This window comes from Passer montanus, unplaced genomic scaffold, assembly GCF_014805655.1.
Source record: "Passer montanus isolate IOZ18808 unplaced genomic scaffold, ASM1480565v1 scaffold49, whole genome shotgun sequence".
Lineage (NCBI taxonomy): Eukaryota > Metazoa > Chordata > Aves > Passeriformes > Passeridae > Passer > Passer montanus.
In genome coordinates this window covers 5062556-5132931 of record NW_024369818.1, presented here as the reverse complement: position 1 = coordinate 5132931, position 70376 = coordinate 5062556, and the positions used below count along the sequence as shown (strand labels likewise).

General features: G+C 48.4%; 3 protein-coding genes and 1 long non-coding RNA gene across 6 annotated transcripts in view; 3 read left to right on the top strand and 1 right to left on the bottom strand.

The window, feature by feature from the left end:
• Nucleotides 1-2347, top strand: part of LOC120508735 — a 5499-nt gene extending 3152 nt beyond the window's left edge. The window contains exon 2 of the mRNA XM_039722618.1: nt 270-2347. Coding sequence (XP_039578552.1) covers nt 270-960 — 691 coding nt within the window. The 3' untranslated portion in view covers nt 961-2347. The remainder of the gene's footprint in view (nt 1-269) is intronic.
• A 25792-nt stretch (nt 2348-28139) lies between these two features.
• On the top strand, nt 28140-41266 carry LPAR4 (lysophosphatidic acid receptor 4). 3 transcript variants are annotated; one of them, XM_039722542.1, is made up of 2 exons: nt 28140-28562; nt 38548-41266. In XM_039722542.1, the coding sequence occupies exon 2, from the start codon at nt 38701-38703 to the stop codon at nt 39745-39747; it is 1047 nt and encodes a 348-aa protein (XP_039578476.1). In that variant the 5' UTR covers nt 28140-28562; nt 38548-38700; the 3' UTR covers nt 39748-41266. The 3 variants fall into 3 exon arrangements, with proteins under 3 accessions (XP_039578476.1, XP_039578478.1, XP_039578477.1); XM_039722544.1 differs by having other exon boundaries at nt 38503-41266; XM_039722543.1 differs by lacking the exon at nt 28140-28562 and adding an exon at nt 28950-29501.
• A 2905-nt stretch (nt 41267-44171) lies between these two features.
• On the bottom strand, nt 44172-45478 carry LOC120508690. Its single transcript, XR_005629044.1, has 2 exons — nt 44702-45478; nt 44172-44568 (listed from the first exon to the last, which is right to left on the bottom strand). It is a non-coding gene; the product is annotated as an uncharacterized LOC120508690 (long non-coding RNA).
• A 22044-nt stretch (nt 45479-67522) lies between these two features.
• The window catches only part of LOC120508749 (putative P2Y purinoceptor 10), an 8647-nt gene continuing 5793 nt past the window's right edge, over nt 67523-70376 (top strand). Inside the window, exon 1 of the mRNA XM_039722639.1 lies at nt 67523-68040. The gene's annotated coding sequence lies outside the window, so the exon portion shown is untranslated. The remainder of the gene's footprint in view (nt 68041-70376) is intronic.

Genomic DNA, 70376 nt, shown 5'->3' with positions numbered 1-70376 from the left:
AGAGACAGGGATAATTCACAGTTACACTCCTTCTGTGCAGGATTACAAAAATTATGCTGCTACCTAAAAATATCCAGGCACTTTACAAACTTCATTCCTATTTGTGATATGAGTGTGTAAATACAAGCTCAGATCCTGAGCTGGCATCATCTCCAAGCAGTTCTTGACACCAGAATGTGCCTGTACAAGCACAGGTCCATCATAATTTGCCTGGAATCCATCCTGCTAATTTTACATTTAATCATGGGGGTTTTTTATGTGTATTCCAGGTATTCTTCCCTAACTGGCATTTCAATGGAGCGAGACCACATGAAAGATCTCAGAAGATACCTGGCACTGAAGTATATCCAATACCTCGTCCTGTCTTCCTCCAATGCTGTCAGCACCCTCCTGGGCCTGCTGGGCAGCGCCTACACCATGATCCTCCTGCAGTCTGCCAAGGTCTCCTCCAAGTCCACTGCAGTCCTCATTTCCAGCCTGGCCCAGGCAGACATCCTGGTTTTGCTCAGCCTTGTTTCTGACGTGGTTTCAGGGGGTTTTGGTGCCGCTGTCCCTCCCGCGGCCTCGGCCGTGGCGCGGGTCCTGCTGACGGCCAACGCCCACGTGAGCTGCGTCCTGCTCAGCTGCGTGGCCTTGGAGGCCTACCTGATCACCTTCCTGCCCTCGGAGTCGCGGCCCCTGCGGACAGTCAGGAACGCCAGGCTGCTGTCCAGGGTGGTCTGGGCGCTGGTGGCCGCAGAGTGTGCCCTGCTCCTCGTGGATGACCACCTGAGGGCCGGCGGTGCCTCCGCTCCCTCCCGCGGCCCTGTGGGGCTCCTGTTCCAGCTCTGCAGCGCGGCCGCGGCCCTGCTCAGGTCCCTCAGCTACATCCTGGGAATTCTGCTGAGGATTATCAACGTCTACATCTACTACAAGATATTTTTCAGCATGTCTCCCAGGTCTAGACTCAAATCCAAGTAGGATGTTCCTTCTGGGAATGCTGGAACAACACAAGGCCCTTCAACACAATTCCATTTGGAAGCTGTTCAATAACCAGGACCAAGACCCACCAGGGAGTTTAAACCTTCCTGATTCCTGGTACTGTTGAGCTGTTATTGAGAAGAGTTTGGGGCCGAGGAGCCCCTTGGCATTAAGACACCACAGCTGGTGTGTGTTTATTTAGACTTTATTCACTGTAGAGGTGAAACAAAAGACATTTCATGGTTGTAAATCAACCCCACTGTTTTTTATATAAAAAGGGTGCTTAAATCCTTCCTCAGGGATCTGTTGAGCCAAGATTTGTGTAGTTGTTTACTGAAGGATCTATGTCCTAAAATATTCCTAACTCAGGTGACCCCAGGCTCTGCAGGTGGGATGGAGAGACAAGGTGAGCACCAAGATGTCCAAGGTGGGCTCAGGGCACCAGCCCCACCTGGAGAGTTCCTGGGACAGAGCTGGGCTGAGATGCCCAACCTTGGAACATTCCTGGAGGTGTTCTTGGGAGGTTGTCACAGCAAAGCAGGGAACAGCTTCTCTCACATCCTTCTTCAGAAATAAAAGGGTGGAAAGCTGGAATGCAGCTGTTTTCTTCAGCCCTAGGAGAGGGAGTTTGAGAACCCCCCTGTGTGGAGGGTTCCATGTACTGCATCCAGAGGCATCTCCAGTGATGCCATGGCTGTGGGTTTAGAGGCAGGGAGGGATTTGCTGGCATTAACAGAGCTGTCCCACCCACCCTGGCAGTGTGTGGAAGATCACGGCCACCAATGTCCTTGTGACCACACTGGAGCTTGGGTAGATGTGTGAGAGCTGTTCCCAGCCGGTGATTCCTGGGATTCCCTCAACAGTCTGGGGTTTTATCAGCAAAGCACAAAGTGTTCCAGATACCTCTGATGCTGCCCAACGCACACATGGCCGTGGGCACTTCCAAATCCTCCTGACTTCACATGGGACCTCCAGGTACAGGCTGTGGTGAGGAGAGACTGAACTTCTGACAGATGTTCTGTCATCCTCAGATCTTTCTTCTACCCCCAGATCATTTTGCCATCCCCAGATGATTCTGCCTTTCCCAAATCCTTGTGCCATTCCCAGATCTTTCTGCCATCCCCAACTTGTGGCTGCAACACCAGCAGCAAGTGCTGAGTGCTGACTTTGCTTCTCAGGAGACTCAAAAGGAAGCTCTGCCAAGGGCTTGGGATCAGTAAAAGCAGAGAGAAATGTAATCAAGTCAATTAAAGCCTTGGATGAACATTCCCAATCAAAGCTGATCCCGTCAGCAGGAAGGATGTCCTAATAACTTGATGCACTGTGATAAGCTGTTCTTGCTCCTGAAGCCTGAAGTGAGAGACTCCCAGGAGAGATGAAATGTTACTTGAAGTGCTGTAATTAATAAAAATGCATTTTGTTAAAGCCTGGACATTATTTATGTATTTTTTGCTGAGGTTCTGCTAGAGAGATCTAGAGGAGATTATTATTTTGTTACCACCCACATTGGCAAGGTTTTTACAGTGAACATTTAGACCACGTTTGACTGCTTGATTGGCTAAGAGGGTCAGAGAGAACCCAGTGACACCAGGGCTGTTCTATCTCCTGCTCTATCTCAGCAGATTCAGAGTTTTGCTGTGGTGCAGTTCCTGGCAGCTGGTCCCCCTCAGCCCCACTTCTGATCACCTTTGCAGATGGAGAGGAAACAAAACCCTGCACAGGATGATCAAAGTGATAAATGGAAGAGTTCCCCCTGCCAGCAGAAAGCCACCAGGGAAGACCCAGGGGCTGCTGGTGGTTTTGCAGTGCTGCTGATGGGTGCTGTGGGGGGAAGCCCTTCCTGCTGTCCCTCAGGGCCAAGAGCTGCCCTGTGCACACCCCCAGAAAGGGAGGAAGTGATTTCCCAGCAGAATGAGCAGCCTTTGGCTTTTCCCTTGGCTGGTGCCACCTCTGCACATGGAACAGCTCAGGTTAGACTCGGTGACCTTGGAGATCCCTTTAACCTGGATGATTCTCTGATGGCCCAGTGTCCCTCCTGAGAGCAGCTGGGGTTTGTGGCAGTGGTCAGGCCGAAAGGGAAGGAGACGTTCCACAAGGAAATTCTGGGGCAGAACACCAGTCCTGGAGAGATCTGCATGGCTGGGACACCCAACGCACTTTGCAGTGAAGGACAGACCCTCCATTCCCCCTGTTCACATCCTCATCTGAAGACCCCAAATCCTTGAAATAAAGAGCCTTTTGTACAGTTCAGCTAAAGCAGATGAGCTATTTTTATTTTCCACTTGGATATGATTCCCTGAGTCGATTTGGCTGGCTCCTGGTGGTTGATGTAGCTGTGGCTGTGGGGTCAGGCCATTCTCTGCAAAAGAGCTCAGAAACTCTCTTTGCCAAGAGCTTGGAGTCACAAAATCATGGAATGGTTTGGGTGGGAAAGCGTGGATCTAATCCACCCCCTGCCATGGCCAGGGACACTTTCCACTATCCTGGGTTTCTCCAAGCCCCATCCATCCGTGGATACTTCCAGGGATGGGACAGCCACAGCTTCTCCAGACCACCTGTGTTTATCTTGGAGTTATTTCCCGCACCAAACCCCCAATCCATCCTCTCCAGGACCACAAAAGCCTTTTCTGGGGAGCAGGGAGATGCAGCCATCTTTGCAAAAGGAAATTCCAGTGGAAGAACAGATGGGCAGATCACAGCTGGCATGGGGCAGCTGAAGGAAGGCATTTCCCTCTCACAAGAGGTTCTCCCAGGACATTGGATTTGTGTAAACTTTGCCTCTTGGAAGAAAAGTTATTTAGATTTCACTGCTTGTAAGAGAGTGTCAGTCAGGACTTGCATCACTGCAGCAGCACCATGAAAGCAGAAAGGTGAACTAAAAGATTTTTTGGAACAGATACATAAGGATGCCCATGAAAGGGAAATTCCCATGTCATAGGAATGACCAAAATCCTAAAATTAGAGCTGATGTTACACAGCATGTTTGCCTTACTTAATGATTAAGGCAAGAAAGGAATTTTTCTCCTACTTTTTCTGGGAAACCTCTTTCAAAGAAAGTTTGATAATAATCCAGGGAGAAGGAAAGACTTGGACAGGAAGGTGTTTTCCTACAACTTAGTCGTTTTTTAGAGATGAGTTTCCTGAAGCATCGCTAATCCAAACACTCGGATTTAGACCTCACACCACCCACAGAGCCGACTGAATTGAGGAGATGGGTTTCCTCCCTGCAGTAAATCACGTTAAAAGACATTGAACGTTCTCAGGAAATGTTGCTCTTTGAGATCAAAATTCCGGAAAATTAGGGGCAATTTGGTTTCTTCTAACAGACGCTGGCTCCATTTTCTCGAATCCACAGCCGTTTCTCCGAATGCCACTTAGAGGACCTCCGGGGGTGTTTAATAACCAAACCAAGCGCTCTCGACAGCGCAAGAAGGTGTTTGGCCCCGGCTGGGAGCAGTGAGTGGCCCTGGCCACCCCAACCACACGCCGTGTCCGACACGTCCCGTCTGAGGGCTCTTGGCTCTTGTTCCCGTTGGTGCATCATTCCTGGAATCGCTCCTGGAGCGCCGGGATCGCTCTCGCTTGCACATCGTGCCCTCTGCTGGGAGAGGCGGACCAAACCAGCCCGAAGGAAAACCGGCTTTGCTCTGGCACTGCCGGGAGACTTGGGGAAAAGCAAGCACAGGACAGGGGAATGGCTTTAGGATGGAGGAAGGCAGGGTTAGATGGATATTGGGAAGGAATTCTTCCCTGTGAGGGTGAGGAGGCTCTGGCACAGGGTGCCCAGAGCAGCTGTGGCTGCCCCTGGATCCCTGGAAGAGTCCAAGGCCAGGTTGGATGGGGCTTGGAGCAGCCTGGGACAGTGAAAGGTGTCCCTGTCCATGGCAGGGGTGGGACTGGAAGGGCTTTAAGGTGTCTTCCCAAGGGACCAGTCTGTGATCCCACAAGGGGGCACAGGAGGTCACAGCCAGCTCCACATCTGGTTGCCAAACACACCTTTCAGTGGCCACACAATTTCCCTTTGTTCAGACCTTGTTTGGGGACCTCTCCCTTGCACGCTGCAATTGCCAGGTAAATCCCCCGGGGCTGGTTATCCACTCCTTTGTGCCCGGGGCGGTTTGAATCAGGACAAGCCCTCTGACCTGCAGGAGGCATCCTGGATGGATATTTTACTGCAGAATTAGGGAAAATGGGATTGTGTGTGCTCTGGAGGCTGCTCCTGAAGAGCTGAGCTTTGTGTTCAGGCACACACAGCTGCGAGGATGGGACAGGGATGGACCAGGACTGTAACTGGGGGTGACACAGTCAATGTTTTGATTCCTTCCTTTCCCTCACACTGACCCCCATGTTTTCCTGAAATTAGGCTGGACAGGCATCCAAACCAGAAGCATCTGCTTCTCCTTTTGGCGTCAGCAGTGTAAATAAATTGCATTTGTGATGTTTGGATTCCATAAATCTATTGCTCTTGGCTTTTCCCTGAGCGTGCTGAGGAGCAGAGGGATGGAGTCCCGGGCTCTGATCTGTCTCCAGGCACATGGAAGCTTGTTTACAGAGCCGGGTGACCATGGGGAAGTGTGGGACTGCCTGTCCCTCACAGGAACTGTCATTTCCCCAGCCCTGTGCAGAAGCAGCTCCTGGAACAGCAGCTGGACCTCCCAGGGGCTGCGACTCCCACTTGCCAGTGGCCACCACAGAATGGTTCTGTTGGAATGGGCTTTAAAGGCCGTTTAACCCAACCCTCTGCATGGGCAGGGTGCCTTCCACTAGAGCAGGCTGCTCCAAGCCCCATCCATCACCTTCCGTGCAGCTCCAGCCTCAGCACCCAGGGCTGCCTCCCCTGGCTCATTCCCCAGCCCAGCTCGTGCTGTTGCCACGGTGGGGAGCCAGAATCCTTCGGGAAGGGTTTTGTCTGTCCAGCACAGCCCTATCCCCAGAGTGGGCTAAATCCCTCCTGGAATTTAAAAATTATGACCTGGGGCACCCAATCTCTTGCCAGCTCCAAGCCCTGGCAGGGCTGAGTTTGTTCCTGTTTGCTGCAAACCTGAGTTTGGGTGGAAAACCCAACACCTCAATGGTTTAAAACTCAGAGCAGATGCACCACCAAAGGAGGTACCAAACAATTATTTAAAATTTATTTCAGTTAATTTCTTTTTTCTTTTATTTTTTTAAAACAGTGGAGTAGGAATATTTATTATTTCCCTGGGTGAGCCATGAAAACTCCCCAGCTTCTCCCCCAAGGATTTTTAATGGGCATGAGAACACCAAAAAAAGGCATTTTCCTTGTAAACACCGTGGTTTGCTGGAATTCACCCCAGAACAGAACCCCCACTCAAGTGAAGAGGTCACACTATAAGCAGACACTTTACCATAGTTTACATTTTCAGATGGAGGAAGACACAGAAGCACAGGAGATTTTCCTCTGCCTGCTAAACAAAACCAGGGATGTGAATCCAGGTGGACACTGACCTCAGGGCTCCACTCAGGGCTGCTCTGGGGACCTCCAGGGCTTGCAGACCTTGATCCCACCTGGCCCCAATTCTGCTCCTTGTTACTTTTCTTAAAATCCCCTGTACCTTTTAGACATCAGAGCCAGAACCTGGCAGCTTTTTTCCAGTCTCCTTTCCTTATGATGGGCTGTTAGCCTGTCATAACTCTGAGGAAGAGGAGGAGGATGAAAAACAGGAGGAGGAGGAGGAGGAGGAGAAGGAGAAGGAGAAGGAGAAGGAGAAGGAGAAGGAGAAGGAGAAGGAGAAGGAGAAGGAGAAGGAGAAGGAGAAGGAGGAAGGGATGCAAACCCCATTTTTCCTCTGGGCTGGAAGGTGGATTATGCTTCAGGCCACCCTCCCTGAGCCTGGGAGTATTTTCTGCCCAATTTTCAGTCTTGGGGCTCCAAACCTCTCTGTTGATCACCTACACAAGGAATTGCAGATTTGCCTGTTCTGTGGCTGATCCAAGATGCAGGAGAAGCTCAGCCTCAGGAACATACAGGCACTGCAGTGTGGAGGGGTGTTATTCCAAGGGCGAGCTCTGCCCAAGGAGATAAATAAAAAAGAATGGGAAAAACATCAAAAGCAGAGGGATTTTCTGTGAAGAAAAAGGTTTTTCTCCAAGGAGGCTGCAGTGAGAATGAGAGGGAGGAGGCATCAGGAGCCTCATGGAGCTGCTAGCTTTGGATCCAGGCAAAATCTGCTCCTCACTGAGGTCAAAAGTTGTATTTGCTTTTGAGAAAAGCCTCGGAGCTGCAGCTCCTTAATCCAAGAGCAACAACCCCGCGTGCCCCGGGGAGGAGGGAGGAGGGAGAGCATTTCAGGCTGAAAGTGAGATGGAATAACTGCAAACCCCCAGTCGTGCAACACCCCCCTCCCAGCGGGGTGAAGCTGCCAGGACCTGCCGTGCCAGGGCTCAGAGACATTTTAATTGGTGCAAAACCCGAGGAATTGGGATTTCTGACACCAGGGCTGGATGCTTGGCCACAAGGAGCTGCTCTCCCAGGAATCCCAGTGCTCCAGAGGTGGATCCTGGGCTCAAAGGCTGAAGCACAGCTTGGGATCTGATTGCTCCAAGTGCTCAGAGGAAGGGTTGGAAAACAGCTTAAAATCTACCCACTAGAAAGGTGAGAAAACTCCTCAGATTGGAACTACAGAATGGCTTCAGCCTCCTTTCAGATTCCTGAAAAATTTCAGGCTCATCCTGCTCTTTTTCCCACCTTCCCTTGTGTGGAAAGCAGCTGACATTACTTCTTTAATAATTTGAGTGTAAAAGACTCAATAACCTGTTTTAAAGTGATTTTTGAATTCAATTATCTGCACGTTTCATTGACAAGGCAGGAGGCACAGAAAGCAGCTGGAAGAAGGAAGGCATTTTTGAATACCTACATGGACAGAGAGCAGAGATGAAAAGCAGATGTTGGAGGCAGCTGTGTAAAACAAATATTGAGGGGGCCAGAGAAGAGATCATAAAGAAATAATATCCCCACTGACACCTCCCAGAACCATCCCTAGTGCTGGTCAGAGCAGGTTTTCAGGCAGACAGGTTTTTATCCAGTCAGGTTTTGGGGCAGTCAGGTTTTTATCCAGTCAGGTTTTTTATCCAGTCAGGTTTTTAGGCACCACCTTTTGCCTCTCTCCTAAAGCTGTGCCAGTCTGTAGCCACATCAATATCCCAAAACTGCCAAGAGCCCCAAAAAGCATCACTCCAACCTCCTGTGGGTCTGGGTGATAGCTCCACCTGCTGAATCTTGGGAATCTCACCCTCTCCCCTCACTCTTCTCTCCTCATTCCATGGGATGTGCTCACGTGAATTATGGTCTCCCTAAATTTTCCCTAAGGACAAAGAAATGAAAGAAATTAATCCCAATTTCTACTCTCTTCTTTCCTGGGAAGGGGGAAAAAGCCACAAAGGGGGAAAGAAGGGATTAATTAGTTGCAAAATAAAAGATCTTTGTTTTCCCTAGAAAGCAAGCCACGTTTTGTAACCTTTTTCATTAAATCCCTCAAGATGATTGCTGTTGTTGTTCAATTATGAACAGACACCTCCAGGCAGCCCTTCCCTGCCTCATCAGAGGCCACTCTGCTGGTGACAGTGGCAGATGTCAGACCCACACCATGTCCTGCCCCTCTCAGTGCCCTTCTCACTGTCACAGAGTCAACCAGAAATGTCCACACTTAGGAGAAAACTGTCCCCACATTGTCCCCACAGCCAGTGGCCCTTTAGGATGGGGCACATTGCCCTCTAAACCCCAGCCCAGGCTCATGGAACCATTCAAGCTGAAAAAGCCCCCTGAGATAATGAAGTCCAAGCATTCCCTCAGCACTGCCAAGCCAGCCCTGCCCCAAGTCCCCAAATGCCACATGCACAGCTGTGCCATGCCTGACCAGCTTTGTTCATGGAAAAACCAGGGGGAATGAAGCCCAGCCCAGCCCTGTAACAGAGATAATGCCAATGCTTCCGGAGGCTTTGGAGTTCCACTGTAAATCACCTGCAGAAGTCAAAATTAGGGCTTGGAAGGAAATAAAAATGACTGGTTTTAGTCCAGTTAATTTTTTTCCTGACTGATAATTCTCCCTTGCTTTCACAAAAGGAACACAAATGTGTTACCTGTTCATAATCCAGCTTTGGAAAGTTCTGTTTGCTCCTTCCTCCAATCAAATCAGAATTCCCAATCAGACCAACCATAAATTCATCCTCTGAGCATTTCTGATCAATCTCCACACTCAGTCCAGAGCACAGGCCTGGTGCCAACTCCAACCTCATTTAAGCTCCCTCAGTCCTTCCCCAAGGAAAGTGATGGTGAAAGGGTGTCACAGAAAGATCTTAATTCCTTTTTTCCCAAGATAAAATTGAGAAAAGATAAAACCAAGCTGTGGCAAGACCAAACCTTGATCAGGCATTATTATTCCAGTGTAGATTAGGCCTGACCCAAACCACCAAGGAGCTCTTGCCCTGCCTGGAGAGGCTTTCAGCACAAAATGATTTCCCACAACTGGATGTGAAGAAAGGAAAAATCCACTTTTCTCTCCATTTGTCCCATTTGCCTTCCCCAGCCCCGTGGATGTTACTGGAGAGGAATGTGCCTTAAACAGGAGGGACCATCAGGCCTTCCCCTGCCTCATTCAGGCCCTTCTAAAGCCTGGTGATGGTTTCAGCCCAGATTTAATACAAAGCACAGCAATAAAACCATTTTTCCTTAATAAATAAAACCTATAATAACCACAGTCCTGCTGCAGAGATTAAATACATAAAATTAAATTAAATTAAATGCTGCTGCTGGTGATTAAATACATGCCAAGACACTTGGTCCTACTCAATATAAATAAAACTTTATATAATATAAATATTGAGCCCTACTCAATATAAATAAAACAAGTTCCTGAGTCACAAAAATGCTTGTCAAGGCAGGTTTCTCTTTGACACAACTGCTGAAGATGACACATTTCCTTGTCTGCAAGCATTCTCCAAGGAGAAAACTTCAGGCAATGAAAATAGTTTGGCATTTCACCAAGTATTTAAAATATTTAACAATGACCTTGAGAATTAGACAAGGATCCAGTTAAAGCCCTGGTTTAAGGGGAAAAAAAGGACAAAAATATGTTTCCTTGCAGAATGTGGTCCTGATGTGTGTTTACTGCAGAGCTTATCTCAGCTATGCTCTGGACACAATGAAAATGAGCTTAAAAACAAGGGAAAAGGAAACAAGTTTAACTCCTTGTCTTAGGACTACCCTGTGACCCAGGGAATTAATTGAATTTCCAGAATACCTGATCACTTCCTTCCAAACAGACAAACAGTCTCAGAGCAAGTAGAGGGACTAAATCTTATGCTGATATGGAATTGGGAATTTTTTTATTCATGAAAAAGATCTTTGTGGCTCATTGCTGGCCCAGCAAATGAGCCATGGCTCTGCCTTGGACAGGAGCACTCCAGGCAATCCCAAGGGAATATTCCAAAGGCACCAGCTCCTGTACTTTGTGGATGAGGGCAGATCATGTGGAAGAGCCCAAGGATCAGACCAGAGCTCTCTGCTGAGTGCATTTCTCTGCCATTTATTATTTCCAAACAAAAGTACAACTTCAGCCCATTTTAAGGCTGATTTTGCACAAGGAGTGGAACTGGAGTGTGCTGACCTGGGTGCTGCTGGGCTGTGTTGTCTTCATGGCACAACTGCTCCTTTCCTGTTTCATCAACCTGAAAAACAGCCCCTGGAGCACCAGGTGTTTCTGCTGCCTGGGTTTTGTGGTCCAACAGACAGGAAAAGGGGTTTTTGCTGGGGAGATCCCATTAGTCCCCACACACCTGCGTGTCTCTTTGTACAACGTGTGTGCCCCTTTTGTGCTGAGAAGCTGGGTCATCTCTTCTTCCCATCCTATGGGGTCCTCCCAGATTTCCTTGTGTTTCTTAGCAGGTGCAGCCCTGGAGGGAGAGCCCCCAGAACATTCCCAGGAGGTGAAGCTGTGCTTGGTTAGACTCCAAGGAAATGGAGGTGGAAATGGGGAGTTTTCACAATTCCAAGGTGGAAAGCCCAGAACAGGGAGAGAGGATGGATGTGATGGCCCCTGGTACTCTGTGCTTTAATCTCTGCTACCATTTTAATGCATTATTAACTGACAGTTCCTCACTTATTTCCCAGAAATGCAGGAATTAGAAAAGAAAACAGAACCATTTTGTTTTGCCAGCACATGAATGTTTGCTTCAGTCTCTGCATTTAGGTTTGGCTTTTCACATTGAGAGGATTTTCCCCAGCTCCCAATCACTCAGTGGTGTTCTTCCCATAAATTAATGGGTTTAGGAAATGCCCAAAAGCTCCCAGACTTCCAGCCACAAAGAAAGATAAACCAAATCATTTAAGTTATATTATAATTGCCACAAAATGCCCTTTGTGTATTTAGAAGATATGTGGCACTTGGGGACACGGTTTAGTGGTGGCTGTGGCAGTGCTGGGTTAAAGACAGAAATTAAAGAATTAATTAAAGAAACCCCTAAAGCAAACAATATCTTTTTTATTATCTTGTACCTCTTTGGAGGCTGTAGGAAACCACGTCATGGATCAACACTCCAAGTATTATTCAAACAAAGATCAAAACAAGCTCTCCAGACCTAAAGAGCACATCCAAAGTTATGCAAACAAGCCCAAGAAAATCCAGCCATGCCAGCAGCCCTTCCAGGGGGCTGTTCTTCAGCTGAGAAGGGTTTGGAGTAAGTTGGGTCAAAAGAAGGTAGAAAAGGAAAAAGATTGGCAGAACTTAACCAAGGTCTGAAACTGTGAGACCCACCCAACCTCCTGGCAAGATTCCTCACCATCTTCATAATTCGACATTTCCAGTCTTACAAGGACAGGTTGGACAGTGCTTGGAGCAGCCTGGGATAGTGGAAGGTGTCCCTGCCATGGCAGGGGGTGGAACAAGATGAACTTCAAGTTCTCTTCCAACCCAAACCGTTTTGTGATTCCATTACTCTTAATTTCCTTTAATTTCTGCAAAACAGACGCATGCCCTGCATTTATTTTCACCCATATGTGAATTATTTTTTAGCTCATTGGGTGTGTTAATGGTTACTGTTGTCAATAACAGGGTTTCCAAACAATTTTTGGATGACTTTGTGAACTGGCTGCCAGCTGGACAGAACTTGGAGCCGAGCTCCAACTTTCTAGTAAATGTGTGTCAAAGAAAACGAGATTTCTTAACGGACATGGAAAGTTTTTCTAAGGTTTTCTTTGATTTTTCCCCCTCTATCCTCAATTTTGGCATTTGACATGGATCCACCTGGACTTGCTGATGGGTGGCAGAACATGGAGTGTCACAAGAACGTGCTCAAGATGAAACCCACTTCAGGCATTGCTCAGCAAAGGAGAAGCGACACAGAGACTGCACAGAGCAGGCAAAGACTGAGCTTGTCTTGGTTGTTAAAGCCACACATTCATCACCAGGAGAAAATCAGAAATTCCCTGCTCCAGGAGCGTGGGGAGTGGTGCTCTCCCTGCAGCTGGCAAAGCTGGCGGGTCCAACGTGCCAAACACGTCCCCCTCGTGCTGGGAGATAAAGCTCACGTTGAGGGAGCACAAACAACAAGGAACAGCCACACGAGGCTCCGTTAATCACTTCCATGTGCCCATTATTAGCTGGGAGGGCTGAAAGGGAGGGAGAGATCAAGCAGGACAGGACTGATTCAGAGTTTTCAGCAGCAGCACTATGGATCTTTATTAAATCTGGAGTGCGTGAGCTGAGCTGGCACCTGCTCCTCTACCATGGGTGGGATGAGCATCCATGTGCCAGAGGAGGAGGCATGGAGTCATCCCCAGCCCTGGAGTACATCTGTGGGGAGACACCTACAGCCACCCAAAATCTGAGAGCTCTCTGCCCCCAGAGGATTGTCCCTTGTCCCAGCCAAGCTGCTGTGTTCTGGCACGGCTCCACCACATCCGTCATTCCTACAGGGACCCAACACCACGACAACAACAAGTCACTGGGAACAGCTCAGTGAGGCCAGAGCGCCCCGTTGGTGGTTGTCAGTGCAGCTCTGCCCTGCACAGTGACGTGCAAGCACCAGGCAATGCTCCCTTCAAGCTATTCCAGCAATTTATCCCTTAGGACAAATGTATCAGCCGAAAACCACCAGTGCTTGCTGCAGCTGCGGGGCGGGCTCTGGGAAGTGCTTTATGGCTCTGCCTAAATATTTGGGTTTCTGCTCTCTCCATGCTTCCATCAGGCTGCTAATTACCCTGTGAACATAGGAATTCCTCCTTTAAGGAGATAAATGAACTCACCCCGAGCAGCTGCAGGGGATCAAACATGGCAAAGACACCCAGGGCTTGGAGGCAGCTGCCCAATGTTCCCGCTTCCCACCAAGGTCTCTCCTCAAGTGAGGCAGAAGAAAAGGCAAATGAAGGTCTAAAGCAAGCAACGTCCATTTGCTGTTTCCTGATTTAATTTAACACAGGCCTGGCACACTCCAACTTGTCTGAGGGATTTAGGTGAGCTCCTCACCTTGTACCTTCTCTGCTGGGAAGTGATTGCTTCCCGTGTTTCAGGTCAAAATCTCCTGTGGCAGCATGGCACATGTGAGGTTATGGAATTATGGAATGGTTTGGATGTGGAGTGACCTGAAAGATTTTTCATTTCAAACTCCTGCCATGGGCAGGAACACCTTCCACTAGCCCAGGCTGCTCCAAGCCCTGTCCAGCCTGGCCTTGGACACTTCCAGGGATCCAGGGGCAGCCACAGATTCTCTGTTCCAGGGTCTCTCCACCCACACAGCCTGGAATTTCTTCCAGATATCCCACTTAAATCTCACTTTCTTAATCCTAAAGCCATTCCCCCCTGTCCTGTCCCTCCAGGGAAAGTCCCTCTCCAGCTCTCCTGGAGTCCCTTCAGGCCCAGTAAGGAAGGTTGTTCATAATTCATTTATTTAGGGGGAGATAAATCTGTGAGACCAAGATCCACGTTTGCATTAGAGAAGCCTCCAAGCTAGAATTGCAGGAATAGTTAAAGAGTTGCACAATCACATTGTATGAAAAGCAGGAGAACACATTTGCAGTGACCCTCAGGAGACAGAGTTTGGCAAAGCACTCAGTGCTCTTGGTGAAGTAAAACATGCCCTGCAATCCTTTTTACTGATGATATCAAGTGTAATATTCAATGGTCTTCAGAGGCTGAAAGCTGCTCTGCTGCTTTTGGATTAAAATGAATTGATTTGACTTTAAATTAACAGCAGATGACTTGTGCGAATGTTTATTTCCATATATTCAGCTTTAGACTATTTGTTGTTCTTTTAAAGTGCTAGAGCTGAAGGCAGCATTCCCTGGAGCTCCAGGTAGTCAACAAAACCCATCATAACTGACATCCAGCTCGGCCATCCCATGGCAGCACCACTCCAGCCCCCAAAATTTAGAAGTGCAGGCTTGAAAATAAGCAAATGCTCAACTTCTGCCAAGGGTTGGGTGTGGGTGAGCACGTGCTGGAATGTTTTGCTGACTCTGAGCCCAAGTGCTGCTCTGGCAGAGGGCAGCTATTTATAGCACAGGTGAGTCCCACCCACAGCTGATCCAGCACTTCCCAAAATCCTGGCAGAGCTGGGAGCTGCCAAGAGCAGCAGGAGCTCCTCAGGCTGGGATGAGGGAGCCAGGGCTGTGTCCTGCTCCTCCACACCCCGCTGCAGGTCCCCAGGGCTGGAAGGGATCTTCCAGAGCATCTCATTCCAGCTCCCTGCTGTGGGCAGGGAATCTTCAACCAGACCAGGTTGATTTAAACCCCTGATCCATGGCTTGGGTTTTCACTGGAGCAAGGTCAGGGAAGGGCTGTCCCCCACCATTCCATCACTCCTGCCTCAGTCATTCCCAAATTTCCCACATGGCTGCAGAGCTGCACCTGCCAGAGCCCCTCTCAGGCTGCTCTGAATCCCAGCCCAGCAGCATCAGGCTTAGGGATGCTCCTGTGGTGCCACAGCTACACCTGGCTCCAGCCCTTCCTTTGCCAAACTCCTGCCTGACCATGTCCAAGCACTGAACCCAGCAGAGCCCCTGGCAGCTCTGCAGGGAGGGTTTTACTCTCCTTCCACTGCCTGTTGTGCAAGGTGGAGCTTCTTGCAGGGATGAGTAGGTGACATCTCCCACTGCCCCTGGCCCCAGAGAGCAGGAATTTACTGAGCATCCATGTGGAATTGTGGGCCCATTCCAACATTCACAGAATCACTGAGGTTGGAGAAGCCCTCCAGGACCACCGAGGCCAAGCTGTGCCCAATCCCCAGCTTGTCACAGCCCAGAGCACTGAGTGCCACATCCAGTCCTTCCCTGGACACCAGAGATGGGACTCCAAACCTCCCTGGGCAGCCCCTGCCAATTCCTGACCACCTTTTCCATTGAGAAATTCCTTCTGATGTCCAACCTGCATCTCCTCTTTTTCTCAGGCAACAGCAATTTATGGAAATGAAGGGCAGGTAGCACCTCTTGTCTCCGCTGCGTGTCCTCCTCCTCCACAGGCTCCAGGCTGCTCCTGGCAGCTCTGAGACACCTGGACACCCCCACCACTAAACCAGGAAAGCCACCAAGGGCTATTTATCATCCCAAAGGCACCTGTGGGCTGTAGGTGGGTGATGACACTGCTGGGTGAGGAGAGCAGCACAGCCTGTCCTCTCTCCAGCCATTCCGTGCCTGCCTGCACGGTTTGTGCTCCCTGCCCTGGGCACGGGCTGGAAAAGCAGCCAGAGGAAAGGCAGGAAGAGCTCCTGCTCTCCATGGCAACACCCAACAAACTCTGGGGGCTGGGGAGGCTGCCAGAGCAGGACGTGACCTGGGCTCCTGGGTGAGGTCCAGGGGTGCTCACAGCTTGTCCTGCCTCTGCAGGGACACCGGGGCTGGACAGAGTCCCTCAGAGTGGGAACACAGCAGGGCTGGCACAGAACAGCCTCCCCTGCTTCGTTAGCCATCAGTTAATTAGCACAGGATGAGCTGCCTCAGCTCCAGCCGTGGCACTGCCAGGGGACACAGGAACACCTGGCAGGGCCAGGACCTCATCATGGCCCTGGGAATAGCTGCAGTGTTTGTTTCTAACACAAACCTGTTTGCAAATGCAAGCATGCAAATGAACACAAATCTCCCAGGAACCAGAGAACCATGGGATCACTAAGGTTGGAAAAGTTCATCCAGTCCACCTGTTAATCCAAAACTGCCACTTTGCTACTAAACCATGTCCCAGAGTGACACATCCACACATCTTTTTAACTCTTCTAGGAATGGTGACACTCTGGTCAACCTATTCCAATGCCTGACCACCCTTCCCATGAAGAAATTTCCCAAATATCCAAATTAAATCTTCCCTGATGCAACTTGAGGCCATTCCCTCTCCTCCTGTCTCTGTTCCCTGGGAGCACAGCCCGACCCCCCCAGCTGTCCCCTCCTGTCAGGAGCTGTGCAGAGCCCCAAGGTCCCCCCTGAGCCTCCTTTTCTCCAGGCTGAGCCCCTTTCCAGGTCCCTCAGCTCCTCCTGGTGCTTCAGCCCCATCCCCAGCTCTGATCCTTTCCCTGGACATGCTCCAGCCCCTCAGTGTCTTTCTCATCATGAGCAGCCCTGACACCGCTGTGAGCCTGTAAAAATGTGTTCAATTACCTGCCTTCCACTAATATAAAAAGCCAGGAAAAAAGCTCCTGGAGAAGTCTAAGTTTACCTGAAAATCTAGCCAAACAGGTTTTTCTCCCTTTTTTCTGTGTGCTGCTGTCATGAAACGAGTTTGAATGTGGAGGTATCAAGTTCGCAGCAGTTTAAATGTTAAACGTGGCCTGGAAAGGCAGAGCTTTCTAAAAGCTTTCATTGAGCCTTGTTCTCCCCTGCGCCGTCTCCCCTCTTGTGGCACAGGAGGCCTTCCACAAGTGCTCTATTCATGGGGACCCTGGCCACCAGAGCCCCTAAAATGGCTGGGCCAGCCCCAGTGGCTCGACCTCATTAAAGGGTTTGTGTTTGGGGACGTGCTGTGGGTGCTTTCATCTCCCAGACTCTGCTCGGGTTATTTTTACCCATCAGGTCGGAGGGCTGAGCCTTTGCCCGGCCACTTCTCCGTGCCCTGGCTGTTTGTGGAGCTGAGCCCAGAGCCAGAGCAGCCTCAGTGCTCAATATAGCTCCAGAACCCTTCCAGATTTAGGAAAACTCACCCAAACAAACAAACCCAAAGGGGTTTGGGCTGAGGGAAAGCCTGGGGACAAAGGGCAGCCACCAGCCCATCTGCTCCTGGTCGTGCCATGGGGAGCTCTGGTGCGCAGATTTTGCTGTATTTGTGTTCCATGGCTCACTCTGTAGGGTTTTTATTTGCTGTATTTGTGTTCCATGGCTCTCTCTGTAGGGTTTTTATCTCATTTGTGCTGGTTTGTGTAGGATTCCCTTCTGGTTCTTCCCCAGGAAATTCTCCCTGGGAGAAAAGGAGCAGAAAATTCCTTTCTCCATTCCCAGTTTCCAGCCTCCCTTCAGAAAACAGGGACACAGGCATTGTCCCCTGTGCTTCTGCCAGGCTGAAGGCAGCTCTGTCTGGAGCTGGGAATTGCATCCCACTCCCTCAGAGGCTCCTTTCCCCAGCTCTGCTCCCTGAAGATGCTTTTCCCTGGATTCTGGCCCTGAGGCTATGCCAGGCTTGGTGCCAGATGCATTTTTTTTCTTGCCTGTGGATCTCTGGAACAAAGACAAGCCACGTGCCAGGAGCACAGGTTGAGGTTTTCCAGGTGAGGAGCTGGGTTCAGCCAGGCTGCTCCTGATGCTTCCCTGGGGCTCCAGGGATCCTGAACATGCTCCTTGTATTTAATGTTTCAGATATCTCCAGGAGTGACAGGAACAGTCACTGAAATCAGCAGGGAGAGCTGGGACCCACATCTCAAACCTCTTTTTCTCTGCACTCTAAGGGTCACTGATAACATCTCCCAAATTTTGTTCAAAATGTCATTTTCTCAAATTGACCCAAGAAACTGCATTGGTGTCACTTGAGGAGCCCTTTGACACCTGGTGAGTTATAAAAAGCTCTCAACTGGAGAACCTTTCTTTACAAAGACTTAGCAAGTTTTTCAAGCTCTGTTTTTCATCCTGTGCACCCAAATAGAGTGTCAGCTTGTGGAGAAAACGAGATGAAAAAATACAGAGAAAATATACAGAAAATACATTTTCTGGTGCAAAAATCCAGCAGACAACTGAAACTGTGGCATTTCTGAACTTTGGAGGGCTCTGTTTGCAGCCTAAATCGATTCCACTGCTCTCTCAGACACCAGGTTGAGCTCAAATTCTGAATGACACTGTGTGAAGTCATTGTCATTGGTAGAAGCAACTTGCACAAGCCAAGAAAATGGTCCCAAACCCTCATTTGTGTCAAGGCAGCTCTGTAAAACACAAATATTTTTTATAAAATCTTTCTTATCCTTTTCCAGGGGGATCCTACCACACCTGAGCTCTTGCCCAGGCTGTGCAAATCTGATAATTGAGGCTCAAACCTCAATATTTCAGTGTAAGGTGTGTGGGGAGCTGTTGGTCTGAATCCCAAACAACACAAAGAGTTGCCAGTTGTCCTTATCCAGTGTGGCCAATCCATGGATGTGGGTGTGGATAAAGTGACACCATCCCCTGGCAGGGACAAGGGACCCACAGCAAGCCAGGGAGCCTTTGGGAGTTATCCCAAACTCTGGGAACACAAATGCCCACCTGCCAATGACAAGCTTCAAGCTGTGGTTGTGGCAGCTCCAGGATGTGCTCCTTGAGCGAAGCTTTCCCTCAGAATAGAACAAAATGAATCCCAAGGAACAGTCAGATGTCTCACAAGAGAAAATACACACTTTTACAGTCAGGTTTCCCCTTGTTTTCTCTAATCCAACCCAGAAATCTCCAAGGAAATAAATTTCTCAAAGCAAACATTTTAGAAAAATTAATATAAAATACCCATCAGTTCTTCCAGGATCACCTGGCATTTTCCACATCTTCTGTTAAGATTTCTGCAAGCCTTTCTCTGGGGGCTGAGTGTGTAAAACGCTGCTTGTACCTGTTCCCCTCCCAGTAACTTTGGCCCAAAGAGTAAATTGGGATTCCCTGCTGGATCCCTGGGTGGAGGAGAGGCCTCCTGGGATACCTGGCTACCCGCTGCACGAGGGATGACAAACCCAGCAATGACGTCTGGATTGGGAAAAAGAAAACATCAGGGAATGTCAGAGAGCAGCAGCTGGTAAATCCATACGTAGGAAAACAAACAGGGCCGAGCTTTGATTGTCCAAGTTCACAGCAGAGGTTACTTTACCTTGGCAGAGCCACATCCTCGACTTTCGGCTCGGAATTCCTTCGGCAGAGCTAAGCAAAACCATGTGTTCTCCTGGAACCAGGGGAAAGTTTAACTCCAGAGCTGGGCAGGGGCAGGGCTGGAGAAAAGGAGGCTCAGGGGGGACCTTGTGGCTCTGCACAGCTCCTGACAGGAGGGGGGAAGCAGGGGAGGCTCTGCTCCCAGGGAACGGGGACAGGAGGAGGGGGAACGGCCTCAGGCTGGGCCAGGGCGAGCTCAGGTTGGACAGCAGCAGGAATTTCTCCATGGAAAGGGTTGTGAAACATTGGAAGGGAGGTTTGGAGTCCCCATCCCTTGGAGGTGTCCAAGGAACACCTGGAGGTGGCACTCAGAGCTCTGGGCTGGTGACAAGTGGGGATCAGGCACAGCTTGGATTCCATGGCCTTGGAGGGCTTTCCCAAGCTTTCCCAACCTCAGCGATTCTGGGAGTTTGTGAGAGGCTCAGTAGGATTTTGGACAATGGCAGGAGGGGTGTTTTGGAAATGCGAAAGAGAACAGAAAGAGGGGAAAGAATGTTTACAGAAGAGGTGTAACAATGACTTAACAGAGAAGGGAGAGGCTCTGGCAATTCCTGCTGGTCAGAAAAATGTGGGATCAAAACTGTGTTTTGGGAGGATCTGCTCCTTTACAAAGTGCTCCAAGGGACCCCGCTCAGGGGAGCTGGCAGTGGTGAACTCTCTGACCAGGGACCTGCCATGTGTCCGTGCTATTTAAAGATGTGTCAGGGTTAGGATAAATATAGGACCTGCTCGGAACGGTCTGAAAAGTCACCTTGAGTTCTCATGGGAACATTGATTGTGAGCTACAGCCGAGTGCAGCCACTGCCAGAGCTCCCAAGGGAAAACATCTCTGTGCCACTGTGGAAAGCTGCCCTGCACGGGCTGGGGCTGGAGCTGGAGCTGGAGCTGGAGCTGGAGATGGAGATGGAGATGGAGATGAGATGGAGATGGAGATGGAGATGGAGATGGAACTGGAGCTGGGGCTGGAACTGGGGCTGGAGCTGAGGTTGGAGCTGGAGCTGGAGCTGGCCCAGCACCCAGGAACGCCTCAAGCACTGGTCCCAGTTCCCTGCACCTCTCCCAGGGGACACAGCACTGGGACAAAGGCCACTTTTGGTCCTTTTGCAGGAGATGGGGTAACCACCCCAAGGACCTGGACAAATTCCAGGCTGTTTTTTCTGTCTCCCTGAACTCCTCTGGTGCTTCCCTTTGGGTGTGATGGTTTGTGCTTCCCGTCCTGGATCCCAGAGCAGCCAGAGCTGGGTGCCCCCAGGCATGGAGTGGGAGCTGCTGGAAGGTGCTGCTGTGACTGGGAGCTCATTGGATTCCAGCCCTGAGAGGAAACTCCATCTGCAGCTCCTGGGGGCTCCTGGGCTGGGATCTGCCCTCAGCTCTGCCCTCAGCACTGACAGGACTCAGCACATCCTGCTCCTCCACATCCCATCCTGCTCCAAACCCACCTTGAGTCCAACTGGGGACCAGCCATGGCCTCTTGGAGCCCACCAGGCACTTCCCTGACCTTCCCAACCCCTCCCAGCACAGGCAGGCCCAGGGTGGAGAAGTCTGGAATTTGGCCATTTGGCTTTTTGGTTGCATGAGGTTAATCCAAGCCTCTTCCAACAGATCCAGAGTAGCTCCATCAAAGCCTCAGCAAATGTTTGGCCATGGCTGTGTCATTGTCCTGCTGAAAACAGGGACAATCCTCCCAGATTTCTTCTTGCTGGGCAGATCTGTGTCTGTGACAGAGCAGGGATGGGAAAGGGATGGATGAAAGGATCCTCAAGCCCAGAGGACACACTCCAGGGCAGCAGGTCCCATGGAAGTTGGGCTGCAGGTGCTGTTTTTAACAAGAAAAGCATCCTATTATCTCCCATTCCACAGCCAGTTTGGCTTGGGGGAGTCCAGCATGATTAATAATTCATGAAATTGCATTGCCAGAAACAAGAAACCAGCAGGAAAGACTTCAATCAGACTCTGTAAAGCTAGAGGGGTTGATTTGCTTCAGTCTATTCACTTCTTTTGATACAACCACTATTACATGTCGAGTAAAATCCTTGCTTTAGGTAAATCCTTTCCCAGAGGAAAAGCAAGACAGTGAAGGAGGGAAGACAGGAACCCAGGAGAAAATCCTGTACTGGCTCCAAGTCACAGGAGGTGCAGTTGTCCTTCCCTGGTCACTTAGTGGGGATAAAATGGGAAACCCATGAATTATGAGAGAGGGTCTCACATTTCATGGAGAGCTGTTCCCCAGAGTGGGGATGTGTGGGAAATAAGAATAAGGACCTTTTTCACTGTTCTTCCCCAGAAAGCACTCTGGGAAGGACTCAGCTGTGGGCTCATTATTGCCTTGTGTGTTGGTTGGGGTGATGCCTTTTTGGGGCTACCCAAAAGCAGAGGGCAGACGAAATTAAGGGAATAAAAAGCAGTTATATTTATTGAAGAGCCTTCAGGTACATTTCAGGCAGACAAAGCCCCCGAGGGGCTACACCCAAAAATGGATGATGGGTCACAGCTTTTCACACTTTTACAAGTTTGGTCCATTTGCATATCAGGGGTTAATGTCCCAATTACAGCTTCAGTTAATGAAGTCATTTACCCCAAGTTTTCTCCCCCCAACTCACTTTTGTTTCCATCTCTAAGGCCTGAGGCAGCGAGGTGTCCTTGATTGCCAGGCCTGGAGAGGAATTGTTGTGTCTGCCCAAAATGGGAGAACAGTAGCTAACACTGTACTTGGAGTTTAGAGTTATACACTAAATAACTGCAGGATTACAAATACATGAAAAATAATAAAAGTTAAAACCTGAGGCACCATGGGAGACCTGTGACACCTCACAAACAGAGATCTGACTGGATAAAGGGACACAAAAACAACAACACCACAGTGGCAGGCAGCCAGTGAGTGCTTGTTTCAGTTAGATTTGGTTAAGTTTTGTTAAGATTAGGGTACAAAAAGACTCAGTTTGTTTCAATAAATGATCCTTTTTGGAGCAACAAGGAGGTCTGTGTGTCTTTGCTCCCCGTTGCTACAGGGGTGTGACGGGGCAGCCACGCCTTGCCCAGGCTTGGAAGGACATCAGGAGGAAAGGTAAAAGGACAAAAATAGAGGCATTGCCCTGTTGGGGTTGCTTTCCTCTTTAAAACAAAGCTCTGGTAACAAAGGGAAAGGTTATACAAGGAATTCCATCCTTATCTAGGGAGCTCCTGGACAGGGAGGCCTTTCCCTGCCATGGTGAAGATCTTCTTCCCTCAGGAGTCAAAATATTTTTAGCAAAGCAGCTTTTATTTGGTTTATCCCCTGGATTTCTTTGCTTGGTGCTCCATTTCCAACCTGGTGGTCCTGAAGAAATACACATCTCCTGTCAGGAGATCCTGTGGGACACCAGTCAGCCTGGGCAGGAATTTTGGGTCACGAACTACAAGCTTTGGGACGAACCTGAACTTCAGGCTCGACTTCCAGTGGATGCCAAGCGTTTTTTACAGGCTGGAGAAGGGAGGGTTGGGAGGAAGAAGGTCAGGTCCTGGTGTACCAGGGTTTGGGTGTGAGGACTCCCCTGATGGGCACTTTGGAGGCATTTTGGGGCCGTTCACAAGGAAATACTTATCTGTATCTTTCAGGGATATGGAGCAAACCCAGAGCAGACAGCCTTGACTGCTTTGCCAAAAGCTTAATTGCAATTAGTGAGGCTGAGGGGAGGCCAAAGTCCCAGCAACAACTGGAGAGTGGGAGCGAAGCAGTGGTGGCATAACACAAATAAACCTGCTTGGATTTGCATAACACTGGGAGTTTGTGCACCAGCAAAGCTCAGGCCGGGCAAGATTAGCTCTGCTAATGAGCTTTGCTAATCCAAGTCCTACAAGTGAGGCACAGTTTGGTCATTTGAGCCCAGCTGGGCACAAGCACACAGTTCCCTATAAGCCCTGGGCTGCAAACTGCTTCATTTTTGGAGTTAAGAGACAGAATCCCAGACTGGTTTGGGTGGGAAGGACCTTAAAGCTCATCCAGTCCCACCCCTTGCCACCAGCAGGGACACCTGCCACCGTCCCAGGTTGCTCCAGCCTGGCCTTGGACATTTCCAGGGATGGGGCAGCCAAAGCTGCTCTGAGCAGTCTGTGCCAGGGCCTCCCCACCTCCCTCCTTCACAAGGAATCTCCAGTCTGTGACTCAGAGATTTTATTAACACAGCAGCAATGCTGTGCTCCCTGCGGACTGACAATTCCCCAGGCCTGTGCTGAAGGATTTCTCTCCATGACATACACACCATGGTTTTGTCTGGTTTTCCATTATTCAGCCCTTGTGGCTTTTACCACTTCCCTTGGGAGCCTCCAGCAAAGCCCAATCTCTGCATTGTTCCAAACATTTCCTGATATTCAGCTGCTTCTTCCTTCTATTCATGCCCAGCAGAATTGTGCTCCTGCCTGGCTGTGCCCTCGATTGTTTGGGGTGCTCCCAGCCTTCTTAAACTGGGAGGTTTTGCTGTCAGAACACAGAATAAATTCCCTGATTTCTCTTGTCCTCGGGATTTGTTGAAATTTAACCTCCCTCCGTGCTTCTGCCTAGGAACAGCAGCCAGGCCTGGGCATGTCCTCTGTTGGTGTCTTCTCCCTCCATTTCTGCCCTGTGGTGGCTCTTCCCACCAGTCTGGCTCTCCACATTTCCAAGGGTTTTTTTTTGTGGAAAAAACCCTCATTTTCCTCTAGGAAAACAGCAGCACTTGCTGATGTCATGTTCCAGGTAGGGCCATCCCACAGCCTCAGCCCAGGGGAGCTGTGGGGGATGAAATGTGGCTATGGGACCTCCTGCTGGCACTGACAGCTTGGCTTGGAGGGACCCCAAGGATCATCCAGGGCAACCCCTGTGCCATGGGCAGCATCACCTTCCAACCCACTGTCCCTGCCTAAAAATCTGGCTCCACCACGTCTGGAATAGGAGCAGTCACCAGGATTCAGGAAAAAACCCAATAAACCAACTCCACTTCTCCCAATTTTCATTAAAACCCCATTCTGCAGGAGGGGAAGAACAAGGGAAGTGTTTTGGTGTCCCTTTGGGCACCGTCAGGCAGGAGTGATGTCACAGCCTGGGAATCAGGCTCTGGCCAGCTGGAGCAGGCGGGCTCTGCTGGAAAACACCTGCTCCCTTTGCCAGGGATAAGATTTCGGAGTAGCTGGATCCTCCTGTCAAAACAGCAGTGTCCATTCCCACCGGGATCTGTCCCAGCAGAGCTGGGGAAAAGGAGCCAACAAAGCCAGATCCCACAGAAAATACAGACATGGGGAGTTTCTGAACTCATTCTGGAGAAGAGAATAACCAGGAATTTCTTTCCTGGATGTGATTTCTGCAGGGAGACACCATGGGCTTGATGTGGTCGTGCTTGGAAATTGCTCCATGTTATGGGAAAGATGAAGAATGAGAGAGAAGTCTGCAAAATGAATCCCTTCTCCATCAACAAGAGGAATTAAAGGCTCTGAAACTACTTAGACAACCTTGGAAGAGCCAGATGAAATTCCTGCAGGACATGGAAAGCAAAGGAGCAATCAGTGCTGGAGACAGGGGAGGACTCTGTCTGCAGGGATGACTCTCCTGGCTTATTAGGGATAAAATAAAAACAAAGGCTGAGGACAATATGGGAGGTTTGGAGGGATATTCAAGTCCAGGCCTTGGTGCCACTTGACCCAGCAAAGAGCACAAATTTTTACTTTACCTTTTCCCCAATTTCAGCAGCTCATGATCCTGCCTTTGCTTAAGTGCATTAAATACAGAAAGGTCTAAACATTTGGAGAAGAACTATCCTGGCATCTATTGGCAAAAAGTTCTGTTGGATAGGAAAGTAATGGAACGTTAAGTGCTGGTAAATAAACAAACCCAGATTTTTAAATGAGGCCTTTTTAAAATTGCAAGGGGATGGCTTCAAATGAGCGCTTCCCTTTTGTTTTTATTCTCTGCCATCTTTCTACAGCACTTAAAATTATTTAAAAATTCTTCTAAATGCTTATTAAAAAAACCCCCAAAATTGAAAAAAGATGGTGCTTTGTACTTCCATTTGATTCCAAAGAGATTTTTGGTTGCTGTGTTATAAAACTTTTCAGAAAATGTTTCAGGTGGAAGCCCTGACAAACCGTGGAACATTAGGAATTCTGCAGCATTAATGATTTAGAGAATCACAGAATCGTGGAGTGGTTTGGGCTGAAGGGAACTTTAATCTCACCCTGCCATGGGAAGGGATGCCTTCCACTATCCCAGGTTGCTCCAAGCTCCATCCAGCCTGGTTCTGCTCAGAAATTTCCTTTAAATTTTTTTCCATCACCAACCTTGGTTTCTGTAAAGTGATGTTTTTTCTCTTTTCCCCAGAAAAATGCCACTATTACTGATCTTTTCCTTTAGTTTTCCTGGAAAAACCCTCAATGAAACACCCTGTTCAAACACAATTAAACCTGTTGGTTTAATCACCCCAATAATGATCCTTTGGGGTCACCCAGACACTGAACATTATTCCACAGGAGTTGTGGTCCTAAAGCTGATACTTTAAAAGTGTGAGACCTTTAGAAGCTGTGCCACAGGATGAGAGAACGAGACAGGATATCATGAATGCATTGCAGACAGGCAAAAAATTCCAAATACAACTATTTGAGGCACAAAGTTGATGTTTTATTAACACAACAGCAATGCTGTTGTTTTGTTTTTGCTGTGCTGATGTTTTGGGTTCATGGGGGTACCCTCTTCCCCAGGCAGGGTTCCTAAACCGCTCAGATGCCACCAAGCCACCCTGGGTGCTCCATTTGTGCCACAGCAGCCTGTTCATGGATTCTGTGGATGCAAGGCTCCATGGAAGCCTCAGGATGAACCAAAGCCATGCAATATTTAAGGCCCAAATGACAAACGAGTTCTGCTGGGGCAGGAAAGAGCAGGAAGGGAAGGAGCAATAAATGAACAAAATTAATGCCCTGGTCATGTATATTCCAGTGGCCTCCAAATGCCAGCTGGATTTGGGTTCTGCTCTTTGGCTCCTCGGAGGGCTCCTAAGTGCCCTGAAGTAGGAAAATTGGCACAAGAAAGCCTCAATTGACTGAAAATACTCAGCAGGTTTGACAGCAGAAGAATTAAGTGTTAATCACCGGGAAATGCAATATGCTCATTTTCCGGGCAAAATTATCCCATAAATTCAGGTGTTCCTGGCTGGCTGAAATCAATGGGAATTGCACATCCCAGTCTCAAAGTCACTCCAGCCCTGACACAACCAGAGACAGCCCAGAAGTGTCATTTCCATGGGGTTTCTGTGCACGGGCAGCAAATTCTGCAAAGAGGGGGGCAAAACTTCTGCTTCCAAACATTGTGCCTTCTCAGCAGCCACACTTTCCAACAAGATAACAGCCCAGTTTCCCTTGTTTTCCAAAATAACTCCAGATTATTGATGTCCTGCCAATGTTTTAACAAGGAGGGTTCACTAAATCCCACCCTGTCCCAAGTCTAGGACGAGCACCATGGGATCAGGGTGGGGACACCAAACGGGTTGTGCAGAGATGAAGAGCCCAGAGTCTGTTCCTTGTTTTTCCATTTTAAAGCAAACACTCTTCTGTAACTGGAACCAAGAAGAGAGGCAGCCTCCTCCTTTCTTCATGTTTGGCAAATAAACCTCTCTTAAGGGCACTGTGTTGGAAATGTTTGTACTTTTTTATTTAAATAAAAATACACGGAGTGGGTTGATAGCACAACATTTGGCCTGTTTAGGAGGAGAAGGATAAAGGCATCCATGGATTACTTTGAATGCCTTGGAGGGCAGCAGGAATATATTGCTCTGGAGATGTTTTCTTTCTCATCAATACCAAAAATTTTATGTTCCATAGGGACAAAATTGGAATTTTCTTTTTTTTTTTTTATGTGATCTCTACAGGTTAGAGAACACCATTATGGCTCAACCTACAGATTGCACTTTTCCAGCTTCTAGTTCTGGCTGTAGCAGAAAAAATGCTTATTATAAAAGAAAAAAAACCCCAAACCCTAAACTGAGTGGTGACTGAACAACCTGCTCACTACAACTTCTGGATTTAGTGGCAACCACGGATGGATACAAAGCTGGAATCACTACAGTGGTTTAGAAGGATGAACTTCACAAAGGGCATAAATCCCATTCCCAATCTCCTGTAACATTTCAAGGAGTTGTTCTCCGAGGCCCTTCAAGTTCCCAACAGCTGAAGACTTTTGTCAGGAGAGTTTAATTAAACCAATAACTCCGGAGAGAAAGCAAACATCCCAGCCAGGCACAGCTGCCTGGGTCCGTTCCAGCAGCAGCAAAGTTGGCACAAATCACCACATTCTGCCTAAATTCTCTAAGAGGCACAGAAGTTTTGGGTTAAGATTTATGCTGCATTTAATCTTTAAGGGTCCATCACTCTCCTGTCTAATGGAATTGCCCAGACCGGGCAGATTTGAAGCTCAGACTCAAGATGTTGATCTGAGAAAAGGTTTCAGGGAGCTCATCCTAATCTGTGTCAGAGCACCCAGCTCCCGATATCCTTCTTTCCCTAAAAAAAGCTTTCGAATGTTGGTCAATGGGCTCCCACTGAGAGCTCTCACCCTCGCATGAGAATGGGTGTGAAAAGCAGCCGCATCTCCCCAGGGATCAGCATTCCCATGCAGCCGCCTGAAAATGCCCACCAGCCACGAAACTGGGGTTCTGTGTAAATTCACTGGTGATATTGGAGGGCTTTCCACCCTGAGCCTTCTGCCACCCCACACTCAGGGACAGCGATGCCTTCGGCCACGCCGCCACCATTCCCCCACACTTTCCTGCCTCTATTTTTACTAAACAAATAAAAATGGACCTTTGCCCATCGGGAGCAGGAAACATCTGCACCGCCGCCCTTCTCACTCCGAACCCACGCTCCTGTTTTTGCGTTCCGTGGAAGCGGGGGCTCGCGGAGGCTGGGGCTGAGCACCCGGAGCTGCCGGGCTGTTACATGAGATATTCAGGAAGTTATTTGCATGGAGGGATAAAAGCCCGTGGTGGCAGCAGCCGGCCGCGCTGCAGAGGCGACCCAGCCACGGTGGCCACCAGCCCGGGGAGTCACATCCACCGCAGCCTCACAATGAGTTGTTTACTGGCCTTGGCTGCCTGTGGGAAGAGCCAAGGAGAGCGGAGGAAGAGGAGAGACAAACACAATGCGAGCGAGACGCGTTAGGGGGGAGGCTGGGCTTCAGCGGCAGCCCCGGCGCTTCAGCCCCGTGGAGGCACAGAGGGCTGAAAAGGGAATAAAATGAACCGTCCGCCGCCTTGCTGCTGCTGCCAGAAGAGCCTCGTCCCCACCTGAAGGGCTGATAGCGAAGGTAAGAGGGGGAATGAAGCAGTTTTTGGGCACGTTCCCCGCGCGGCTCTCGGGGGCAGCCCCCAGGCAGATGCAGCCACGCTTCCCTGAGTATTTGTAATTATGGAGAAGGAAAGCTGACCGGCTTTCCAGCGGGAGCCCAGCGATTCGGGGCAAGGCTCTGTTCCAGTCAGCTCCTCCGAGAAGATTTAAAACAAAACAACAACCCCCAGCCTAACAAACAGCGCCTTTCTAAATCTGCCCCGGGAAATGTTTGCTATTTTATTTCCACGGCCAACTTTGCAGCTCTGCAGCTTCCTAATCTTACCCAGTGCTCTCCCCACTCTCAGCTCCCCCCTCCGCTCCTCACTTTTTTTTTAATTGGAAGGCAAAACAATTACGGCCGCGGGAAGGAAAATCCGAGCAGCGAGGAGCTTTTCCCTGCTCGTTCCCATCGGGCACGCTCTCCCAGGCCGGGTCCCCCGGCTAATTGCTCAGGAAATCCGCGCTGCTCATTGTCGGGCTGTCCTTAAGCTGCTAATTCCGAGCTGGGAGAGGCTCTGGAAGGGAATCCATGGATAGAGCCCCGCGAGAGGGACCCAGCGGAGAGCCGGGGCGGGGCGGGCTCCGGCGCTAATAACACATCCCTGCCCAATGGAAAGCGTTTCCTATGGAGACCCCCAGGAGTTCCCCCTGCCCACAGCCCCTGCCCAGACATTGGGCCCATTCTTGCGTCCCGTTTTGCCCAGACACGGTGGCAGCGGCGCTGGGCAGCCCCGATCCCGCTCGGAACAAAGGCCGGGCAGCTGCCGCCCGGCGCGGAGTTTGGGGATGAGCGGCTGAACTCGCACAAAGTGGGATTTCCGCGGGGGAATAACGCGGCCCGTGTGCCAGGGACACAAAGGACTGTCAGGGAGGGATCCCGAGGAAGCCCCGAGCCGTGGGAATGGTGGCGGTGCCGGTGAGTTCCCCCCGCTCCCGGGGCAGGAAAAGCGGCCGGGTTTCAGGGCAGCTCCGGGTGGGGGTCTGGAGGCTCGGATGGATGCGAGGGATGAATCCCGCCGGGTTTCACTGTTTTCCTGCTCTGGAGACTCCCCTTCCTCCTGCTCCAGCCCTGCCATGGCTGCTTAAAGGCAGAAAGATGAGCTCCAAGTTTTGGGAAAGTAATTCTGGAGTTACTCCTGCAGATTGCATGGAAATGGTTCTGACTCCCGGCGAAATTCTCCATTGCCATCGAGATTCTCGTTGTGGCACTGCAGGTGACAAGTTTAGGACTTTCCTGCCCTGTTGTTTGTTGTGTGTTTGTGAAAAGGATCCCTTGGTTACAGCTTCCTTTTGTACTTGAAGTCAGTGTCATAAAGACACTTCAGGCTTGTAATGGGTTGGATAGAAATGTGGCATTCACCTTCGTTTTAATGGAGGGCTGGCTCCCACAAACTATATTAAAAAAATTAGGAATTAAGTTATAAATATTATACGGAAAACTTTAAAAATTTGATTTTTCGCTTCAGCCTCCATTCATGACTAAAATTACTCCCTTAAAGCTGCAAAATTCAATGAGAAAAATTCCAAGACAGCTCTAAAAAAAACAGGGTGTCTGAAGTAAAATGAACGATGAACAACATCATTTAAAGATTCTGCTGTTTGGAAGAGAGAGGATTTAACACAATATAAGCACATGGCAGAAAAATTTGCAGGAAAAGTTTGGAGGTTTTAATGACATTCCCAAATCATTGTTTGAGAGGAGACAATTGTGTGTGGTTTTTGTATTGCTGCCCTATAGGAACAGAACAGTCAAATCCAGAGGATGGGAAGTGCAAAGTTCACAGCTCGGTGATAAGGACATTCCCCCCTTGTAGTACTTTTCCATCTTCTTGCCCTTAGGAGCATTCCCTAAAAACAAAACAGGCAGGAAACCCTGGTACTTTGGGGGGTTCAAAGCCTCTGCATTTTAAAAGAAAGTCCTGAAAGACAGAGGAGGGAGGAAGGGGGTGGGAGAGGAGGCTGAACAAACATTTCACTGGAATCCTTTGAGGCTAAAAATGAGAATCCTCCTCAACTGATAAAAATCGAAGTCTTCCAAATTCCAGGGTCAAGAGCTCAGCTCCACACAGACAAACCCAAGAAACGCCCCAGTTCTGCACTCAGCTTCACTTAGGGCATTGCAGTGAGGCACGAAACTGCAAAGCTGCACCTGGGCTTGCTGAGGAGGAGGGATGGGAACATTCCCTGGGCAGGGAGAGGATGCTCTCCCAGCTGGAAGATGGATCAGTCCTCCGGCAGTGACCTCATGGCTGGAGCACAGGAGCAGGAATTAAAGCAGTTTTATCCAGAGCTTGGGCCAGATCCTGGGGACAGGGTGCCCTGTTGCTCTGTTGGAGGGGACGTGGCAAAGCAATTTGGGATTCTGTCACTGTGGCACTTGGAGCCATCTGGGTGGATGCCACATCCATGATCCATCCGTGCCTCTGCCCCTCGCCCTGCTTACAGCATATTTGGGATTTGGGGCTCTGTTTCCCCATGGCTGGGCATTGCTGGTCAGCCTGTGTGGCTGCACTGGTGCTCCAGGATCCCAAAGGAGCCGGCAGGGCAGGGTGGGGATGGCTCCTGGAGCACTCAGCCACCCTCAGCAGGTCTTTCCAGGTCAAGCCTGCGTGCAGAGCCTCACTCTGCTCCTCCACGCGTTGCTCCTCCTCCCTAAATAAGGATCCGATTTAGTCCCGGGGAAGGGGAGCCACCACTTTGCACAGAAGGGAAATTCTCTCCCTGAAAAGAGGAGCTCTTTATTCCCAGAGCAGACAGTGGCTCTGCAAGGCTTCCTCCTGCACCAGCTCCCAGTTCAGCCCCATAAAAGGGGTAAAGATCCACCCTGCTCCAGAGCCAGACCAGCCTGAGCTGACCCTGGCTGCAGGAAAATGTGCTGGATTATTTGTAATGTGTTTGGTAGGTAGGAAAAGGAAGATCTCTTTATCCTGGCAAGTGAAATGAAGGGACATTCATCAGTCCCTGAGCCCTGAGACAAAGGTGTGTTCTGGCAGCAGAGCAGATCCTTTCTCTGGTCAAAACATGAGCTCATCAGGCTGAGAGACCCTGTGATGCTGTAAAGACACAGCCACAACAGACCTCTTCTTTTCCTTTCATAATATTCCCATTTTCCTTTCTTGAACCTGCAGACAACTCACCCTCTTCCTCCCCAGCACGTTTTACAGATGGATATAACCATATTTAGCAGGAAAAGCAGCATCCAGCCCTTGCACGATGCCAAAATGTCATTGCCTTGCCCTCATCTTATAATTAGAAATCTGATTTCTAAGAAGTTTCACTGCAGAAGCTTTGCTGGCCAGCTGAGATTGGATATTTCTGCATTGTGGAGTAATTTCTTAGTTATTTTGCCACTTTACAGAAAAAGCCAGGTTGGAGAAGGCGTGGAGGTGGAAGGTGTCTCTGCCCATGGCAGGGATTGAACAGGATAGGCTTTAAGTTCCCTTCCAACCCAATCCATCCTGGGATTCTACAATCCTCAAAATTTCCCCTTTTCCCCTCAGGATAAAGCAATTTAAGAGAAAAAAAAAAAAAAGCCCTGTTAGATCAGCTCCCTGCAGTAAATAAATGCAGGGCACAGATCCCTCAAGGTCCCAAACACGGATTTTGGCCAGACCCATGGGAGGACTGGCCCAGCACCCAAAGGAATCCAGCCAGCCCCTCCAGCCAGGCCACCTTGCCAGGGTGAAATTGGTGTTTGTGCTGCTGTGCTGGCACCTTCTTGGGCTAAGGCAAGGCAGAAAAAGCCCATAATTTCTGGACAACGGGAGGAGAAGGTTCAGCTCTCCCATTTCGGCAGAGGGAGTGCAGAGGATCCAGCCCAGGGGGATGAGGATGGGGTGACAGGAGAGCTCTGCGTGGCTCAGAGGAGCTGAGGAAAGGCAACAAGGAGCCAAAAAGCCAAGGAATGGCCGAGGAACCACTGGAAATTGTGTCAGGGAAAGCGAAGAAAGGCAGCTTGTTGGGCAGGCTGCTGACTGGGAACCTTTTGGAGCTGTGAGCAAATAAACCCAGGCCTGTTGTTGGAGTCCCCAGTGGCTCAGGGAAACAGGAGTCTCTTATTTTTTATGTTGGTTTTTTTTGGGTTTTTTCTTTTTTTTTTTTTTTTCCTTAGCCACACTTTGTAACGAACCAAAGCTACATCAAGGACACGGCAACCTCTACCACAAACATTATTCCTGGGTGAAAACAACCTGGTCAGACAGGGTAACTTTGCTTTTCAGCACTTCATCAGCTTTTCTTTGCATCTAAATCTTCTCTATTGAAGCCAGCGCTGCCATTATCCAGCAATCCCTGGGGCTCCAAACAAGCAGCATTCCAGCACCAAAGGCCGGGCAAAAAAAGCCGCTCTTACAAGTGTTAAATAATGCAAACCTCGCCGAGAAGTTTGGGGTGAATCCCATCGTTTCCTGGCTGCGGCCCAGCCCCTCCGGGGGCTGCAGGGGATGGGGAGAGGCAGAGCACGCCAAGGGTTAAAGGGTGATGTAAATGGAGAGAGACATTCTCAGCGCAAACAAAAGGAGAGTCATGCCCCGAGGATCAGTGGCTGGATGTGGGGTAAGGCAGCTCGCGAATCTCTGCTGAAGGAAACATTTTAATTAGCTCAATCCAAAACAGATACAGCCCAGGGAAGGCACCACGAGCAGGAAATGCTTTGTAAGTCTCGGAGGACAGCGAGGAGACAACGGCGGTGCTGAGCAATTAAAAGAGAGGGGAAAAAATGAGGGAAGAGAAGAGGAGAGCGCCTTTAGGGTTCGGGCTGAGAGGCTCAGGTTTCCTTCCCTGCTCCATCCCAAGAATTAAATCGGGGTCCTGCTGCACAGGAGAAGGAGCTGCTGAGCTCGGAGGGGCTGTGAGGGTCCCAGGAGCTCAGAGCAGGGCACAGCAGCGCCCGCTGGCTCCCCCCCATCCCTGCGCTCACCCCCGCCTCGGGGACAGGCGATGCCTCCCCAAGCCACCCCACATTTCGGGTTTTTCTCCGAAAAATCACCTGCTGGAACCTGGCTGAAGCGAAGCTCCCAACCCCAGCTTCCCGCAGGTACAGGAGACGATGTGGCAGCGAGGGCTGGGGACCGCCAGGTCCGGCGACACTGAGCACAATAAGTGTCAAAGCCATGAATAAGAGCCTTCCTGCCCTGTTTTTTAGGCTAATCACCCGCAAACGTCCCCATTCCCCCGGCAAGAATGGCCCTTTGAAGCTCCACAAACCTCCGTGGACTTCAAAGTCCCACTTGTGTCTGCTCTCTCCCCACTGTTCTCCAGTACATCACTTAGGATTAGGAAATGAAAGAGATTAAAGCGTTTTCTCCTTCCCAGCGCTTCGGATCGTCAATGGAGCTTTGTTTACAGGCAGCTGCTCCGCTTCCCACCCTCTAATCCCGGCCTTCCCTCGCTCCTGCTGCACCGGGGAGGAAAACTGGGGATGTGCCAGGAGCTCCGGGGAGGATGGAGCACTCACAGCCGCTCAGCGAGCTGAGCCCAACCCCAAAATTGGTGTCCCAAGCTATTTCCCATCCCTACACCTTGCTCTGGAGGAGCCAGACCCAGCATCACCTGCTCCAGCTTTCCATAAACCCACGCTGCTGGCGCTGGGAAAACATCGCTGTGCAGTACCAGCTCCTGCCCTGGCAACCTCCAACAGTGAAAAATCAGCCACCAGATTACCCCAGACTGGAGGTTTGTCCTTAAAGCTGCTGCCAGTTCACACTCTCAGAACTCTCCCTGAACAAAACCAACTTTTACTGAAAAAAGAAGGTAGAAGTTAAGTGGAAATGCCATTGCAGGAACTGAGATGTTCCGTTTTTCAGATAGAAAAAGGTTTTGTGTTTTAAAAAAATATATAACAGTTTTGATTTTATCTGTTCAAACAATTGCACTTTAATCTTATTTTATCTATAGTCACCAGTCTGAAAGAACCCAAGTCCTACAAACTTACACAGAATTATCATCTCTGCAAAAATCTGCCAAAACCCCAAACATCTCCCCACAAAAAAACCCTTATTTGTACCTTTTGCCTAATTAAAGTGGAACAAAGGAAGGAAATAAACGCCAAGAAGCTGCAGAGCTGAGTTTGTTGTAAAGCTGTAACCCTGGGCTCCGTGGTGGGAGTGAGTTACCCATCCCACAGGCGTTGTAGCAAGGGGTGAGGAACAGGGAGCTGCAAACCCTGGAGTGAATGGAATTCTTGTCAGGAGAAGGCAGAAATAAAGCTCTTGCTGTGCCCCAGGAAAATCCCGATTTATTTCCAAGGCTGGAGGCTGAGACCCCATCAAAACACAAACAGTGGTGCCACAACCTGGGAGAAAACCCAGACAAACCTCCCCAAATCCCACTGTCCTGCAGGTTTTGCCTTCTCTACCTATAAACCTTTGTTTCTCAAGATCTAAGAGATAACCTGAGTACGCACAGTGATAATCCAGCAAAGATCCTTCAGCTCTGGGAGGTTTTCCCATCAGGGCTGTGCCAGACCGCCCAAACCCAGAGCTCAGATGAACACACAGGGTGTCCTTCACGTCCAGACTGATAAAGTTCCACTCATCTGACATCTCACATGACTAAAAGAAAATGTGATGATGCCAAAAATGCCAGCCCCAAACTTCACGCTGGTGTTTTTCTGACCTCAGCTTGCTGCACATGTGGAGAACAGGATCAGTGTGGAGCAGGAAGAATGGGATAATGGAATGACAGGGGCTGGTTTTAAATTTGTTTTTCCCCTGCAGTAATTGCTGTTCTAACAAACAGCTCCTCTGGATGGAGCTGCAGTCTGGCAGTTTGGAGGTGTCTTGGGGTGCTGGGAGGAGGAAATACAGGAATTGTAAACAGGATACTCAGGCACCATAGGAAGTAACACCAAGTTTTCCTCTCTTTTCAGTCCATGGAGGATGGGATATTTGTACTGTAAAAAAGCAAAGCCTGGAGCTACTCTGCTGAACCTCGCTCTGAGTTACAGGGTTTTGTGAGGGATGGCTGCTGGAGGTTTGCTGATACCATCCCTGCTAGGAGAGAGAATATTCTCAATTTTATCACACTAAACAGGGGGTTTATTCCATTACATTCCTCCCCTCCTGGACCAGCCTCCAGTTGAAATATAGGATTTAAAGCTTTGCCCTGCCTGAAATAGAAAAAACCCCACTACTTTGTCATCCTGTATTTACTGAGTTTTTAAAAAATATATTGCTTTATTTTTCCCAGCAAGGCAACAGCAGTAGTGACCGTGGTGTCCATGAAGACATCCCACTGCTTTAATCCATAGTGGAAAGGAAGGAAAGGGAATTTTTCACTCGGAAAACTCAATCTGTGGACTCGTCCTACAGAATTTAGAGCACATGGCTGGGTTTCAAAGCCACTTGTCAGCTTGTTTAAACACCTCAGGGTTCCATAGGTAAACAAGGCAGGCTGTATTTTAAAGCCCATAAGTTAACTAGACAATTGCTGGCAGACAATTCCCAGAGATTAGACACTGGAAAAAACGGGATTTGACCTTGGGGCTGTCTGGAGCAGAGCAGGGAAAAAAGAGTCAGGAGATGGAGCATCCTTTTTCCTGTGTGAGGAGTATCTGTGTCAGGCTGCTGGCAGCACTTGGTCAGGAGCAAAGGTGAGAGTTCCAAAGGCACCTTGCAAACCTGGCTCTTGAGGAACTGCCCAAATCCAGGCCAGGCTGGAAAGTGGGGTTTCCACTGGGCTCCCAGGCTGTTCCCAAGGACACCCAACCCCTCTGAGATCTCCCCAGCAGGACCCAGAGTGGACCCTGGACCAGGACAGTGGGGCACACCTGGGGTTCACCCACCCGGGGAGTCACATTCCAGCATAAACAAAACTCCTGATGGAGATAACAGGGAGTGTCTGCACTGGGAGGGAGCTCCAAGCCGAGGACTGAATGCTTTGGGCTGAAGGTTAAGCCAAAGCTCAGCTATTCCTGTTGGAGCTCATGTGAGCTTTCCAATCCAACTTTGCTCTTGTTTAAAGGCATTTGAACTTTCAGGCAAGATCTTTCCTTTTTTCCTTTTACCACAGATCTAAAGAAAGTGAGTTCAGCTATTCCTGTTGGAGCTCATGTGAGCTTTCCAATCCAACTTTGCTCTTGTTTAAAGGCATTTGAACTTTCAGGCAAGACCTTTTTTCCTTTTACCCCAGATCCAAAGAAAGTGAGTTCAATCCCACATTTAAGATTTTGCTCCTGTTCTTCCCATAAATTTAAATGTTCGATATTGGTTTTTTAGCTTGTTTCTCAATAAAGCTCATTTAACCATAAATTTAGGAGGAAACCTTCTCCACAGGAGAGACCTCCAAGTTCCAGTCATCTTTTTGGATGTCCAAAGAATGAAGTCATCTGAGGAGGCAGATCTGGGCATCCTCCTTTCTCACTACTTTGCCAGGTGCAAAGGTGAGGTGCTGCCTGCTCCCGGGGTCACAGCACCAGATTTTGGGAATCCTGTGGCTCTCCAGGCATTCCCAGGTGAGGAATTTGCCCCTTCCACCTGGCAAAGCCGTGGCTGTCCCAGCTTTCCCAACACTTGCCATTTTACCAGCAAGGCTGTCAGCTTGCATGCGAGAACTCCCAGGATGAAAACATACGGAAAACATCTGATTTTGATAATTTGCATCCCCAATCGTGTCGAAAACATGATTTGTTTTCCATTTTGTTTGTTTATATGTTGCCATTGCAACCTTTAACACAACTCAGTGACAGGTTTGGAGCTGAAACTCTTCTGACAGGGGTTCACTCTGGAAAGGATCCCACTCTTCACAAGGGTTTCGCCTCCAAACGACTCCCAGTTGTAGCTCCTAAATTTCTTAGATTACGAGGAGATTCCAAACTAGTCCTTATTTGGTTGGCTGGAGTTTGTAAGGAAAAGGTCTTTCCCTTCGTGACCCAACTTTGCTCCACATTTCCAAGAAGTGCTGAGCTCATGATCCAACTCACAAACCCTCCTTGCTCCAGAGGGACTTTCCTCGAGGAGAATTTCCAAGGAATTATTCCCACAGGCATTAAAAATACTTAAAATAGCCAGGAGAGATGATCCAGGGAGTTCAGGAAGCACCTATGTCCAAGTAAAAACATGCTCACTTCACCTGTCTCCAAAGCTTGTTGAGTTGGGACAAAGTCTTACAAGAGTGTAGTCCATGACATTTCCCAAATTTCACATTCCAAACCTCGACAAAGAGTAGGAATGAAAAGCAGCTGTTGGTACAGCTTAGGGGAATCTTTCTTGGGAAAGTTTTACACTTGCAAAAAAATTCCTTTTGGAAGTAATACCATATTTGTAGACATTTTAAAGCAGGGGAAAAAAAGGAAACATGGCTTTGGGAAGTGTTTTTGGTAAATATTTCTGAACTACAACAGTTTTCCACTTTGGAAAACATCTGTAAAGATGTTCCTATTTTAAACTGGGGAAAAAAGGCAAAGCAGCTCCTCTTTATCATAGATTTTGGTGGGTTTTTTAATACTTTGCATCAAAAAAGGTTGAAAATCCAGAACTCGCCTTTGTGCACAGTTTAAAGCACACATTACAACTTTCAGCTTTTCTCCTCCTGTTACAGGTTTAGGGCAAAATTTCATATGTTTGATTCTGTTAAATTTCTTTCCAAATATAATGGGCCAATTCCATCTCAGATTTTAAAGAAAAACCTTTCCAAGGGAAATGTTGGAATTATCACAGAACTGTTTGGGTTGGAAAGGACCTTAAAGCCCTTTTCCAACCTCTGCCATGGACAGGGACACCTTCCATAGACCTGGCTTCTCAGATCACTCTCCTTCAAACAGGAGGATGAGGGAGTGGTGGAAGGAAAGGCCAGATTCAGTAAATTCCATCTCCAACTGGGAAAAACCCCAATAATAGTGGAATTTGTAAAGACTAGCTTGAAAACTAGTTCCTGCTCTTGTTTGCACATCCATTAATTTGGGAATTTCTCTTGCACAGCCACTTTGGTTCAAGACTGATGGCAGCTCTGTCTCTCTCCTTTAGGATGAAAGGATCCATGAGGGAGATGCGCTAGGAAGGAGTCCAGCCACCTCCCTGGAATGTGTTCCTTCGGGAAGGGACGAGCTCCCTGCCTTATTTTATGGATGTCACTGAAGTAGACTTTGAAGGCCTTTGGAAGCCCATCCCAGACTTGGCATGGGAAACCACAGCAACAACCATACCTGCCTGACAGATGATTCCTTCAAGTACAACCTGTACGGAGCCGTGTACAGCGTGGTCTTCATCCTTGGCTTGATCACAAACTGCGCCTCCCTCTTCGTTTTCCTCTTCCGGATGAAGATGCGGAGCGAGACGGCCATTTTCATGACCAACCTGGCGGTTTCAGACTTGCTTTTTGTCTTCACTTTGCCCTTCAAGATTTTTTACAACTTCAACAGGCACTGGCCCTTCGGGGACAGCCTGTGCAAGATCTCGGGCACGGCGTTCCTCACCAACATCTACGGGAGCATGTTGTTCCTCACCTGCATCAGTGTGGATCGCTTCCTGGCCATCGTGTATCCCTTCCGCTCCCGCACCATCCGCACCAGGAGGAATTCCGCCATCGTCTGCGCCGGCGTTTGGATCCTGGTCCTCAGCGGCGGAATTTCGGCCTCGCTGTTCTCCACGACCAACGTGTCCAACACCAGCACCACCTGTTTCGAAGGGTTCTCCAAAAGGATCTGGAAAACCTACCTGTCCAAGATCACCATATTTATTGAGGTGGTGGGATTCATCATCCCTCTGCTGCTCAACCTCACGTGCTCCTCGCTGGTTCTCCGGACTTTACGGAAGCCGGCCACCCTGTCCCAGATTGGGACGAACAAGGAGAAAGTGCTCAAGATGATCATTGTGCACGTGGCCATTTTCGTTGTGTGCTTTGTCCCCTACAATTCCATCCTGTTCCTGTACGCGCTCGTGCGCTCCCAGGCCATCGCCAACTGCTCCCTGGAGAGGTTTGCCAGGACCATGTATCCCATCACGTTGTGCATCGCCACCCTCAACTGCTGCTTTGACCCCTTCATCTACTACTTCACCTCCGAGTCCTTCCAGAAGTCCTTCAACATCAAAACCCAGATCAAAATGGATTCTCTCTTCAAGACAGAGATGCCGCTCACAAAGACGGCGCTGCCGGCACCGCAGGATGAGATCAGTGACCAGGCCATCACCAACGGGGGAGATCCCACATCTGAATCCCATTTCTAGGGAGATGTTTACACAGGGAGTTACCCCCCATTAACTCCTGATTAACAGCACGTGGCAAAGAGCAGCTCCAGAAAACGGGGGCTCACACGTGGGGTTAATGAAGAAAAGCTGCTGGGGGACGACAGATCCTCGCACTGGGATGGTCCCATCACGTTCCACAGGTGAACACAAAGCATGAAAATCCCAATGGATCTCCCTTTGGAGATTATGGAGAGGCTACAACACATGCATCAACTCAGGAGGGAACAGAACAGCTTCTTTAACCAGAAGATGCCAACATTTGGCATTTTTTCCCCTCAGCAGTTGACATGGGACCAGTTGGGAAATAGAAAATTTCATTTTTTTTTAGAAATTACTGCCAATATTTCTGCCTTCTGCAGGTGCATCCTCATCCTCATATGTTAACTCAGTAACTTCCCACAATATGTATGTTTGCTTACAAAGGCATAATAAAAGCTTGTGGCTTTTCCTTACTCCACTGCCAGAGTGCAGAGCCTGGTTTTCCTAGAGACTGGAATTTATGGAGAGCTTTGAAGTGTAAATAATTGTTTAGCAATTAGGCAAAAGAGTTGCTTGGTGACAGAAAAGATAATAAGAAAAAAAAAGATAATTATTACTACAGTTTTGAAAGATGAAGTTTCATTTTTATCAGATTAAGCTGTCATTTAATTTATTTGATTATTTTTAATGCCACATCTGGGGAGGAGTAAAGAGCTCATTAATGATCTGCTACACCTGGGCTTTTATATCCCAGAGGATTAAATTACTATTTCTGGGAAGGGCTGGACTGTAAAGTCAGCTGGAGAAGGGCCTGGAACCCCAGAGTTCTTCCAAGGGCAAAGCTCCCATCCAGAAGCTGAGGCAGGTGAAGCCCAGGAGTGCTGACCCCACTGAAATATGGACAAGTGGTGTCACAGCACCCAACTGAGGGAGGATCTGTGATTGCTTAATGGGTTTTTAGGGCCTCAAGGTAACTCAAAAACCAATTTGCTGCACTCTTTTCTTAGCTGGTTACAGCAATATTGTCTTGTTTTCCAATTAATTTATTACCTTTCTTTTTATAGATTACAGAAATATATGGAAAATTAATTATTTGTATGTGTTGCATTTTACCACCTGGTTCCTTTCTCCAGCTCTTGGCTCGTGTTTGAAGCTCTACAGCCCTTCCCAGGCTGGTTCATTCTTAAGTGTAAGACACAGAAATGAGGTGAACAATTTCATTTGAAAAAATATAAAGTTACAACTTGTTAGCTACATTACCATGGCAAAGCTACTTCTAGGGAATTATTGCTAAAAAAAGAGACAAATTATTAATTGAGCAGATGTTTTCCAGTCAACTCTATTTTAAGTCTCTCTGATGAAGCCTCATGAGATATGAGAGCAGGACCTCAAATGTGATCATTTAAAACAACAGAGGTTTAAATGGGAGAAGAATTCAGCTGTAAAATGTTAATGCTTCCAAGGGAATATTTATTTAGCACTGCATTCACTTTGAATAAAGAAGTCAGTGGCTAACCAAGGTTGAAAGACCCCAAAAATGATTCTATTTCAGCCCTAAAATGTCACTTACTGGAGAAAAGCATATGATCAACTCATTATAGACAGAGAACATGAGAGCAGCCAAAATATTCTATTTCAGCTCCGAGTTACAGCAACATTTACTGGAAACCTGCACACAGGACTGGCTTGGGAGGCTTTTCTGGAGATTAAACCCACACACAATTGCACTTTGGAGCAGAAGAATGTGAAAACAGGGAGAGATCATTGAAAAAAGTTGGTGGAATGAGGTCAGTGTGGCAGGACAAGGGACAGGCAATGACAGGGAATTTGTCAGCAGCTGGGAAAGGTTCACCTCCAGCCCAGGGGATGAGCTGGGCTTTAGGAAGCAGCAGTATTTGCCATTTAAATAGTGCCTTGTCACTTTTCCTGCCTGTGCCCCTTTCCTCCTGCACCCAAACTCTCCAGAGGGAATTTTAAAATCCACATTTGGCTGTTCAGCCCATCTCAACCCTTGCCATGAAATGTGTGCACTTCAGAGAAGTTGTTCCCTTCAGATCAAAAGGCAAAGAGGGATTTTCCAGGCTTCCCTACAGGCAGAGTTCTCCCTGAGGAGCAAATCCTTCATCCCATGGCAGAGAGGAGGGTTGGGAACCATCAGCAGCTCTGACACACCCCAGACTCTGTGAGAAATGGGGCACCCCATCCCAAACCCCGCCAGGAACTGGACTTAATGAGACACAAGTGCATTTTTTAGGGATGAGAGAGGGAAGGAAAAAGAGCAAGAAGAATTCATTAAAGAGTTTCATTTCTAGGGGTGGGAGAGAGAAGGGTTCTCTAAAAAACTGAGAGTGCATTTAGAACCACAGAATATCCCAAGCTGGAAGTGACCCACAAGGATCATGGAAGTCCAACTCCTGGCCCTGCACAGGACAGCCCCAAGAATCCCACCCTGTGCCTAAAAACATCTCCCTCCTTGCAAGAAAAATATCTGGAACATAAGAAAATGCTCTTCTCTGAGGCAAAGCCCTGCTTAATTCAGATTTACAGAGATGAGAAACCTGTTTACCCTCAGCTTGTTCTCAGCAGGAAACATCCAACTGCCAGCTTGGAAATCTTATTTTAAAGCTGCTGCTTTACACTTGCAAAGCAAGAAGAGATTGCAGAGGTTGTGGGGTTTGGGAGCTTTGTGGGACAGGGCTGTTCTCATGCCTGGTGGCTGCAGAATCTCTCATTTCCAGAGTCCTGAGATGCCTTCTGCTCTGGGTGTGCTCCACAGACCTTCCTCTGGTAAAATCCAAGGGAAGAAAGAAAAATCCAGGCTAGAAACCACTGTCTGGGCTTCTGAAGGAAAGAGAGGAGGGAAAGAACTGCCTGGGACTGGACAAGCTCCAGGCCCCACATCCATGGCCTGCCTGTAATCCCAGCATAATGGGTGTCTTTTTGGGAGCCAAACCAGTGCCAATGCTTACAAATTTCTGTTTGCAGTTTTATGGGGCAAGAGCTGTGGTGGATACTCTCACATAAAATGTAATCCTATCATCCCGTGCCAAAATGCCAACTGAAAAGATCCATTATTTTGTAATTTAAGACCTCATAAATTATATGGAGATCACATAATGACTGACACTCACATCTGCTGGGACAGGTCTTGACTAATCTGGTTTTTTCTAGGTCAGGTACACTGAGTACACACTCCATGGTTTGTGGATAAATAACCAATTATGCATTCAGAGAGAGGAAAAGTAATTTTTCAGATGTCAGCAAAGCCAAGCTGGGAGGAGAGGGTGGCAGAAAAGTGGATTCCCAGCTTTTCTGGCTGAGGGGCAGCTGAGTGTTCCTCCCCCTGACAGAGGGCTGCTGTCAGCAAAGACAACACCACAACTTCAAGTTTAAAAACAAAATCAAATTAATTAAAAGTCACTGCCTTCAGTTGAGGCTGAGACAGGACCCAGAGATCCTAAACAAACATTAATCATGGCTTTCCCTGCTCCCAGCCAGCTCCCTGTTCCCATTCCCCAGTCCTCCCACAACATTCATTCACCAGCTTTGCAACCCATTGCCCAGCTGGAAAAGCTGCAGCTCCAAAAGGCTCCTGGGCCCTCTGCCCAGCCCAAACCCACCCTGGGCTGCCCACACCTGTGAAATTCTGTGCCAATCCAAGCTATCACCAGAGGGAGAAGCAGGGCTTTGTTCTACAGTCCCAGGGAAGCTCCTCTCGGTGCCACCACGGGCCCTACAATGGGTGAAAGGTGCCAGGTCTTGGGTAAATCTTGTGAAAATCTCCACCAGCTTTGCACAATCAGTGCAAACTACCCAGAGCCACATCTGTGAACCACAAGGGCAAAGAGGCAGCACAAATCAGGTATAAAAGTCATGGATTAGCTCTTGGACGAGCCAGAGGGAGGGAAAGTTCCTGTGCTGCACACGCACATCAGCCAGGCTCTCCTCCTGTCCCTGCTCCCTGCATGGATCCAGCCTTGAAATCCCTCTAAAACTAACCCTGGGAAGTTTTTTTGGTGGTTCTCCCTGAAGTTCTCCATGGATGAGGGAGGGAGGCTCCGCTCCTCACCCAGCAAAAATAAATGGATGACCCAGAAGGAATTTCCCTGTGCCGGAGAGACCCAGCACCTCTGACAGCCTCCTCAGGAGCTGTGGCCCTGCAGAGCTCCCCAGACATTCCATGCCATTCCCAGTGGGAAGGTTTGCTGTCCAGGCAGGAAATTCTCCTGTGAAGGTGTCCTTTGGGGCAGCCCCAAAGCTTTGGTGTGTCCACAGAGCTCTTGGGGCAGGAATTGGGGGCAGGAACAAAGCAGCCCTCACTTCACTAAGCAGGTTTTGGTGCTCAGCATTAACTGAAGAGAGAGGCAGAGCTGTTCTCCAAGGATTAGCAGCCCAAGCCTTGTTTTTGCTGTAATTCCAGGAAAGCTGTAATTTTTATTTCTGAATGCTGCCCCCAGGCTGACCCCAGAGCCCAGGCTGGTCTGAGCTGTGTGTGTGCCCTCTGACACTCCAAGGACCATAAATCACCCCTAGAATCATGGAATTAAGGTTGGAAAGACCTCCAAGATCATCAAGTCCAACCATCAACCCAGCCCTACCATGTTCACCACAAATCCATGTCCCCAAGTGTCACATCCACACATTTTCTGAACTCTTCCAGGGATGGACACCCCATCACTTTGCTGTTTCAGCACTTGACAACCCTTTTGGTGAAAGAATTTTTCCTGATATCCGATCTAAACGTCCCCTGGCACAACCTGGGGCCATTCCCTCTCATGCTGTTGTGACATTTGTACATATCTCCTGAATTTCCCTGAAATTCTGCGCCATGGAGATGCCACTTGGAGAAATTCAGGTTTGTGGGAGGTTCAAGCAGGTGAGGAAGATCTACCCAGGACATCTTTGCTTCCCACAAGAGTGCTCAAACTCCTTTTCTCTGGGTACACATTCCAACCTGCGCCATGGAGATGCCACTTGGAGAAATTCAGGTTTGTGGGAGGTTCAAGCAGGTGAGGAAGATCTACCCAGGACATCTTTGCTTCCCACAAGAGTGCCCAAAGCTCCTTTTCTCTGGGTACAATCATGGGAATGTTCTCCCTTTCCTGTTTGCTCTGTCAGGACCTGGCTGTGTTTAAAGGCTCGTTCTGCCCGATGTCAAATCCCTGAAGTGTCCCAGGCCAGGCTGGATGGGGCTTGGAGCAACCTGGGATAGTGGGAGGTGTCCCTGCCCAGGTCTTTAAGGCCAATTCCAACCCAAACCATTCCAGGATTTAAAACAGTGATTTTAAGCCCTATAAAATGTTCACATTTCACAACAAAACATGGAGCTGTTCCTGTTTTTCCCCTCTGGAAAACATCACTTCAAACTAACACTTTAACATCACTTAAGACTAACATTTAACACAGCTGGCTGTCCTTGATTTTAATTCTTAAATTTAATTTCCATGCAAAACACCAGGACATTCACACCCCTAAACCACTGGGACAAGCAAGGAGTGGGGTGGTTTCTTTTTGGGATCACTTGGCATATGTTTTCCAAGAAAACTGTCCAGTTCCTAAGAAAACCCTGGGCTGGCTTTTCCCTGCCTGAGGGATTTGAGCAATGTAAATATTGTATAGAAGTGACCAACGCCCATGTTTTGCACTGTTTGCTCTTTTCTGTATCTCTGTGGATGTGTGTGGATAATGAAAAAGGAAAGTTTTTTTCTGCAAAAACAGAACGTGTGAGTGTTCTCATTTACCCTGACTTACATAAATACATAGTGTTAGCTGGAATAATATTTAAATTTCACTTTCTCTGTAGCCCTCTCAAATCCTGGGTACGTCCAGCACACATGGAGATTTTCCTGGAAACCCTCAGCATGGAAACTGGTCTTGCCTTTTCCTTGGTTTGTACAAATCCCCCCATTTCTTCCATCATTAACCCAAATCACCTCTGCAGTCATGGAATACTTTCTTGGAACTCATTCCTGAGATCACTTCTAAGACCACAACACACAGAAAAAAAAAACAAACCTAAACCAGTTGCACTGAACCATTTTAATTTATATTTCCCCAAATTCTCATCTTTCCTGCACAGGATGACACACTGCTAGCAGAATAAAATTAACCTTAAAAATATCTTTTGACCCCTGGAAGGGCTGTGCTGCTTCCAAAGCTGGCCTTTGTGTTATCCCTGGAAGTGCCATGGAATAAAAGCCCTCTCAGCACCAGGGAGGGTTGAAATCTCACTCAGGGAGTCTGAGAACCTCATGGATGACACTGAATTAGCAGCTGACTCCCAGGGGAGGTGTTGTTTTATGTCCTAAATCAATATTAGCTGCATTAGGGTGCTGAGGAAAGTGCCGTGCAAGAGGTGTCTCAGATCTCCTGCTACACAGATAAAGAGATGGGAGATAATTTACAAATTTTACATAGGTCACGCAAAGAAAAAAGAACAAGCCTGTTTTAGTGGCACTGTGGCACTATTAGCATGATAAATTCTGGCTGCTCTGTAACTGCCTATTACACACTGAAAGCCTGGACTAAAGAAAACCCCCCAAAATAAGCCTGGGATAAGCCCAGGCCATCACCCAGCAGGGCCAGGTGTTGGTTGTGCAGCTCCAGGGGATATTTTGTTATTTATAACATGATCAGCACGACTCAGAGCTCCAGGTCACACAACTGTGGAGCCATCAGAGCACAACTGTGGAGCCATCAGAACCCAAATTTCCAGCAAATGAGCAAAAAGTCCTCTTAAAACCAGGATTAAGCCTGGCCTGGAACTGCCTGACAGGCCCAGGAAGGGATTTGAGACCTTGCCTCATTTTCAGGTTGGGGCAGGAAAAAGGTTCAGGTTTATTAAAGGACAAATTTCCGTCCTAAGTCCAACAATCACATCCTGGAATACCTGGAGGAGGAATTTTCTCTTTCTGGCTCAGGGTTGCTGTTTTCCCCCTGGCACAGGGACAGCTGGAGGCCACAGACAGGGGCCCAGAGGATCCCACTGAAATTCCTGCACTCACCTCCAGATTTTGCATTGCAAATGATTTCATTTGAAAAGCTCCTTCCCCCAGGGTTACTCAGGAGAATAATTTGGCATTTTCCAACCCCATTCCCACTTGTGAGAGATGACACGGATGATGGAAACATCCTGATCCAAGGGAAAGGAGAATACTGGGGAAATTTGTCATAATTTAGGCATAAAAGTGACTTTTTGGCAGTTCAGATTCCTGTCTTTTTCCATCTATTACCTCATCATTCCAAACTGGCAGAGCAGTGAGGGATCACAGGCAGGATTGAGGATGAGGAGACACCTGTAAAACACTGTCCTGGCACAGCCACTCCTTCCCAAATATTTATCCTCCAATTCCCCCTTTAAACACAAGTCCTTCATTGATACTTTCTAAATCCAGGGCTCACAGAACATTTGTCCCTCTGTTTTTTGAGGAGGGGAGGACAATGACATTGATTTGGGAGGCTGCCTCATTTTCTCCTCTCCATATTGCCTTGAGCTGTACAACACCTGCTTGGGAGAGCATATTGTCCCCCAGATCTCAGCAAAATAAATTAAAATTAAACAGAATTCTAATTTCCACCACCTCCCCCAGAATGAGGGGTGTTTTTTTTTATCCTGGATCTATGAACCAGGTTCCTGGGAACAGCTTTATCCCATCCATCCCTGTGCTGGCACAGAGAAGGTGCCCATGGAGGGAGGACAAGGGGAACTTCTAAGCCAACTTTGCAGCCCCACAGAGCCCCCCTCCAGGACAAACACCAGGGGGTGCTGAAGGTGGACTTTTATTTCCACATTAAGTCCTGAATACAACTCCTGGACATTGAAACTGCCTGGCTGACACCACCAGCCCCTCAAAGCCACCTCAACCTTGGAGACCCATGGTTTAAATCAGAACTGAAGGGTGATTCCCACGTGATTTCACCCCTTACTCTCATTTCTGTTTCATCAGCTGAACCTGTTTGGGTTTGCACTCCAGCTCTCACAACAGCAGAGTCTTTCGACTAATGGAGCACTGTGCCCTTGGGAAAGAAATGAAAAATACTGCTAAAAACATCCTTTGGTTATTGGGAGCCAGCAGCTGAGGAGGGACAGTTATCTCTGGATTCCTGGTAGACATAGCAGGGCAGATTGAGGGAATCAGTCACAAGGCAAAAAGGGAAAAAATCATCAGGATAACCCCAGTCCAGCAGTGAGAATAAGTGCCTGAATTCCTGAGAAGTCCTTGACTTGCCACAGCCTTGAGCCAGACTGGGACTGATGTTAAAACTGCAGAGCACTTTGGGTGTTTGGGGATTGAAAATCACACCTGCATTTGTCTGTTCCCAAAACTTCACCAGAAATGCTGCATGGTTTTCCCATCCCTATGGAGGATGGCCTGGAATCACATCCTTGCTTGTGTCCCACACAGTGCTGGAAGAGCCACAAGGGCAGAAAGGGAAGATGGAAGGAGTGCAGGATAACTCCATGAGCATTTCCAGGAACTATTCCATGGGATTCTAGGAGGAGTAGCTTGTCCTGTGAAGGAGGGTGAGGATTTGGGACCATGCTTTATGGTCGTGCTGGGTTAATGGCTGGACTCAATCTCAGGTGTCTTTTCCAACCTAAACAATTCCATGATTTGGAAGCATGAAGGCTGAGGGAGAGGAGGGAGGCTGTGTGTCAGAACTAGATCATAAATCTCCCCAAATAACTCATGGACCTGAATCTTCCACAGGGGTCACCTCCCCTTGCCAAGCTGGCCAGGTGCCCGGCAGCTCACACCTGAACCTCATCCTGCCTCAGCACAGCTCCAGGTTTAATAAATCCAGGATTTCTGGCCAGGGAGCAGGGCTGAGCTCACACAGCCCTGTTGTTTCCACTCGGGGCTTGGCTCACACCTGGCCAGCCTCAAGCAGAGCAGCCCCAACATCTGCAGGAGCCCCCAGCCCCAAAACCTCAGGTGCTTTTCAAACACTGCCACGGGGGTTTGATTACAAGCAGGACCTTTTTATTTTTAATCAGAAAAACCTGGGAACGTGTTCTGCAAACAAGTTTTATTGTCTTAAACTGGAGGTTTTATCGCCAACATCTGAGACTGGGGGAGGAAAAAAAAAATCCCAGGCGGTTTGCAAAGCCATTCCCCCTCTCCTGTGAGTCACAGGTTTGACCCAGCCTGGTGGGACAGGAGCCATCTGACAACAATGGGAGTCTGGCACTTTGCATCCCGGAGTTCAACGAGCTCACGGGCCCTAAAAATAAACCCTGCTAAGCTGCTGAAGCTGAATTTTCCTACCAAATTTCCTGCTGAGCTGATCCAACCATCGTTTGACCACATGGATAGACCTCCTTGGTTATAGGCAGGGAGATTTAATTAGGAAGGGAGGAAGCAGGGAATTCCTGTTTGGGTTTTTTTTTTTTTTTGGAGGGAAGAACAAATGAGACAAAAAGAATTATGAGCAATGGACATTTATTCCTGGCACTGGAGTTGCTGCAGAGTAAAGGATGCTGTGAAACCTCTCCTTCCTCCTCAGGGGTCTCTCTCTCCTTCCTTCCCTTCATCCAGCACGGTTTAAATAAAGAAACATCTGCAGAAACTCCCCAACAGACGAGCCCTAATCAGGGAAAGATAAATCTGAGTATCTGGGATGTGTTTGGAGGTGTAGGATGCCGAGGGGCTTTGTGGGAATTGGGTGCCAAGTCACTTGAGCTGCAGATTAGAGTTGGCAGGGATCCCACGGAGCCTGGCCCCAAGAAATGTGCTGCAGGACAGCCAGCCATGGGAATACTCACAGGAAGGGACACACTGAAGTGCCACGGCTCAAAAAGGACATCTTGGTACAAGGGGAGTGCTAGGAGTGCATCTAAATTGCAAAGAGGTGGAAAAAATCCTGATTAGGCAGAGAAACCTGTGGTGTGTGGAGTGGGGAAGGGCTGGAATTCCCCTTGAGCTCAGCATCTCATCTCGTGTGTGGGAGCTCTGTGCAACCTTTACACCTCTGTCTGTATTTAGGGAGAATCCAAGAGTTTCCACTCTGACAGGAGTTGTTTGGGACCCGAGAGCTGCTAAAACCCCAGTCCCAGCCAAAGGGGCTCCCTGGCTGCTCCCAGGCTTTGGAAGGGGTCCCTGCCCATGGAACAGGGTGGGCTTTAGGGCGCCATGAATCCCCTGGGATCCTATAAGGGGAGCACATCCTCTGCTCCATGGGGATGTGCCTGATGCTTTCCTCCAGGGAAGCAGCAGCCTGTGCCCTGTCCTGAGTCCTGCAGAGCTCCCTGAGTGCTGCCTCACCCTGAGAGATGAGAACAGAACCTTTATCTGGTTCCAGAGATCACCCCAGAGCTCCGTCCCTGCCCCAAACAGGAAATCCCAGTCAGCACCACGAGGGCCCAGAGCAAACAGGCACTTTTCCAGCAGCAGGGTTTTCACACCTCTCCTGGGCTGCTCTTTCCCTTTGCTCTTCTGCTCAGTATTTCAGGGGGAAAATGGATAACATGGGAGATTTAAAGCACTTCCCCATAAAACCAGCTCAGTTTCACAGCTCCAGCAGGAAAATCTCCTCTGCTGAGGCTGAACAGGCACTTGCAGCTGGAGCAGGGGGAGACCAATGGCTTCAACAGGATCTATTTTTCCTGGCTTTGTCTCACTCGACTGCTCCAGAAAGCAACCCAAGGGCTCTAGGCAAGGAGCAGAGATCAAATTTACTTCCTTTCCTTGCAGGGTTTGAAGTGAAAGATCCTATTCCACAGTGCTCTCTTAGGAAAACATATCAAGCATATTTTTACTCCTTTTTTCTCCCCTCTTTCTTTTTTTTCCCTTTTGCAATAAGCTCTGGATAAAGCCCAGAGCCAGAGCCTGGTGTCTGTCTGGATCAGTGACATGCACTGGATGAGCTGAGCCTGTCCCAGTTTGAGGGATGCATTCCCAGGAAGAATTCAGCTCATTTTTGGGCTCTGGGAGAAGCCTGCAGACACCTCCTGGAGCTGGTGAAAGCTGTGGCTCAGCTTTGTAACACCCTCTAAGCCCCCTAAGGAGGGTTTATCACATCCAGGAAGATTGGGCAGCTCAAGGTCACATCTTGCTCTGCATGGAGCAGCAGAGCCCAGCTGCAGTCTCACACCGGGGGGAAAAAAAATCCTCCCTCCTCAGTTATTACACTGTTTTTTTCATCATTTTGTTCCTCCCAAACCTCCACCTGCCCAGGTGTTTTTGTAACACTGGAGCTCAGCATCCCAACATTCCACATGGCTAAAAACAAGTGGGCTCAAAGGCTGCCACTTAATTCCTCAGGGAAAAATAAAAAAAGCTGGTGGCAAGTGCAGATTTCTGCTCCTGAAAAAGGAAGGAAGCTCCATCCCCACATGAAAATCAACATTTTAACTAAGGAAACCCAGGATGAATTGAAACACAAAGGGATGCAAATAATTCAGGGGTTGAACTGTGTGTTAGCCAGCAAGCCCCAGTGGTGTTTTGGAGGCCATCCTAAGAAAAAGGTTGTTTATTCCCAGCTCCATAGCGACCAAAAATCACTTCTGTGAGCTCTGCTTGTCCTGCAGCCAGCCTGGGCTCTGCAGCAGGAAATCGGGCAGGAATTTTGATTACAAGTGATCACTGCTGAAGATGTGTATTCAGATAAAAAAGACTTTTCATCCAGTTCCCTTTGTTTCTTGATTCATAGTCAAACTCTAATCCTATGGCCAGTTGGGATTCCCATAGCAACTCTTTTTAAGCAGGAAAAGCTGGCAAAGGGGAAAGGGCATTATTTAAATACCTGATTACTGACTTCTGCAGCAAAGCTGCTGCCAAACACTCAAGAACAACTTCTTTTTAAGCCTGGGCTAAAAGTAAAAACCCTTCTAAGGTGAAAACCCAATGTGAAAATCCTTCCTTTTGGGAGCTGCAAATTCTTGGTCTGCTCCCACTGCCTGTAGATCCACACATCACTTAACACTTGTGCTTCCTAATGCAAGAGGAGAAATGGAAATCTTTCTGGTGAAGATGTAGGGCAAGAGAGTAAATGAGGATTTATTTCCAAGGCAATCTTGCAGAAATACTGTTAATTAATCTTTGCTGCTGAAGTCCCTGATGTTAAAGCAGTTATTGTTTGTGGTCACACTGATGGACAGAGGAAAGGCCAGGGCAGATTGCTGACAAAAACCTGATTTCCCTTTAAATAATCTAGATTTTCTCTGTTAATTGGAGGACTGGAATTTGTACTGATTGCTTAGAAATACCCAGAAAATAAGAAAAACCACCCACACGGCTGCTCAAATTCATTTGGTTTGAGCACAGCCCAGCAGTGGCCTCAGGTCCTGCTCACAGAGCCCTGGGGCACTTTTATAGGTATGAGCAGCCCTGGTTCTGCCTTTCCAGCATCCACCTGCCCCTGGAAATCCACCTGGATGTTGCCTGGCACCTGCTGCTCCCCAGTCATCTCCTCAGCCTACCCTGAGTGTGGTTTTACCAGTTAAATGTGATACCCTGTGGGAAAATCAGAGGGTGGGATCAGCTAGGCTGGGCTGAAGGCTTTACCTAATTAAAAAAATAGAGGAGGCAGTTCAAAGTCCTTCTGTGATCCCAAGGGAATGGAAGATGCAAGGAATAACGGAGAGAGATGAAAAGAGGATGTGCAGACAACTGGGGGAAAGACATGAAGGGTAAAAATAAAGAGATAAATCAAAAGGAAACCTCTAAGAGCTAGAGGGAAGGACAGAGCTGGCTAGAAAACAAATATAACAGGGCAGAAGAGGAAGGTGATGTAGGACAGATAGGGAAGAAAACCCCTAAACAAAGCATAAAATGCAAAATAAGTTAAACCAGCGTGAGTCACTTTGCCATCGTCAGCCCATCCCTCACAGGCTGAAAGTGCCTCTCCCAGGCACCACGCAAAGGGCAGAGCTGCAGGGCCAGAGCCACTGATGATATCACCTCCTACACAGACATTTCTCAGCCCAAAAAGCACCCAGAGCCCAGCAGCCCATCCTGCTCCCTGCTGCAGAAATGGCTCTGCAGGGCTAACGGGGCAGGAATCAAAAGCACACCAGAGCCTGTGCCAAAGCTCAGCCAAGGGCAGCTGCTTTGGGGGGCTGTGGGGCAGGCAGAAACCTCCCAGCACTGCTTGTCACAGACACAATCCCTAAATAATTGCCAGGCACGAGGCAGTGAGAGCCTGGCACAGCTCTGCCGAGCAGAACTCTGCTGAACTGCTGCTACTACAGGTTTACAACACCCCTGCTCATGAGACTGATGGAGAGCCCAGACTGCACAGAGCAGACTGCAGGGGAGGGCAGCTGCTGATTTACTCTGAGCTGCTCTGGAATCGCTCAGGGCCCAGGCAGCATCCCCAGATCCCATTTTCTGCATAATCCTTCTCCTGGAGCCTTCCTGGGCCAGCTTGCTGAGCAGCCCCAGAGCTGTGCCAGCTCCAAACTCCTCGGGATCCATCTGGACCTCCTGGATCCATCAGGAGAGCTCTGACAGCCAAGGGTGGGTCAGGGAGTGACTGACACCCAGTCCCACCCAAACTCATCCCCCTGCAGCTCTCTGGGACTCAGCAGCATCCAGGGAGGGGTTCCCAGGGAGAAGGGGCTCTCCCTCACCCCAGCTCCTGCCAGCTCCCCTCCCCAAGGATTTTATCCTGTGTTCTGCTCAGCAAAGCTTCAGGAGGTGATTACTCAGAGTTTCTGATCTCCCCCTCCCTCCTGCAGTCTGCAGGTGAGGGTGGCACCAGTCCCAGCCCTGGAAAAGCAGGGAATTTTCAGGGATGTGTTCTGTGCTTTGCTGCAAACCAAACTCCTGTTCTCCAAAGTGCAGCACGTTTAATTCACAATTACAGACTGAAACAAGAAATTTACATTAAACCTTGGAAACCAGGGCTGTTTGAGACTCCTTTCAGCAATGCCAGAAAGGAGTTTTGGCGAGTTTCAATCGATATTTTTTCCCACCAGGGGCCTGGAAGGTGGCCAGGGCTCTGTGGGAGCACTGGGGCTTTGTTTGCCTCAATTCCCAGCAGGCACAAGTGCCATGTCCCCTGTCCTGCTCCTGCTGCAGGAATTCTGTGTCAATAAACTCCACAGGCTGGGAGGGACTGGGAGCTCTGCCCTCCCTGTCATTAGGACTTGGGTTCATTAATTAACCTTTTCAGGGTGGAAAGTGCTGTGCTGAGACCTGGTTCTCAGCATCCTGGGGTTTTCAGGACTCTCCAAAAGGCAGGGACAAATCCCTGCTCCCACTCCCAAAGGACAGATCTCAAAACCCCACTGACCTTTCCTTTTTTAAGGCATTTTTTGTAAAAGTCTGACCCCTGAAGGTGCCAAAGGATGCTCCTCAATTTTAGCCATGTCATGATTTGGGTTCTGAGTACAAGGAGAGCTTTCTCCAGTGATGAATAATTCCATCCACACCATCAGTTCTTCTCTGGGGCTTAGAAAAGCTGGAATATGCTCTTTACAGTCTTTATTTTCCCACTCTTCTGAAAAAATATTATTTATTCACAGTTAGGTAAAGAGGTGCACTCAGAGACAAAAATCTCACTTTTAAGCCTTGAATTTAACAGGTTTTTTTGCTTCTCATTTCAGTCACCTTGAAAGGGCAAATCCAAGGTGCTCCCAAATTCCTTAATTTGATTGCTTGGCTTTCTGGACCAAAAGCATCATCCCACTCAAGGGAACAGAGTTTAAATTGCTGCATAATTAAAGAAAAGGGCCACTTCTTGTGGGGCTTTTTCCTGTGTGAAGTTCAGTGCATCACAAAAGTGTTATATGTATAAAAAAGAGGACAGAAATGAAAAAGAAATGTTAAATCAGAAGGAAAGGGGTGCAGAAACTGAGAGGCATTTAGTGAAGTACACAAATGTAGTTGGAAGAAACCACATTTTATGGAAAAAAGATCTGTTATAACAAAATGGTTATAACATTAGGGGCTCTTTTCATTAGGTGCTGTCCATTAAAGTCTTAAATTATACTTTCAAATGCAGTAACTGCACGAGAGAAGCAACACGAAACAAGCCCTCTGTAGCTGCAGGCTATGAAATCCCTATGAAAATGTGCTGAGTGACAGCCAGGGACCTGCTCCGGGTGTAGAGAGCACCAGAGGGCAGCCGTGGAACACAAAAAATCTCCTTGGAGCTCACAGGAACCAGGAAAACAGCAGAGAGAGCTGCCTTCATCCCCTGGCAGAAAAAACCCCCAAACAACAAACCACAACCTGAGGGTATTGTGTAGGAACAGCATCCACATGAGCTCTGCAAGTAGAGGGAAGATAAGGAAAAAAAAAATCATGAGGGCTCTTCAAAACCAGCTGATGCAAAAGCTGCTTATCCAAGGCAGCCTGAGACGCTGCAAATCCTCTGCTGTTTATTCACATTTCTCCCTCTCCAGCTGCTTTGAGGGTCCTGCTCCCCTGGGACATCTTCTTTGTTCCGTACTGACAGATTCCTTTGATGACAGGTTTGTTATTCCTGCGCCAGGAGTGGCTCTTGCCACTGCAGTGCCCTGAGCTGCAGGCAGAGCCAGATCTGAGTTATCTGCCAGGGGATCCTGCCCAAATCCCACCGGGATTCAAACAGCCACAGCCCCAGCAGGAAGCTCAGCAGTGTCAGGGGTAAGGGCACTAATTAATTAAAGGGGGGAAATAAGGGATGGATTGCATTTTTCTAAGGGAAAGGGAGAGATTTAGGCACGGGGGAATAAATCCTTGCTTTATCTCTTCCAAGCTACTGCAAGGGGAAGGATTGGAATTAGAGAATCCTGGAATGGTTTGGGATGAAGGGACTTCAAAGCCCATCCAGTGCCACCCCTGCCATGGCAGGGACATCTTCCACTGTCCCAGGCTGCTCAAAACCCTGTCTTGCCTGGCCTTGGACACTTCCAGGGATCCAGGGGCAGCCACAGCTGCTCTGGGCACACTGTGCCAGGGCCTTTTCCTCCTCACAGGCAGGAATTCCTTCCCAATATCCCATCCATCCCTGCCCTTCTTCAGCCTAGAGCCATTCCCCGTGTCCTGTCCCTCCATCCTTTGTCCCCAGTGCCTCTCCAGCTCTCCTGGAGCTCTTTCAGGCACTGCAAGGGGCTCTGAGCTCTCCCTGGAGCTTCTCTCCCCCAGGCTGGACACACCCAACACCTTCAGCCTGCAAAGTTTGTTTTCCATTATTCCCACAGAGACCTGGCACAAGCAGTGCTGAGGCACCTGCTGCCATCCCACAGCCAGAGGAAAATGCTCCAGGCAAGAAAAGGAACTTTCAAAGCAGCTCAAAGTGGAGGTGAGAACCCCTTCAGCTCACCCTGTGCCACCAGCTACTCCCTGGCACCAGTGTTTGCTGTGGGTTTATTGCCCCAGGCAGCTCTGTTTGTCCAAATAACCTCTAAAATATCCCTTCAGAAAGAAAATTTCCCCCCAACAACACTGCTGTACTTCCTCAGGGTGTGGAGCAAGCCCTCCCCTCAAATGGCACAGAGAGAATCCACAGGAAGGTGGTCAGAGCACAAAAAGCCACCCAGAGCTACCTTAAATCCAATTATTAACCACTCCTATCACACAAACTCCTCTTCTCCTGCTGTCCCCATCTGGTTCTGACCTGAGGATGAGGCTCAGGTGTGGAAGAAGCCCCAGCTGGGCCCATTTTCCATCCCCCTCCCTTGAGAAATTGCTCACAGATATCAAATCTCTTCAAAGCTGCAACTCCGAGTCACCCCTGGCACTGAGACAGCAGAGCCACAATCCCAGAGGCAGAAGTTCTGGGAGTTAGTGTGAGACCCTAAAAATACAGGTGCTGTTTTTAGTGATTCTCCTCATGAATCCCCTCATCCAGACTGCACTTGCCCTCAAAGGAAACCCAAATTCCCTTGGTTGTTGTAACAGATTTTTCAAACAATTATAAACAGTTTATAGGCATGCAAAGGCTGAACCTTTGCTATCTTCATAATTCCACAATAAATCAGGAGCATCCCAGGCAGACACAGCCTGAAAATCATCCCATTTCCCATGGACACTCTGACCTTCAAAGCAGATGCAGCTTTAAAGAAGTGGTTAAAATTACAAAAAAAACCCAAAAAAAACAACAAACCCAAACCAAAAACACCTGTTAAACTGTCAGCCCAAGCAAAGTTATTTCTCCCTTGAGGTTTACAGAAGAAAACTCTGTCTCCTCACCACTTTCACACCATTTGGAAAGTTATTTCATTCTAAATTGAAAGCATTGATAATGACATTGGATGTCCCAGATAAATCCTGGGAAATGAATTGTGTCATGGACTCTCCTGGGTTGGAAAGCATCCCATTATCTGCACCCATTATCAGCACACCTCTAAATCTATTTTTAATTAAAGATAAACCAGCAGCTGCAGAGAAGAAGGGAAAAGGGAAAAATGAAGCACTTGCTGAGGGAAGTCTTTCCTTAAACCCCCTCAGGTTTGTATTTGCTGCTCAAATAAATTCAGGTTGGATGGAAGAGTGTCAGACCAAGAGTGGTGAAAGTGCTTTGTATCAAAATTTCCTCAGGTTCTTTGTTTCAATAAAACATCTTTTCCTCCTCTCAAATCCTCTTAATAAAAACTTTTCTTTCCTTACACCTTTTCATCTTGTTTTCATTTCAGCTAGAAAACATTAAAAGTTCATTTAAAACTACTTCAGGTGGAGGGGTTTTTGTGATTATTTGGTTGGGTTTGGTATTTAGCAATTAACATTTTCTTCTATTTCTTCTCCACCTCCATTTTATTCCCAACTCCACATCCTTAGACTCCTGCATTAAAAACTCAAGATAGAATCCAGCTTTTAACAGCACATTTGCAATGTTTTATGTGGATAAATTCCTTCATTTCATTGCTTTTCAGTAGCTGATACCTTCCAGCCTGAGGCAAACAAGGGCTTACAGAAATTTTACTATCTCAAGTGGAACTGAAGCTGATTGTTACAAATAGTCCCATAATGAGGTTAAAAGGGCCATAAATCTTCACAAAGTCAAGTTCCTTCCTGCTCTGAAGGCACATTTTCAGCAAGGGAAAGTCTATTTAGACAGAGCTTGGAGCTGAAAAATAAACTTAAAACAGCAAGGCAGCCCAAGAAGCTAAAAATCATTGTCAGAGAAATTATTTACCCTGGAAATACAATTGTCTGAATTTGGGATGAACTCCAGGGAAGGGAGAAATGGGTGGCAGAGAAGAAGGGAGAGCCACATCACTGCATTATTGGGGGTTTCATGCTTAAAAGGGGAAAAAAAATAATAAAATGGGCCCTGGATTGAAGGAGAAGGGGCCCTGCTTTGACTTTCATGCCAAATGTGCCAGGAGAGAGCCTGAAAGGATTTTGGCAGCTCAAGAAAAGGGAAATTAAGGAGCTGAAATCTTAAGATATTTTCCTTTTCCCTGGGAACACGTGGGAAGAACCAACACCCCGTCAAGCCCTGCATCCACTCCAAATCCTAAAATTTCCCCCTCTAACACCAGCCTCGGAATCCATTATTGGCTCCAAGCACCCTCAGGGATTTGGGGGCAGCCTTGGGCTGAGCAGGAGGGTGGCTGATCCCAAAAGAGTGGGAACCTGGGATCCTGGGAAAACCCCAGCACAGGGAACACTCCCAGCCCTCCCTAAACCCTCCTGGAGGGGCAGCTCAGCCCATCAGCAATCCCAGCCAGGGTCCAGCCAGGAATTCCAGAATCCAAGGAAACCGAGCCAGGATTGGAGACAAGGCTACAACAAGACCCCAAAACTTCCCTCAAGAGTCAGGATCAAAACCCAGGCTGGAAATAAATTAAAGTGTGCATCCAAGGGCTCATCCCAGAGGGAAATTACCTGTGAAAGGTCTGTGCTGGAGGCAGGGTCAGAGCTAAGTGTACCCAAGGCAGGGAAGGGGACATGGAACCATGAGCAGCTCCAGGAGAGGCTGCTCAGGACCATTTAGGGGTGTTGAGGTTGCAAAGGTTTGTATGGAACAGCTGCTGACTAGCCCTGTTGGCAGACTGGGGTCTGGGGAAGCTCTGCAGCTTCCAGAGTTTTCCACAAGAAGAGTTTCTCCCACACAAACTTCCTTCCAGCAGTCTCCTAAAAACCCTCCTTCCTTTTCCTGCAAACCCATGTCCCATTTGCACAACTGAGGCTCTTTCCTCTCCTCACCACCCCCCTGAGTGCTGATCCCAGGCTGGGAATGTGTCCTGTGGGGCCAGGACTGGTCCTTGCCCTCCAGCAGGTCCCAGCTGGGCTCCTCCAAGCCCAGGGCAGGAGGTGCCTGGGGATGGGGCCAGGGACTGAAGTTTGGGAGAGCTCTTGGGATCCATCCCTGCTTCCCTCTCTGGATGGGGCAGAGAACAGATTGAGAACCTGCTGCTGTTCCAGAGGGAGGGATTTGGGACTGCTGTGGTCTTTAGGAAGGGTAAAAGACCCTAAAATCCGTGAGGATGTTCTGGGGGCTGTGGTCTGGCCCGTGGCCCCAGGGAGGGCTCTCATCAGGACAGGCAGCTCCAAAGCAGCAGTGACAGGGGACAAAGGGACCAAGCCCTACATGAGGAATTAGAAGAAGAATTAAGGAATATCTTAGCCCTTGCTGTTTCTTGGTCCTGTCTGTCAAACAGAGCTCATCCCACAGCCTTTCCGGGCAGGCTGAGCTCGTGAGAGGCGACGAGGTGCTCAGATCATTAATCAGAATCTTTATCTAATGTACAAACACTTCTGTCACAGCTCAGTGGCCCACAGACCTGGGGAGCTAATGGCAGTTTAGCCACAGCTGCACGAAACCAGAACAGGCTCTGAGCTGCAGAAATGCCCACAAAGCTGCAGAAATGTCTCCACACCTCCTACTCTGTGTGCTCCTGCAGCTCCTGCTCAGTGCTGAGCACTCTGAGGTCCACAAGGTGCTGCAGCAGCTGCAGCACAGGGATTTGTGGGATTTGGATCCCATGGGATGTGGGATTTGGATCCCATGGGATGTGGGGTTTGGATCCCATGGGATTAGCCCTTGGGTTCTGGCCAAGGCTGTCACACTCCAGTCAAACCCATAAGGATGAGTAGTGGGGAGGAATGGCCAAATTTATATAAAGGGACAGAATTCCCAGCTTGCCACTCCAAAGGGAGTATTTCCTGAGGGAATGGGAAACCCCAGGGAATTCAGGCAGGCCCCTGTGCCAGTCTCAGTCTCTTTTTTGCCCAAGTTTATTCTCTGGTTTTGAAAAAAGCAGTTTCCCCTCCAAGCTGTCTTTGGAGACCTCTATGGGGAATGCTTTGCTGTCTTCCCTGGTGACCTTTTCCTCAGCAAGGACACTCCCAGGCTGAAGCTGGACAAAGGACTTGGGATTCTTAAGGGTGGTTTTGGCAAGAGAAAAAGCAACTTTCCAGCAAATAATGGGCATTTCCTGCCTGCAGCTTCCACCTGACTTCACCTGCGCCTGACCCTGTGTCTGTCACTGCTCAGGGGCCGCGGTGACACCGTGTCCCTGCTGCCACCTGCCAGCCCAGGGCTGCTCAGGACAGGATTATCCCTTTCCTACACCTCTCCCACGGCAGCATCTTCCAGCACTTCTTGCTCTCTGGGCTGCCTGAGCATCCCCAGCTGGTGCAGCTGCTCATCCCCCGGGGCTCCCTCTGGAATGTCCCTGTGCCCCGGAGCTGCTGTCCCCAGGGAAGGCACAGCTCCCCTTCCTCCGGGGCATCTGTGAGGCTGCTGACAAAAGGCAGGATATCGTTTTCCTGAAGCCTGCTGTCTCTGGCTCTGCAGAAATCTAATTAATGCATGCTAATGAGGCTAATTCAAAATCCCTGATCCAGCGACTGCCCAGTGTTTCTTCCAGGCTTCAGTTCTCCTTCCAGCTAGAAAGAAAAGAAGAAAAAGGAATTAGCAGAGCTGATCTTTGCATCTTGACACTGTTACACAATTTCACTGATGTCTCGACCACAAACCAGCAGTTTGTTTTGTTTTTTTTTTCCCTCCTCCACCTGTACAAGAATTCTCAGAATAAAACGATTGCAAAATGAATTTATGAGCTGCAGCTCTTCCAGGCGAGGTGTTTGGTCAAGTGGTGGCTACAAAGGTTTTTTTTCCAGACACAAAATGCTGATACACCCTGGGAAAAGCAGAGATGGGGCTGATATGGAGGTGGAAGAGGAACCTGAGAGTTACTGACGAGTCTGGGAAACACCTGGGTTCTGCTTATGAAGACAAGACAGGAAAAAACTCAACCCCAAAATTTTATGTAAACTCAGCAAACAAAAAAAACCACACCAGACCCAAACAAAAAACCCAAACCCCAATAACTCAGCCTGAAATGAGAAAGGGAAAAGTCCAGTTCTAATTCACAAATCATTATGATTTCCCAGTCAGAGCCCAGTGCTAACTGGGATTATCTATGGCCTGATTTATGAGGGAATCATAGGACTGTTGTGGATTTTTCCACTGATTTCAGGGAGGAAGGGAAAGAAGGAACTTTGCTTTTAGTCTAAAATTAGTTGATTTAAGAAGCCAATTCTGAATGGTTTTTCTCTCTCACTTCTCACGGGGATGTTCTACGTGTGGAGCCTCCCCTGTGCTCCATTTTCTCGACAGATCTTAAAGGTGAAAGAGTTATCCCAATCCCAAATGCCTCTTCTCAAACTTCCAAATGGATTCTCAGAGGTTCTCATTTAAAAGCAGCAAGATTTGAGAATTCCAATCCAATGAAAACCCATTGAAAGTTGGTGGGATATTTGTTTTTTCCAGGGAGGGAGGACTCCAGGGATCTGATGCTTTGTGGAGGTATCTCATCTAAACTGCAAATTGTTTGTGGGATGTGCCTGCAGAAAATGCCCCTAAAAAAAAAAAAGGGATTTTGCCCCAGTAAAGTTGTGGTACTGGTTCAAAGGGAGTGGAACTGGAAGCTGTGCTTTCCCCCTCTGACCACAGCTGGAATATGGGGGAAAATCAATTCAGACTAACTCAAAGGCAGCAAATATTTCTTCTCCCAACTCCTGAATCTGGGAAAACATGATTAAAAATATCCATTTAGAGTAAATCGCTTATAGATTTACTGTTCAGAAATACTATCCAAGGAAATGGTAGCTTGATGCAATCCACATTATGGATAGAAAATGAAATTAAAAAGCAAAACATTAAGGAAAAACACTGGAGAAACAGGGTGTAGGTTAACTGTTGTTTGATCCCAGAATCTGAAGGGTTCTTTCTGCAAGACTGGGATGCTGCAAACACAGCTTAGACATGATTGTGCTGCATTTCCTCCCCAGGTGTCAGAGAAAACTGAGGAGTGAAAGACAGATTTGAAAGAGAAAATAGAAACAAGGAGTGAACCTAAACACAGAGCTGCTGGAGAAACCGTCAAAACAAGAAGCAAAATCCAACAGGCCAGTGAATTTTGGCTGCCAAGGAAATCTTGACTCCTCTATCCAAAGGAACTCTGTAAGAGTAAAGACTTACTCATCCTTTCCAACACTCAGCTGGATTTACATCCTTGTGGGATGTGAGCGAAGGACAGCGTGTTCCAAAATGGGGAGAAGGCTCCAGGAGCTGCTGGCTCCTGCTCTGCTCCTCCCACCAGCTCCAGGAGACAAACCCACCTTGTGGGATGGCACAGCTCCTTCCCAGCTCTCCTTTGCTGTTGCTGAGAACTTGCTGAACTGGAGGTCTTCAGCTGTAGCTCTGGAGGGTAAAAAGTTGGAGTTTGTGACTGGTGGGGCTCAGCTTCAGCAGAGCCCAGACCCATCCAGGCACTTGGAGCAGGACTGAGCTGACAAAAGAGCTTCATAAGCCAAAAACCCCCAAGCAGATGGTGCTGAGCCAATGTTTCTCAGGAAGAGCTAAAATCAAGCTGTTCCATCAACATCTGCACGCAGCAGTGCACCTCTGCTGTTGGGCAAGGAAGTCAAACCAGCTCCCAGGACTTTGTCCTGCTCATTTAGAATCCTGGGAAGCAGAGATAGAGCAAAGCCATCTCGTGGCTTTTCATTATTCCAATCAGCCAGTGAAATGTGGGCCCTAGCTGTTGTGATTTGTACGTGCTGCCAGTCTTTCTAATCTTATTGAAATGATAAAAAGTTTCATGAGGCTGTTTTCTCCCAGGAATCATTTTCCTTGGAGTCCCTCCCCAGCCAGGAGCACCCAGAGCAGACTTGAGACACAACTGCTGCTGTTGATTTCTTGCTGCCAGCTGTGGATGGTGCAGAATTAATTTTTTTCTCTGACCAGATTTATATCATAGGCCCAGGCCTAAGCCTGTGTTCATGTTTGTAACACACCCCACACGTGTCCTGCATGGCACCTGACTGCTTCCAAATCCAGGTTGGACAGGGATTTGAGCAACCTAGTCTAGGTGGACACCTGGAAGGTGTCCCTGCTCATGGCAGGGGGTTGGAATGAGATGAGATTTAAGGTCTCCTCCAGCCCAAATAGTCTTGTAATTCCATGAAAAACCTGCCAAGAATGAGTCCAACCTGGCCTTGGACACCTCCAGGGCTGGGGCAGCCACAGCTTCTCTGGGCAGGGCCTGCCCACCCTCACAGGGAAGGATTTCTCCCCAGTATCTCATCTAAAAGTCTCCTAATTTTAAATGCAAACAAGTTCTATCTTTGCTGGAGTCTTTGGTGGTGTTTCCATACGAAGTGAAAGGGGAAGCAGAGCCTCATGAAGAAAATGTGATTAAGAACATGACTGGGGTTGATCATATTTGTTGGGAGGGGATTTTCCGGTCTCGGGAATTCCCCACGGAGTTAATTGGGTTTGCCTTCCAGTTCTCATGAAAATTCTCACCCTTCTCTTCGCAGCCTCATGGGGAGGCTGCACCAGTGTCACAGACAATATTTGGGACACTGGCTTTCGGATCATGGAATCCCAGGATGGTTTGGGATGTGTCCAAGCTCACACCACGACTCTCAGACTTGTCCTGCCTCTGCAGAGGGGTGAGTCACCTGTGGGCCAGAGGTGACAGAAGTCCAGGAGATACTTCCAGGCTGAGTTGGTTCCCTGAGGCTGATGTTCCAAAACAAGTAGTTCTTTTTGCTGGGAGCTCTAAATTCACAAATTATAACCTTTACACTTAGCTGTACCTCACCAGATTGTGCTGATGATTCTCCCCCAGGAAAACGAGAGCACTGTCTTTGGCATAAAGCTCCAGAAGGAACACAAACAGTGAGCTCAATTCCCTGTGCATGTAAGGAAGAGGAATTTCATGTGCCAGCTTGTGGCAGCTGCTCTAGGGGAACTCACCACTACAAAGACCCCCTTGGGAACACAACTTTTGTAAAGAAATTAAACTGGGCAAAGAAATTAAGACTACCACAGGCAAAACTAAGAGTTCATCTTCCTCCCCAGGTCCCTCTCCCTCAAAATTTTCATTTATCCCCTCCAAAAAGGCGGCTGGAATCTGTCTGTCAAGGGATTCTGAGCTGCAAGGGATGAAGGAGAAGTTTCAGCAAAGAAAACCAATTATTATTTTTAGCATCAGCTGCATGGAAAATACTTCTCAGAGGCTCTGGTTGGTTAGAGGGGAAGACACATTTTCTCCTTTTCAGTTTCTGCTAAAAACCCAGAATTTAGGAAGTAAATGACTCTGACAAAGAGCAATGGTTCTGATGGGCAAATCCTTGTGGCCAGCACTGCCAAACCCTGGCTCTCCCACTGGAAAAGCTCCTCAGCCTCCCCTCCAGCTCCAGGGATCCCAGCTTCTCTGAATAAAACCCAGGGCGACCTTCCAAGGGTTTGGCCACCGGCATTCCAAGATCTCCTTTCTCTTTCTGCTGTCAGGGGGGAATATTTTGGTTCCTGTAGAAACCTTTGCTGTTTTCAGCTCGTTCCTTATCCCCATTCCCAGCGCCCACGGGAGGGAACGGCTGTCGTGGGACATGGGATGGGCTGAGACACAGCTACCGGGCAGCTCTGTTAGGAAAAGAGCTGGTTTGAATTAAAAATCCATTTCTTTGGAACAGAATCGGCCTCTCTTTTGGACAGGAGGAACGTGTGTGTCTGTACTGGGGGCAGAGGAAATCGTTAACGACGCGGTGCAATTGAAGCTCTGTAACAGCACAGAGAGAGGCACTAATGAGCAATGATATTTCAGTGGCCAGAAAATGCAGGTAATTAGAAGTTATTTCTCCCAGAACAGCCCGTTCTGACTTTTTCCATGTGCCTCCTGCTCCTCTTTGTTGCAAGAAAAAAAATTGTTAACAGTTTGAGGAAAAAAACAGAAATAAAAGGGAAGAATTTTGAAATGTTTGTCATTCTCTGTTCCTCTTTCTGTTATCTGATATATTAAAGTAAACAACACCGTTATGTAATTTAACCTCCACATATACATTTTATTCACCTTTAAATAATACTTTATATTCCCTATAGGAAGAATCACTGAATCAGGATGCAATTATTGATTTTCTCCTTGTCAGAGTACAGCTTTTGACCAAAGTTAGATAAATTTCTTGGTGTGATCTTTTGTTGAATGTCTGCTTTTCTACACTCCAAAGGCTTGACTTGATAGCAAAAAAAAAAAAAATTGGCATGAAATCTAAATCTTGATGTTATTTATTGGCTGCTCCATCTATTATTATTATTATTTATTGGATGCCCCATCCTTGGAAGTGTCCAAAGCCAGGTTGGATGGGGCTTGGAGCAACCTGGACTAGTGGAAGCTGTCCCTGTCCATGGAATGGGGTGGAGTTGAGGGGCTTGGAGCAACCTGGACTAGTGGAAGCTGTCCCTGCCCATGGAATGGGGTGGAGCTGCATTGACTTTGAGGTCACTTCCCTTCCAAACATCCTGGGTTTCTGTGATTTTAGGAAAATTTAAATAATTATGCATTATTATGAATATTGCTGTATTAATAATACTACATGATGTACTATATTGATGTTTTCTACATACTAAATAATATATTTTCATAAATTACATACCTATCTCAATAATAATTTAGAAATGCAGCTGCTTTTCCTCTGGTTCCCACTGAAGGCTGTAATCTGTTTTATGGGGGGGTTTTTCCCTTATTTGATTTCTCCCCTTATAGATGTGGAAAACCTCTAAAAAACCAGTTACAGTTCTATGGACTAAAGCACAAAAAAGCCACAGAGCAGCCACTTAATTTTGGATTTGGGAAAGAAACTTGGAAAGGAAAGAGAAGCATGGAAAAGGCATGGAAACTTCCATTTGGGATTGTTGTACATCAAACCCAGCTTCTGAACAGCAAACAGGCAAAGATGGAGCTATTTTTTTGGGTTAAAAACCATGGTATTGCTCAATTATCTGTCACATGATGATGATACTGAAGTCCAGGTGGCCTTGCAGGATCCAAGCTCTCCTTTAATCCAGGTAATTATGGTAATGAATATTTCTGGGAAGTCATAACCAAGAGGAGGAACAGCCTTTACGCTGCACAAACCAAAGTTTTACCCTCAGAATAAAGGCAAAGACCCTTTAGGGAAATTCCATCAGACCCAACATAACTGTCTGCAAAATCTCCAGGCAGTTCTGGTTTATCAGCAGAAAAAGCCACTTCCTGAGCCCTTGTCTGCAGGATAACTGATAAACCACCCCAGTAAACAGGGCTCAGATCCTCTGCAACTATACTTTAAGGAAGAAGAAATTCAGCAGTACATTCTGCAGGTGCAATGAGTTGCACTTTAAAATTTCCTACATGGTCCCAAAACTCTCATGCAACAACCTGCCCCAAACCAGAGCAATTTATGGCCATGGGGAAAGGCAGGAACAGCAGCTGCATTTTTTCCCTCTCCTTTTTTCACATGGGTTGTGGCTTTTGCTCAGATCAATCAAGCCTGTCCTAGATGGAGATTCCTGCAGAGAAGAGCATCTGCAGAAGTGCTGATAATGACAGTAGGGAGACCCTGGCACAGGATCCCAGAGCAGCTGTGGCTGCCCCTGCATCCCTGGCAGTGCCCCAGGCCAGGTTGGACAAGGCTTGGAGCAGCCTGGGATAGTGGAAGGTGTCCCTGCCATGGCAGGGGGTGGAACAAGATAAGCTTTAAAGTCCTTTCCCTTCCAAACCATTCCATGATTCTGAGATTCTCTGAATATTTGTATTCCTCAGATGCTGGTGGGGTCAGTCAGGGAACTGCTGTTCCCAAATTCTCAGCTTGCCAGGCTGCAGAGTGCAGTGATTTCATGTGAAAGACAATTTTGTGATTGGATAAATTCCAACAAATATGTTTCCATTGCTGAGGGGAAAAAAAAAATCAGCTAAACAGGATGTGCTGATAAACACTGCAGCACTGGCCAAAACCTCACTATTGCTTTTCACGGGGTCCAAATAAATAATTTTAAAATAAACACCTGGCAAGCTCCCAGCTTCTACCAACCTCCTTTGACAAGTGAGGAAGCGAGACTGTCTAGAAAGCACAGCACCCACTTCAGGGGGTGCTCATGTGGAATTACCTGGATGAGCCATCAGTTTTGGGTTTCTGAGGTTTCTGAGCTGTCAGACATCAGCACTTACATTGTCCCCATGTCAGGTAGGAGCTGCTGTGAAGTTTGATTTCACACTCTCAGACCACAGCAGAGTTCAGCTGGTGACAGTGGAGTGCTGAGAGCCAGATCCCAGCGAGGCAAAGCAGGGCAGATTCCTGGTGGCTTTCTGAAACTCCAAACAGTGAGATCCTCCGAGAGGGTAAAGCTGTAGCCCCAGCCCTGTATTTATCCCCTGGGATAAAGTGAGGCTGGATCTGTGCCCATTCCTTGAAGCAATGTCAGAAGTGCCACCCTTGGCGGGGAGATCCAATGAGTGTAAACCGAGCTGGGGACTTATTTAGTTCAGGAGAAATGTCAGGCAAGGCTCACACTGTGCTAAAAAAAGCCATTGGGAAGTCAGAGCTCATCTGCAGGAGGACTGAGCTGGAGCAGAGCACCCAGCAGGTCCTCAGCCCCAGGGGCAGGAGGGGACAGCAGGGCTGAGCTGCCAGGCAGGAGGGCAGAAACCTTGGGAGCGTTTCCATGGTCTGCTCAGAGCTGTGCTTGGAGAGGAGGAAGAGCTGGAGGGGAGGAAGAGTTGGAGGGGAAGAAGAGTTGGAAGGGAAGAAGAGTTGGAGGGGAGGAAGGGGTGCCCTGTGCCCAACTCCACTTGGAATCTTCCCAGTGGGTGCCAAGCCAGCCCAGCAGAGCCACAGGACAGAAAACACCTGGGACAAAGGCACGTAACCCCATTCTGGGGTCATTGTGGGGACAGCTGACCAGGACTGAGCTGGCAGGGCTGGGAGCAGGGCTGGAGCAAAAGCGAGCAGCAGCAAAAGCTGCACCTTTTGTGGCACCTCGTGATGTCACCCAGGTCCCCTCGCTCGTGTAAACAGTGGTGCAGGGGACGTTCCACTTCCTCCTGAGCACTCTGCTGCGCTGAGCTCGGCTCTGCCTGCCAAGGTAAGGCTGCTCTAAACCCTCTCCTTGGGATCTAGAACCCTGCTGCTTCCTGCTTTCTTTCCTCAGGCTCTTCCTTAGCAGGTGGCTCTTGCCAGGAGCAGCTTTGTGGCACCTGGAGCCCTGCAGCAGCAGCAGCAGCCGCTGCTCTCCGTGTGTGCCAATGCTCTGGGTGAACTCATGGAGGAGTTCAAACAGCGGCTGCTGCGCCTGCAAAAACAAATGTCAGGCGTGGGCAATTAGCACTGCTCCAACTGTTCTCCAGTGTCATTAACAGGGATAATTTCTGTCTCTTGCCTGATTCCTCCGGGAATGTATTTTATTTTAAAGTCATACTTGACAGTAAGGGTAAAATGCAAATCTGGTTTTTTTTTTCCAATGGGGATTTATATTGCCATAAAATAAAAATCCATGTGCTGCCCATCTTTGTGCCATCTGAGGCTCTGTGAGTGAGCAGCAACAGGAGGAAATTGATAATAGTGAGGGGACACAGAATGACAAAAATAGCAGGATTGCTTGGACTTGTTTTTGCTAATGAGAATCCTGAGGTGGTTTTAATTCCTAATTCAGGCTGTAGTCTGGATTAAAACTTGACTTTATGGGCTGAAGGTTTTAAACTTCATGGGTTGAAGGTTTTAAACTTCATGGGCTGAAAGTTTTAAACTTGACTTCATGGTCTGCAGGCTTCCAGCTGTACTTTGTAAAAGGTGCTTTTCTGCTGGCTTTGCTTTCACTTGCACCAGCAGCTCAGCTCAGCTCAGCTCTGCTGGGAGCCCAGCAAACAGCCCGTGGGGTGCTCACAGACAGGATTTAGAGTGGGTGGACCCTGAATCCAGGATTTCTGCAGGTGGATCAAGAGGGAATCTCGCAGAAGGTGAGTCAGGATGTGAGGATGAGGGGATTCCTCAGCAGGCTGGGGCAGGAGCTGTGCAGGGACAGTGGGGTTCTTTTCAAGGACATATTTTTGGTGTCAACTGAAAATGCAGGGACTTTGGCCCTGGTGCAGCATCATCAGCCGTGGGAATTCCATCCACGAGGGAAGTGCATCCGTGGGACAGCCCTTGCCCAGCCTGGAGCCGGAGCCCTGAGGGGGCTGTTGCTGTCTCTGCTGGAGCTGCAGGAAGGAGTTCTGCCAATGCTGCAAAATGAAAATACAGCAGACAGCCCAGACCTGCTCTTTTTCTGTGAAAGAGAACCCCAAAAAGCACCTTTAACTGTAAAATGTTCCACTCCGAGCGCAGAGGTTTCACTTCAGGGTCACGGCCGTGCACTGAGGGCAGAGTGTGGAGATGTTTGTGCCCCAATCCAATCAATTAACCTGGCTCTGATGGGCACTTCAGACAGATCCAGGGCTCTGGAATGATATCCCTGTGCTTCTCAGCCTATCCAGATGAACATCTTTTGCCTAGGAATGCTATGTTTAGTTTCCAAAGCTCCAGTAATAACATGCTCGCTTCTTATATCCCTATTGCAACAGCATCAGGGATGCAGAATCTCACAAAAATATAAAAAGAGTGGTTGGATCTCAGTGTGTTTATTTGTTACTGTTTTTTTAAAAAAATTCATATTCTGAAAGCAATGTTGCAGAGAGAGCCACCTCTCTGCAGGATGTGAATGAGCACTGATGAAATCCACTGGAGATTTCAGTTTTCTGCAGCCCCTGCTCACACCCACCACGCAGTGAAGGACTTTGGAGATGTAATTTTAGGACCCTCAGTGGTATCTCAAGCATCTTCTTTTGTGCACAAGTGGGAAGAGAAGGGGTTGCTGTGGGATTTAGTCTCAGTCTGAGCCCAAGTGAGAGGAAAGGCGGAAATGCAGTAATTTTGTGGTGCACTGTGCATGTCTGGGTGCCTTTTTATTAAGGAGATGAATAATTTCATTATGTTTTTGTGGTTTTGCAATGAAATTCGTAATTCTCAGAAAGGCCCTGCTGATGAGCCAGCAGACACCACCCCATGCATATTAATTGTGGTCATGTATTAATTGTGTGCACTGCCAGCCAGGTCACCCTGCTCAGACTGAGTTCCCTAATGCAGAGAGGGATTTTCTGACTCCAGGGCATCCACCCCCTGTTCCCAGGCTCTGAGTTAGATCTGCTGGGGTGGTGGGGCTGGGACATCACCTGCAGGATGGGTTTTGGAACCTCCTGGCTCTAAGGTTCACCACAGCTCCGTGATCTCCACCAAAGTGCAGCTTTTCAGGATTCTTCTACCTGCAAATTGAATCATAGAATCATTTAGGTTGGAAAAGACCTTTAAAGATCATCAGAAAATTTACCAGCAACCAGGCCCACTCCTGGGAGTAATATTTTCACTACTATCAGTTATTCAGCAACA

What these genes read in the sequence shown, in the direction of transcription:
- LPAR4 (XM_039722542.1), top strand. Translation starts at nt 38,701, where the DNA reads ATGGGAAACCACAGCAACAACCATACCTGCCTGACAGATGATTCCTTC.